We start from the raw sequence: 61,753 nt of genomic DNA on the forward strand, positions 1-61,753 counted from the left end.
GTTTATATCTACTCTACTTAAAGTCTGAAGGACTCAGGAAGCCATCAAAGATACTGCAGTAATATACTGTACCATTAGCATCACTAAATGTACACAATCAGACGGGTATGCATCAACTGAAGGCAACAACAGATCAATAAATGTAGTTCAATATCTAAGCATAAAAGTAAAGAGTCCCTTTGTTAAGTCCTCTCTGGGCATTGCCTGTTGTAGCTAAACTGAAGGTGTTTTTAGTCTGACTGAAAGTGTTTGGACCTGGTGTCAAACAAAGTGCTATTTTCCAATTCTTCACACGTTGACAACATCTGACTGCAACAAAACCAGGTCGGTACTCTAACCATCTGACATTCTGGAACCATTTTGAATGGAAGGTTCTTTTTTGCGAGCTGAGCTGATCTTGTGGACACATAAAAGTTTGACAGGTTTGGATCGGTGTCTTTCTTCTCTAAATCGGAAGGAGCATCGTCAGGTCCTGCTGCTCTGGCCCAGTGGACTGGAAGTTGCTCTCTCTGTTTCTTCCTCATCTGTTTTTCAATAATACCCTTTATTATAAAAAACGACTTCCTATTTTTTAATGTATTTTTTAATGTTTTTTAATGTTTAATAATGTAATGGTGCTGTTAATATTAACCCGCACCACCCTGAGTCTATCATGACAAAGAATATGCAATGCGGCACTTAGTGTCAAACAGATTTCAGGTAGCCATGTAGCCAATATGGCCAATATCAATCTTTCCTTGCTAACTAGCAAGTAGCTAAAGTGATGAAAATAACCGGGACACCACCATCAGCATGTTCACATAACATAATTATTATTTCATAATTATTTTTAGTTCTAATTTTGACTCATTTAAGGCAGAATGCAGTGGAGAGTTTGCAGAGATCTCAGTTTTTGACACCATCTGTGTCCAAAGTGCCACTCAGGCTAGCATCAAACACGAGACAGGTCTCAGTCATGGTGGCTGAGTTACTAGTAAACCTTGACACTGTTCCAGCCACACACACACAAACATCATTTAACTTGAATATTAACAATCCAATGAACCTTTCACAAACCCACAAACTCACAAACCAGAGTGGTTGTTCCCTTCGGAGATGACAAGGTGAGCGTGCTACCACGTTTACAATCCATGCATCAACCCGTTGCCTGTGTGGCGAGTTTGTTTTATCTGCTAGGGTGGCACTGTGCATTCTTAAAGCATTCTTAAAGCTTCACATATACATGATCTGAATGACTGTTTGCTGATGGCCACCCAAAAGAGTCCGGGTCCTGGCCGGAGTTTCTTCCTACACGAGGGAGTTTTTCCTTGCCGCTGTCTCTTATGCTCTGGAGGGTCCTGTTGGGTTCCTCTGTCTGTTAAAGCAATTTGAAATGTCTGTTGCCATGATTAAGCGCTTTATAAATAAAACTTGATTGATTGATTGATTGATTGATTGATTGATTGATTGATTGATTGATTGATTGATTGATTGATTGATTAAATCCCTGGTTCCATTTGGCTTACAACCAGCATGGTACTGATGGAAAGGTAAAAATGTCTCAAATGGAGTGGGATGTGGTTAGGCTTAGGGGTAGGGTCACGGTTAGGGGTTAGGTTTATGGTTAAGGTTAGAGTTAGGGTTAGGGTCTAAAACTGCCTGTAATGGACAAGTCATGTATGATTTGGAAATCCTGCAATTACTTTGTTTGCGCATAGCTAATTATTTATATTATAGTGTTAATAATGTGATATGTATATTCTGTATGCTATTGCTTTGGAGCGATATTTTAAATAGTTTATGCAATAGGCAGATTCACATCCTCCCATACAACAAGCATACGGATATCTTTTGGTTGTTCTGCACCTGATCCTCTCCTCTATCTTCATGTGAAGTATCAGCACTGAGAGTTGTGGACAGAATGCTGCTGCATTAACCTGCACACCTATCAGAAGGTCAGCAGTTCGATCTCTAGTCCCTGCAGTCTACACTTAGTGGTGTCCTTGGGTTTGATACAGAACCCACAGAACCTCTCCTAATGAGCAGGTGGAGCCTTACATGGCATGAATGACAGCACTGTTTGAAAGGTTGAATGTTGGCTTCTGTTGGAAAGCACTTCTAGTGGTCGGTCAGACCAGGAAGCTCCTGCATAAGTACCACAGGTCATTTACTATTTCACATCCTGGAGAGCATAAGCAGGAACACGTTAGTGAAGATTTGACTCTCTAACATTAGGATTTATATTACACTACAACACCTTAAATTAATTAACCAACACTCAATTAATCAGACAACACTGCTAAGAAGCTGGGAGGGCTTCTGCATAGAAGTGTTGACAGACCCAGACCTGACACGACTCTGCTGGAGTTACACATCATTTTTAATTTTTTGTATCATATGTAAAATTAGAACATTATGAATCTCTGTAGAGATCCTTTCGATGTTATTAGTTGATCCCCAAGCAAAAAAAACAACAATGAGTGCTTTATATTTATGTACATGCCTTTCCTATGGCATTACAATGTGTGGCAGTTGCTTGTTTCAGTATTCTAACAATAGTTGATGATGATGATGAGAAAAGGCTCAGGTAAAGGCATTGGATGCATTAACATTCAGAACGTGATGCTTCATCCACCAGTGGAACCTCAAAGCCAGGAATGAACGACACACTGCTGTGATCATGTGACCCACGGGAGAATAGCAGCACAGGAATCTGCTCTTCCTTTTCATGATCAGAAGGAGCCACGGTTTGATTGATTCATTTGTCTCAAAACAAGAAATGTTAAGCTTTCATATTTATTTTCATTATATTCAGACTTCTACTGAACCCTCATAAAGAGCTCACATTGATGCTCGGCGAAAATAGGTTTCCATTCATCTATGGATCATCTGAAATGTCATTGATACTACTACCACTACCACTACTACTACTACTACCACAGCTAATAATAATAATAATAATAATAATGACAGTAAAATAATGTTTAGTTATTTTTTCAGGCATTCCAACACTTAATTCTAACCATCACAGGAAATGCAGGAGAGAGTGGAGAGAGGATTGTGGGTATAGAGCTACAGGCAGAAACCTTCATTGATTGCTGGATGACTGTAGCCTTGATTTATGGTGTGCACATGCTACCGACGGAGATAAACACAATCCCAGGGTCCATGGTGTTTGAGCAGCAAATGCATCATGGGTATGTTGTTATTTAAATGAGGTGTAGTCAGCTGCATTGTTGGTACATTGTTGGACATGCACTAAAATAACTTGGGTCAGTCACCAGTCAGTGAACTTTAGACGGATCGTATCTGGTCGAAAATGTTTGGTGACTCAGAGCGAAAGACAAACACATCATTAGGCAGTCACATGATACTGTACGCACATTCTATTGGTTGACGGCATCTGGAAGTGCGCTACATTCCTGTATCGGACTTACCTGAGACACAAAAGTGCTTTGAGCAGTCGGTAAGAGTGTGTGAAAAGGTAATACAGATAGAAGGTGGTTTAATATCAGTATGGGGAGGGTTCATAAACGTTTAAATTATCGTAAATAATAATTTAAATAGTTTGTCACTCCATCGCGGAATTCATTAACCGCAAAGAACTAGGGCACATTGTACAACAAATTTAGTCGAACATGACATTTTGACAATGGCCAGTAGGTGGTGCTCTACCTATTCATTGATCTATGGGTGCTTTTTCAGTGTGCGCGAACATCAACTTCAACCAATGAGGTGTGCGACAGATTACAGTGCTAACGCTTGAGTTATAACGACAAATTACCTGAAATGTCTCAGACATAAACGTTGCATCTCGTCCACGTGTGTCGCTTCTGATGGCGCTAGCAGTCCAAAGCATTTCTTCCCACACACGTCAGTTTGATCATGCGATGCAGGTTCACAATTTGAACCATTTAAAAACACACATGCACAAGTACACACACACAGTCACACACACACACACACACACAGCTCTCCTTCTAATTTGCGGGAAATGGAAATGCAGCTCTTACCTCTGACTTGTTACCTTGATTAATGGAAATTTCCACAGCAACAATTTCATCCATCTAACAACAGTCAGGTCTTACTTACTGCTGTCATGCTGCTCTCGTTTTCTGCTGCTAACAAAAATAGTTTTGTCTAATCACTTATGATTCAACACTTCAACAGACGCTTTACATTTAACGGCTGCCTGCGATTCAAAAGGTCTATCCAACGTTCTCTTTTTATTCAGCGTAGACTGCAACTGTGTCTTATTGATCAAACTGTTTGTTGGAGATAATTTAATTAAGCATTGATTTTAGGTGTTAACCCAAGGTGAAAGATTATTTTCAATAAAATTAAAAAAAAAAAACCAAACCCTAAATCAAATCTTCCCTTTTCTACCCTGAAAAGGTTCATATTTGTTGCCGGGCATGATTTATTTCCTTGGCTTTTATCATTTCCACACAAAGAGAAAAAAGAACAGAGCGTGTCAGCAGGTCAGCATGCGATGTAGTGTATTATATACCATATACAAATTGATGAATGCTCAACATACACTCTCGTTTCTATGGAAGTCAATCAGTTTCTGACTAAATAGATGTGGATTTTCAATTTCAGTATCACATAGATGTTAAAGGAGATGAGCACCAGTGGTTTAACCTCTCACCGTATGTGAGGAGTGTGAGGGTGTCGGTGTAACCGTGTTCACGTCGGACGATAACAATGCTCCTCTATTCAAGTTAAAAAGGCTGCATTGTGCTTGGGGGGGGAGGTAATATGTTATAATTGCCAGCATGGTCCCTCCAAAAGTACAACTAATGTTGAGACGTTCCATCTGCTTTGCCTCAATTCTCACATTCTTCAAGCCTTCAAGGAATAATTTCATTTTTAGAGGTTTTTTTAAATATTTTTTTTATTTGCCCTTACAGCGGAAAACCTAAAAGCCGTAAAACTTCCTAACGGTTGCAGAACAGCTATGGCAGAGGTCACTGGGCAGTAAGAACCTGTGTGCAAACTAGGAGGCATTTGTGCTTACAGGCAAGGTTTCCAATCTCCTGACTAATATTTGGATAACGCCAAAGCTGTGGGCTCGCTTTCCACTAAAGCTCGTCGAGCTGGAGGATCTGGAGATTTGTCATAACTGCAACATGATCACAAGGAGGGTAGGTGTGGCACTGGGGCGGTAGTCACACGTCCTAGAATAGCTAAAATAGGTGGGCACACACACACACAGACACACACACACAGCTGCCATGTACTTACACAATAAGTCAGTCCTGCATCATCAACAAAACTAACAACTTGTGAACTTCCATCGGAGTCACGACAGTGAAAGCTACACTTTTTTGGTCACGTTTCTCTTCCAAAAACTAGCGACAGACTCAGAAATACGACACCCTGACTGAATGTGACTGAATGTGAATTGCTCTCACACACTCAGAGCAAACACACTCCTAAAGGAGAACCTACAATTGAAGCTGTCTGAATGGCCCATTTAGAAAACCTCCTGTGTAATTACACATGTACAGCAGATGAAACCTTGAATGATGTGGTTGGTTAGGAGCACAGGCACCCTTCATAAGTATAGCACATACAGTAGAAACACAACTGTACACCAGATGGATGAAAATGTGCCAGCTGATATAATAATGTCTCTGGTAGTTTCCTTTAATTTCTAAACCATTGAAAAAATAGTTTCCACTGGTATTAAATTGAAATATCTTTGCTAAGTACAATGATGAACTTGTTGGAACATCTCTCCTCTTTGGGTGTTCTCCTTAGACTCAAGATTATCTACAAGAAAAGGAAGAGACTAAAACACACCTAGAACCGAACACACCCTGAGTTTTGATGCACGCTGTCTACCAACCAATCATCGACAAGTACAAGTAGAGGCAGCGTCTGCAGGTGAAGATGACTGCATGCAGTACAGCAGTCTGAAAGTGAAACAGATGAGTCTAGTTTTCTGCTTTGAAAGAATTGAATTTCATTTCCCATCAGTTTTATTAGCTGTCGTTATTCAGCCACTGTTATCAATACAGAGAATAGAGATGAATGTGTTTTTCTCATCATCCTCCTTCCTGCGTCGGTGTAGGCCTGCGACTATTTCGACTACTGTTGGTTATACATGTTGGAGTCATTCCTGAATGAACACCAAAATCCCAGCAGTGGAACAAATCTGCATTCAGGAGAGGAGCTGCTGTCTGTGTTCAATCATTTCAAGAAACTGGATGGATAAGATCTGTCTTTCGATTATTATACCGTCAGAGAACATATATCGACTCCAAAAACAGCTAAAACACAATATACACACGGACACACACAAATACATTTATATAACACCAACTTTGCAGGTCCTTTTAATTCAAAAGATGAGTTCATTCTTCATTCATCTCATGTCATAGTTTTGTTTTTGTGGGATCAATAATTATGTTTTATTACTCAATTGAAATTTTCTCAATACTTACCACTTGGGTGATCTTTCTTCGTCAATAAAAATACTAATGGAGAATGATGGGATGCAGTGAAGCTACAGAAAAGCTTCCCAACATAAACTACTGCAGGTCTGTTTTGAAGGTCGAGTGTGGAATCCAAGCCCCCCCACCCCCACCCCCATCCAGGTGAAGGTGAGCAGAGGTGGGGGTCCACACCACCACCTCTCACCTACACACAAATGAGTCCGAACATCTCTCTCTAGAAAGAAAAACAATTCACTGCCAGATTGAACTTCTCCTGATGATATCACTAATGACTCACAATGAGTCCCGCTAATATAAGGGAGCGGTGACATCAGTCTCTTCTTTCCATTGACTCATTTTTGAACATCTGACTGTATGATTCCATCTCTTTTTTTAATCTGCACTTATGTTCAAAATAAATGACTGTAACAGTATTAAAAAAACAAGGCAGACAGACCCTAAAGTGAAGTCCATTTGCTTCAGATTTATCCCTTAGGAATTATTTTGACCCAGAGAAGGATAATCTACACCAACATTGTGCATTTACCTGAGAAAATGTACGGTATTATCCTTACTATAAGGTGCAACCTCAATGAATGGCGCATTTCAATTTTTTCATATATAAGGCGCACTGGATTATAAAGCGCACTGGATTATAAAGCGCACTGGATTATAAAGTGCACTGTTGGTAGTTGAGAAAATTAAAGGCTTTTAGGTGCGCCTTATCGTGCGAAAAATGCTGTAATGGATTCTATACATTTTTAAGAGTGTTTCAAAGAGGAGTGTATTCAGTTTTTCCAAAGGTTTTCTCTAATCTCTTGAAATATTCCGGGCTTGATTGAGCTAACAACCAGCTGTTAGCGCTGTGATAGCCTGAGCTAAGGCACACCCATCTTCACTTGTAATGGTTTATTAAAAGAGAAACACCTCTTCCAATCTGTATATCTAACAGCGAGAACATGGTGTGAATCTGCTCGGGGCGATTTGCGTTGAATATTTGTCAGTTTTAAGCTACACTATTCATTACGTGGTTCACAGAAAGCGTGTAAAACAGCTGCGTGTGGAGGGAAATGAGCAGTCTCTGACAGATTTATGAAGAGGAACCTGAGAACGGCTGCGTTTCTTCTGCAGAGCCTCCTCAAGCAGCTCATGGACGGTACGACTACATCAACCGTGTTGCCTCAGGTTGCACATGTGGCTATTATGAATCAGATGTCTTCTTACGTGGCATCAGAAGTGGTTGATGTAAGGCGTTCGGAATCCTTCTTCTCTAAGACAAGTATGGAATGAAGTTATCTAATGAGAATCTGTCAAGTTAAAGGGGTCACACGGAAAAACAGTGTATGTAAGAAACCTATAGTAAAAGAGTACAATCAATTACTGACTATAAATCTAAAATATTACGGGGTTTCTCTTAGGGCATCTTTTTTCAAAGATGTGTAAGATGTGAGAATTCTCATTTTCTAGACCAGTGGTCTCCAACTTTTTTTGCGACTGGTTTAATCAGTCAGACAATAGTTTCACAGAAGGGCCTTCAAGGTGTGGTGGATAAACACAACAATATAAAATGATAGGACCAGTATAAAAAAAGAAAACATTTTTCTGATTATAACAAACGTGAATCCAAAGGGTACCAACTTTATTAGCAGCGTCCTCGTGACGTCACACCAACGCTTGTCTTTTATTGGTTCTGGTAGCTTGGGAGTTTCAGGAACATTAGCAGTAAAGTATTCTGTGTTAGCGGCCAGAGCGGCCCCTTTAAGAAGGTAGTCATGTGACCGAGGCAAGCATCTCGACAAGCGTCAAGAGTGACTCATAGACAGACATGGACGTGAGAATCCACTCAACAAAAGTCGATAACGCACAGACCGGGCCACAACTCGGGGGTCGGGGACCACCGTTCTAGGCTCTCTGCTATAAAAACAAGTGATCCACAGTAGTATGGGTATTTATTATTTTTGAGCCAATATTATTACTGGTGAAATTCATTACCTGCATGCAAAGTGCTTCTGTCTCTCAGCAACAACCCATTTAGTTTCAGTTATTTGTTCTAACGGCATCATTACTTCAGAGAAGGCAGCTGTTCCAAGGCCTGGGAGCAAGTAGAGAAACACTTTTCACTGTTCACACTTAACCTTGATAATTAGATGATAGTGAAGAAACAACAGAGGACAGCAATAGTCTCTGCAGCCACTATTTTCTCCTTATCTAAAGAAGAACAGACGTCAGCATCACCTGGAGAATAAGTTGTTGAAGCTATTATAGTGCTGCTTATTGAAATGTTATCATTAGATTGTTGAACGTCGAGTGTTGAGATAGAAAGTTGGCCAACACAACAAAGAAATTGGGAAAGTTGATTGTCTTTATTCCTTCTTTAGGGTCTGCTTTAATGCGTTGAGGCTGTAATGGGGTGTCAGAAGTCAGCCTTTATGCTGACTGATGGATCATTCATCACACCGCAGTATGTTGGTATGAAACCAACACACTGCAGTGTGTTCAGCAACCAAAGGGTCAAACTGTCATAGAAATGGATGTAGGCTATCAGGTAGGGTGTACTCTTCATCTTTTAGATGTCATCTGCGTTAGACTGGGTGCTTTCTTTCATTTTTTTTTTTTTTTTTTACTAGCGCTGCAATTTTGACAGATATCACAGGTGTTGTCTGCATTGGGTTTTGATGCATCTATTACTCTATCACTCAGTTCCCTCCAGCAAAAGTTGGTGCTGATAGATATATATAGGGTCGTTCGCGCAGTCGGAAGAGTTTTAAGTGGAACCATGGTCTGCATGTTCTTCTCTTCACTACCCAAGAACCTTTTATTACAAATAAATCCCAACATAACTTAAATTAAAATGGCAAACAAGCCATATTATGAAAGTCATTGTGCATATTCAGGATACACCAGGAGACAGTTTAACGGTGCATTGCTACCATCCTCAACCAGAGCCTCATTTAATTTCTTGCGACCGCACAAGGTCACACGGTGGTTCCTCATTATAATGGTGTGAGCGAGACACACACAGGTCACTGGATGGCTTTGTGTCCATTTCAAACAGGACAAAATAGCCCGAGCATCAGTAGTCCAAGTCATGTGATCACGTGACCCTCCTCGAGCTGTGTATTGATTATATCTTTATAAATTATGTTACCCTTAACATTACCTCATTATGATGCAGAAAACCATAACTTCTAAATGAGTTTTTTATTTTATTGTCTACTGGTAAATAATAAAATAAACTTCAGGCCAGACTAATTCAGATTCACTTCTTCAGTTTTCTCTCTGAAGACATTTTCCTGTCAGAGAGAGAAGTAGCATAGATCCAAGAGGAATTGCTGCCAAGTGGTGGCTGGAGAAAATTCTGGAAGTGCTTAATTATGGAGCTGCTTGAAGTTTAGTGCTTTTTTGGATACTTTATAGATGAACCACAAGCCAGTGCACCAATGTACAGTGTCACCATACTGCTGGGACCAAACGGACGGGTGGAATGACTGAATCTATTGTGTAAGCAATGTTCACCAAGTAGGGAAACGGGACGAGATGGAGAGTCTTCCTACCTGAGGGGATTGTGTTTGTTTTTCTGGTTCTAACTTCTATACCAGACTGAGCAGCTGGGACTGCATCATTAGGCATCCTGTGTGCCTTCTCTCTTTATCAATGTCATTTCAGTCTGAATATTTGATATACACACTGAAATGACCCCAAGTCTTCCTTTTCTCCGCCTCGCTCAGCCAGGAAAAAAAAAAAAATTCTGGCTATTTCCTAAGGAATGTTGGAGTGTGCCTCTCCTTGTAGTCTGTGTTACGGTTCAGCGTGGTTAGACTTTGTTGTTGCCAAAATGTTAAGGAGGACAAAGTGGATGCAGGCTGCAATCCCCCTGAGAAGGGCCAGCGGATGAGACTGGAGTCAGTGTCAAACTCAGTCGTTCAGGAAGCGTTCCGGTCTCGTTCAGGGACGGTTGTTAGGCATTCGAACATGGGAGGGAGCGGCAATCAAACCGCCGATCTTGGGGACATTGGATGACCGTTTCTACCTCTGAGCTGCTCTTTTTTTATTTTGTATTTTTCATTTTGAAATAAATTATTTGTGGTTTTCCTTTATCAAAGGTTGTGGATGCACCAATAGACGACCTTGACTCGATGTTTGTTTCCTCAGTGCTAAAAGCTAGAGTTGAAACACTGCAGACCTCACTGACGACTCCACTCCCACTGTTCTTCTCCTCTGTGGTCTGATGGAGATTTTTTTTTCAACACTGCAGCCGTCTCTTCAAAAAAAAGCTTTTTTTTCTTCTTTTTTGTTGTGATAACGACCACACAATGAGAATAAAAGAACACATGATTTTGAATGTGCACAGTAATTGTAGTGGACTCTGCCACTCTCAATAGCCCAACACAAAGAAGAAAGTTGTTGCAGAGTTCTGCCTCTGCTTAAAACAGACGTCCTCCAGTCCAGCGTGTTTCTGCAGATAGTTCCACGCAAATCCGACCTAATTAGCTCTCTCTCTCCTTGGCATCGGCCACCGAACCACTCCCTCCCTCTCCGTCCTGTCATTGAGCTCTAACCAAACCACACTGCCCATTTTTCCCCACGATCCAGCCGGGGAGCCCAACTTGCCTCGCCGGCTAACCCAACAGAAGTGGGGGTTGACCGCAGCCATCTGGGCCCGTGTCCGACGCTTTGAAATCGAGCTACAACGCCAGACACCCCCGTGTGATCTGGGTGTTGGTGTCCTGAATGCAGCTGATCTACTAGAAGTGGAAACCCATGGGGTGGGGGGGGGTTGGTAAAAAGCTTCAAGATTTCATGTCTTGATAGTTCTGGGGTGGTTAGTTTGTGTGTCTGTGTGTGTAGGATCCAAGCAGGAGGACGAGTCCGCTGTTTGTTCCATGTTGTTGGTCTGAAAGATTATTTCAAGTCCCCCCCACCTTTCTGTCTTTTCATCAACTTTGTCGTCTCATTCTTAACAGTGGAGGTCAAGACGAAATCGATTTTGTTATCTCGCTTCAATTTAATAGAATTGGACGTTAGAGCTGGGATTGCTCCATTACTTATTGTTGAAGCAGCCCTTTGACAGACACACACGCTATTATTTCCAGGCTGTGTACTATTTGTTCAACTCAAACTATATTTTTCGGCGTGTCTGGGCTTGTAAAGCCTGACATTAAGCTCTGAACAATGTTATGATCTTCATGTTGGAACTCAACGTAAGTGCTTATGTGTGTGCACACGTGCACGAGTGTGCGAGTATCAACAGGTCAGTGAATTAGGGATTAGACCGGTGAAATGACAACAAAGCAGTGGAGATATACAGGCCCCGACGGTGTGCCGGTGGCGGGGAGACAGGCTGTTGGTATGTGTGACGGGGGGGCGGGGGGTGGTGGGTTGCATCCAGGACTGCAGGAGCTTATTATCAGTGTCAATAATAAAATGTTTCCTGAGAAACATCTGGAGAATGGAGCAAATATGGATCCAGCAGGTTGTTGCAGCATGTTGGACAGGTTTACAGAGCATGATAATTATGGTGGTTCTACTTTCTCCTGGTGTTACAAGACTGATGGTCATTTAAGAGTGCAGGGCGACAGTAAAGCTGCCTCGTGGGGACGGAGATTTCAGGTGAGTGTGTGTGTGTGTGTGGGTGTGTGTGTGAACATTTTGTTCACTTTCTGCACAGTCAGTGTGTTGGAACACTTTTAAAAAACAAAAGGGGCACGCTTGGGAGCATCGTTCTCCAGCGGCAACACCTTGCAGGATCTCAACTTGTGAAGAATCCTGATCAATCTAAATGATTGATCGGTGGTTATGAATATTCATCTAAACAGGGGTGTTGTCCTAAAATATAAAAAAGGACTTAAAAATATTCCAGTCAATAAGTTTCTAGTCATTTTTTGTTGACTTAACAGTTTTAATAATATCTGTTTAGCTTGCATCAAAAATATCCCTCCCCTAAAGTTTTTGCATAATATGGATAAACATCAAAACTATGTCAATTTTTGCAGAAGGGGAAAGAAAAATCAAAGGTCAGCATCTTTGTGGGACACCATCAAAACACACACACACACACACACACACACACACACACACACACACACACACACACACACACGCACGCGCACATGCACATTTGTGGAGTGAAGATGTAGCTTGGGTATATTATTACTTTTATTATTATTATATTATTATTATTATTGATATTATTATTACTATTATTATTATATTATCTTTATTGATGTTATTATTATTATTATTATTATTATTATTATTATTATTATTATTATTATTATTATTATTATTATTATTATTATTATTATTATTATTATTGCTATTATTTGGCTGTGGTCTCTCTCTTTCTGAACTGTTGCTTCCTGGTGGATGTATGGAGGGCGCGATGGCATTTATGTGGCTATGACTCAGTATTCAATTCTACACTTGTGTCCGCAGGCAGTTTCCTTTATTACCCCGACTGAGTCACTAATGACAGGAGGGAGACAGAAACACTGGAGAAGAGAAACAGAGGAAAGAACAGGAAGAGGGTCAACGGGGCTGCTGATCCTGACCTGCATGTCTGTTTGCACATCCAGTCTAGTGGAAACATTTTACAGAGTTGAATTACTTTTGAAAATTATAATTAATTTATAAAAGATTTCTGAACAAACAAGTTTAGTCAGTCAACCATCAGTGTATTATATAATGATTAAATCACTATAACAGAATCATTTCAGATGTTTTTCTGACATCTAAAAGAACATGAAATTGCACCTATGCCTTCACATTCAAAGTATTTGTACTACACTACTAAATGGTGTTCCTTTATTCCAAATATCCACTTTATAATTGTGGAAATATAAATATCAGACCAGTCTTTCCTTCAAAACACATTGTGGTAACTCAAATCATGCTTGTAAACATTTCAATATCAGATTTCCAGTTAGTAAAAGCGATGGGATGGGAACCCACTGTTTGACCAGACACAACTTGTGTCATTTGGCTTTAAATTGTCCAAATGAAACAAGAACAAGTGATAATGGCTGTGTTGCCTCACTCCATTAGAATGTTATTACAGCCTATAAAACATGATGAATATTTGCGGTTAATTCCCACCCCTGCTGTTCTTGTCTGTGTCAAACGATGCTAGAGACAAAGATTTCCGACCTTAGAATGAAACAAATCTAATCAAAACAAGTCATTGCTAGAAGAGTTTCTCCTTTGTGTATTGGGTGGGGTGGGATGGGATGGGGTGGGTGGGTGGGGGGGCTGTTTGCACAGTAAGGATTTGTTTTTCCGTCCTTTTTCCTCTCCTGTTTTCCCAGAGTCGTCATTCTCACACACTTTTGATGAAACATATATTACCACCTTACTAGCTCAAGACTGAGTAATACTTGAGGTATTATGTAGCTATTAGGAGCATGTAAGGTAAAGGGTGTTAAAAGAAGCAAGAAATATTGTAAAAAAAATAATTAAAACATGCATGGTTATTATAATTATGTGTCAGATCTACGTGTAACATGTAGCCACAAGAGGGCACAAGCCAGTGTCTTATTGTGTCGGTCCCAAGCCCGGATAAATACAGAGGTTTGCATCAGGAAGGGCATCCGGCGTAAAACTTTTGCCAAATCAAACATGCAAATCAAACCTACGACTTCCATACCGGATTGGTCGAGGCCCCAGGTTAAGAGGATGCAGAAGACAGGGTTAGATGGAGGCAACTGATTCGCTGTGGCGACCCATGGTGGGGGTCGAAAGCCGAAAGGAAAAGAAGAAGAAGATCTATGTGTAAAAGGTAGTTCTTTGCTACCTGAAGGTCTGGGTCAGACTGGAAGTCAAGAGGTCTTTCCATCCAGAACTCTCCACAGTGATTGTTTAGCCTCAGCTGCCCACCTCCCACATCCACAGGGGGGCTGGAAAATCACCTGATATATCACACTGTAACAAGAAGAAGAGGTCATTGACAAAGTCTTGAAAATGACCAAATGCGTTCGCTCATGTAACGTCCTTAAAAACGTGTTTGGTCACACATGTCCGCCTCGTCCACCTGACATTACCCCAAGTGTCCGATGACAAAAACCAACATAGTCAGTACCGCTCCGTGTTCCTCTTCATCCATCACACGTTAGTTGTGTGGACCAGCGAGGCGTTAGTGATAACGTGTTTTCACGTGTGTGTGTGTTGGTAAATGACACAGTCCAAATGAAAATGTAAGATGATAAATGATGCACTCACTTCTGCACTGACATCCCATCCTGCGGCAATGAAACTGTGAAGTCACACAGCTGATACACACACACACACACACACACACACACACAGGGAAAGGAATGATACAAGGAATGATGATCGTTGTTCCGTGCCAAGCAGTGATTTCACTCCGCCACTGATTGCTCAGGTACTCTGTTTGTGACAAACACGTCTCACACACTCTGTGTTTGAACATGTTTGTGTCGGCCCAACGCAAACACTAAATTTTACGATGACAAGCTGCAGAATCCCTCATTTCTCATTGCTCGACAGATTAATTTGGCCGTATAAAGCCAAAATGAGGCTGTTTTAATGTGCGTTTTCAGTAAAAATACTTTACAAGCTTTACAAATTGGTTTGATCCTGATCTCACTGAATTCGAACGTAAGATCGTCAACATTTCCCATTGTCAGTAAGCTAAATGTTATCGGGTAGACAGGACAAAGCATAAAATCTGGCAAAGAATCGAGCTATTACAACTTCCTGTTTCACAGTAAAACATAAAAAAAATTGATGTACGGCCGTGGTACACCATTCATCAAACAGATGGCAAATTTGAAAAAAAAAAAAAATCAGTTTGGATTAAATCAGATTTACTTCATTTGCGTGAAATGTAGTTGATAGTATTTTTAATGAAACACGGGTACTGAAATGTTGAATTATGACACATGGTCTTTCATTTAATATTATTTGTGTAGATTCATCCGGATGATGGCAGTCCATTAAGACAGACGTGTGATTATAATCTGTAGGTACATATATATATATATATATATATATGTGTGGATCATCAAATTCCTTTGACGTTAACACACTGACAGTTATTAAGGTAAATTATGCTCACTCTGAAGATTAAGGGTCATTACATTCACTGTGGACACAAGGCTTTTGTTTGCCTAATGGGCCGTCATGTGACCCGTTACAATTATTGTCTGTTCCGCTCAATTCAAAGTGTGAATGTTCAATATAAAAATACCTTCAGACAGAAATACTCTCTTGCTGTGAAATTGAACAGAATGCGTCCCCCCCTCCCCATCCCACACACACACACACACACAAAACACACACACACACACACACACACACACACACACACACACACACACACACACACACACACACACACACACACACACACACACACACACACACAGTGATAAATTATATCTTAAAGAAACTGGAATGAGGTCCATGATGTGATAACACAACGCCTCTGGGTGATCGCTGTGTTAGCAGCAGTTCTGAATGAGGTCTCTGCAATTCCCATGGAGCAAATCTGCAAACACGCACACACGCATGCATACACACACGCAAACACACACACACACACATTGTTTGTTCTGCAGGAAGCCACATCCTCAGCAGCTTAAGGAAATGATGGCAGTGCTGAAGGTTTTGTTAAGCTTGCAGTGAGTCACATCTTCCAGCTGGCAGTAGGGTGCATTAACATAAATATAGTGTTGTTGTTTGCTTCTTTAGGCTCTAAAAGGTAAAATGTGTATTAGGTGTTGAGGATGACAGTGTCCTACATAAGTATAGATATACTGTATGGATAGTTTTTATTTGTAAGACATTGGAGTAGAGAAATTCTAAGCCAGTATCTGCATTAACTAACCTGCACTGACAAAGCACTGTCCATATAATGATGCACAAAAAGATCAAGCATAAGACTCATTAGGTAAAAGATTTGTTAAAGAGAATGTGATCATTTGAGAAACCACACAAAAGCAATGCATTATATTTCTGCTGGATGAATTTCAAATATTCTGTTTTTCCAGTTAGACCAGGATTTAAAACAGTTCAGAAAGCTTTTGATTGATCGTCCGAACAATCCTCTGGTGTTTCTGTTCACCATAATTCTGAGCACCTTTCATGGTCGACTTTGGTAAACACAGTTCTTGGATGAATAGTGATGGTCCAAATAGGACGGAAGAGGCTTCTGTCCAGACGGTGAAGCCTTCAGACACATAAATACAAAAACAAATAAACCAGATGACCTGTTTTTACCATTTGTCAAAGAAAGGCAGCGAACATAAGGCTCTAGGAAGGATGACGTAACTTTAGAAGAAGGACATTTTGTTAAATTTATTTCAGTCCAATCCGCCATTCTTTTATTATTTCATTTTTTTCATAACAATGTGTGTATAAAATTTTCCAGCCCGTTACACAGCTGAAGGCATAAAGTGGCCTATACTTTGATTCCACAGCCCCTAACTTCCTGTCGGCGACATTTTAGTTCGATTCTGATTTAAAGTGCTTTGATTTTGTTATTTTGATAATAATATGCACGTTCGTGAAATAGACAACGAAGATTAAGCATGTAGCTACAACATTCAGAGTCAGGAAGACACTTTACAGACACTGTGTATAAGATATAAAGATACTATCGTGGGCTGTGTGACAGTATATAGTGCTGGTGACAGGCCTACGGTCTCTGGGTCCCAGTCCTCATTCCTCTTTCTCTTTCTGTCAGGCTTCTTTATTTCCTTCACAGTTTAAGATTCATCTCTCTCAAGGGTTCCACCTCAGCTGCTTTCCTCTCCACATCCATCTGCGCTGCTTCCTCTGGTTTAACACCAGCAGGATCCTGCAAACACAAATAACAACACGTTAGAGTCAATGCACGCCATGCCGAGGCTGCGATGGGTCTATCAGGAGCAAGTTTAGAAATTTCAATTAATGATGAAGGGCACCAACTATTTTAGCTAAAAATGAGCAAATTTGGTTCCTAGCAATTAAAATTAATGAATGAAACTATTGTTACAATTAAAATTAATTGCAATCACAATGGCTTAGTTTGGGTTGATGTTCACTGACGGATTCCTTGAGAAGAGAAAGAGAGGAGTTCAAACAATCTGCTCTGCCCAGATGTGAGCCTCCGACAGGAGGCAGCAGGTCAGGAGGTCCTGGATCTGTTCTGACTCAGTACCTGGGGTTACAGGTTCTTACATGGTGCTGTTTTGTGTTGTCTATGAACAGCAGCTGATCCACAGTGGGTGGACACACACTGGGGCAGAGGGACGCCCCTGGGCTAGTGTGGTTTAAGGAGCATGAAGCATTTGTTTTTGGTCCCGGGGCGCGTCGGCATTGATAGTTTATCACGGTGGAGGGAAACGGCAGGCCGGTGTGGCCGAAGTAGCAAGAATTGTTTGCTTCTGTTGGAATGGAGATGAGGTCTTCATCAGTGAGGAAGAGGATGGAGAGAGGCGTGACGGTTTGGAATAGAGCGGAAAGAGATTCAAAAAGAAGCAAAGCGAGAGGTATCCTCTGGTTTAAAGACGGCGAGGGAACTGGAAACCAGGATGTTCGGGGTCACACTTGATTTTTATAATCTCTACAGATTCCTGCTCCACTTACTATTATAGAAAAAACAAAAAAAACAAAAAAAACCCCCAGAAGCAATAAACAAATACAAAACTTTTATATATTTTTCTGGCTGTTATTTGTAGTGTAAACTTTGTGGTGTTCTGTACCGCATTAGCGTTAACATTTAAGAAACTGGCAATTATTAATGTGATAAATCCATCTAAAGACTATTTCCAACATATACAACTCAATATCCTACCTGTGGGGGGGGCGATGGTAGGATTACTTTGGAGCATAACCATGTGACAGCTACTCTTGTCAGGGGATGAATGGTGTCCACAGTAGAGTGTAGCCCTCACAGTTCAATCTCCTGCTGTCTTTTTGTTCACTCCAACCCTCTGTGATGTTCTAGGTGCACTTGGTTTCCCCCAGCTGTGAACCTAGCACCCCCCCACCCCGACCCCCTCGATTGCTCACTGGGAGATCTGAAGTGACGTTTGAAGTGCTCCGGTGTGAACGTGTCCTTACAGTCTGACAGACATGAAGACATGTGCCTTGCTTCTGGTGGTTTTGCTGCTCCCCAGCGCCCACGCAGGTGAGTGGGATTTCATTATTTTGTTTTTTACTGATTTTCATTTGCTCCCAAGAGGAGTTTCCAGTGAGTATCACTGGACTGAAGCCAAAGGTTTCACACAGAGGTGTGAGTGAAACACGACAGGGTTGGACGTTGAGTCTTTTCTGACTGTCGTTGATTAACTTCTACCAGATCAGGCTTTCAAGTTTTGTGTGTGTAGGCCTGTCCTGGTGTCAGACACACTGTGCAGCCCAGCACAGGCTATTTTAAATACCTTATATAAGGTAAATGTACCACGATTAAATAAAAATGTAACCAAATACAACCAAATACAGCATAATATACCGTTGGAATGAGTCTATCATCCTCAAAAGTGGTCCGTTGTGTGTTTCTCAGCGAGGTCGGTGTTTGTATGTCTTTCGCAGGGTGTCCAGATCAGGAGCCTGGACTACAGCCATGGCTCCCAGGACACAGTAAAGAACATCGCGTCACCATCGGTTACGGAAGGAAGGTCCTGCTCACAACTTCTGCTACGGTCCACTCCATTGAAATCCTCGATGGAGGTAAATCCTTCATTTAAAACAAGGGTTTTAATGGAATACTTGTATGTGTAGGTAGTAAGTGTAGGTGGTAAGAAGAACAGGTAAATGGTGTAACATAGTCATTCAGAAAAGTAGGGTGGAGAGAAAATAAAATAACTTCCAGCATCAGCACTGGTGTAGGGGTCTCTTCCCAGAGGACAGCAGGTCAGTGTCAAGGAGATGCCTCAGACTGCCCAGGAGCTGACTAACACCCACAAGATCCCCAGAGACAGTATCCACCAAGTTGTTACAAGAGACAGACAGACATGTCATCGTATCTCCGTCTCGTCCTGCAGGAAAGTTGGTGATTGCCGACACCAAATGGCCCATACTGCTTCGAACAAATCACATTCTGATTGGCAACAAAGGGGAGCTGCACATAGGAAGCCAAGACTGTCCTTACAAGGGCAACCTCACCATCTCCCTCTATGGAAGGTAGTTACATGAATCATCATTCTGGAAAATGTTTTAAAGTAGTGAGACACGGTTTATATTTGATGTAACAATTAAAGCTGGAGGACATTCGCTAGAGAATCTCAAACAGAATGTCTCCCATTACTTGTCTGCAACTGGCAGCAACTGTTGCTGTACGGTTCATGTGCATGTCTACCCAGGCACACAGGAAGTTGATGTCTCATGTTGTAGGATTTCATCCTGTATGACATTATTGAAATGTATTAACAGTGAAGCTGGATGGGTTGGTTTTGAATTAGGCAGCATCTTCATAGACGAGTCCTAAAAGTTCTGACAGGAAATCATGACGGTATTATCATTATTCATAAGTTATGACAACTTAATTTTATATGCAGATGGGGCATTGGTGCACAAGATAATCAATAACTTTTCCTCCACCTCTGCAGAGCTTCGATCAGCTCTCTGACTAAAAGAGCAGAGCTTGTGTCATCCCAGAGTGTAGCTCAATCCTGGCACAACCTGCTATTAAATCCATTTTAATTCTTACTGCTGATTCTAGATTGGATGACAATGTACAAGCACACGGCTACTTTGGAAGGAAATACCTTGGCGTGGGAACCGGAGGAACGCTTGAGGTTCATGGGCAGAAGAAGCTGTCGTGGACGTTCCTCAACAAAACCTTACATCCTGGGGAGAGCAACCAGAACAACTACCTGTTCCAACGCAGCTGGGGGAACCGAGGGATCATCGTCCACGTCATCGACCCCAACACTGGAACGGTGCTGCACAATGACAGGTGAGGAAACCCTCGCTGCAACACGTGACCCCGCAATGACCTGTGGGGTCACATCCCACTGGGACGCAATGAAGGCGGCTAATACGTCATTGATAGTTCATGTGTCATTGATCAGTGTGTGTTTTTTTTAATTTTAAATAGAAATGGGATCAATTGATATTCAGCTTTTATTGTTCAAAATAGATGATTGCTTTATTTACAGTCTAATACACTAACATTAAATTTATCTAATCAAACATATTGATGAACTGATCATTTAAAATCATTTTTAAAAAATCATTAAATTAAAATTTTGTTTTAATTATTAAAAAAACAGATCATTTTATCAATATTTTTTGTAAACTAAAACAAATAGATAAAATGATCAGTGATTACATAGCTGTAAAGATAAAAAAATAAAACCCAATATTTGATATTTTAACCAGCAGGTATTTTTTTAAATTGATTTTCAAATTTTAAAGTATTCACAAGGCTATTTACATATCACATGTCTGTGCAAAACCTTTGGTGAGATTATTAATTTTCAACTGTATTATGATGGGCTACTATGAATTTTTATTATAAACATTGAGGTGGAAAAACGTTCCTGTTGTGTGCAGACCATTCGTACCATAGGTGGGGTCAATCAACTAGTGATCCATGTCTGAATGCGGGATTTCGGGGGCCGTATGTCAGCCGTTCATTCATATCAAGCATTAGGGCAGATTTCTATCTTGCCCTTTGTTTGTGATCCCACTGGAGGAAAAAGTAAAGTATATATCAGTACCATTACCATCTTTTCTTTGGGTGGGCAACTGACTTCCAAAGAAAAGACATCAGTGACTTTGGAGGCTGGATGTCCCTCTCCAAAAAAAAAAAAAACTTTTTGGAGAGGAAAATTAGGAAAGCATTTCAATAAACTGCAATATTATTTAAAAAGTAACTTTAATTTTTCTATAATTTTAGTCGACATATACAACTGCATGCATAGACAGGGATAGGCGTGGCTGAATACGGGCTAATCCTTTAACCTAAAGCCCCATAGATTACAAAGAAGGAAGTTGGTCATTTGTACCGCAGCCATATGTAAAGTTGTCATCTTCAAAAGTCACGTATTAGTCAGGAGGAGGACTCAGTGGTGCCAGATGTTGCAAGAGAAACCAGTCTCTGGACTTTGAGGTAGAGGAAGTCGATGACTTGAGGATCTACACTGAGTTTTAAACGGTGTTGTACTGATCTGATGCGTCACGCTGTCGACTATTTGACTATTTCAAGGAAGAAATGAGGCAGAAGTGTTGATCTTGATCTTTTCATTCATTGATTTTTGTTCCACATTGTGATGTGCTTCCCCAACGTGACCCGGTTAGGAATAATATTCAAATGATCATCCGACCGCAGTCAAGTTGTATGAGTGACTTTATCTGAACCATTTCTGAAGGGGTTGACTCTATCTGTAAGTACTAGTTTACATACGAAGGTATAATAATGATTTTGTTTCCTTCCACTGGGAATCATTCTACTCCTATTACGGTCTAGGTTTGACACATACCGGAGTAAAGATGAGAGTCGTCGCCTTTCAAAGTATGTGGACGGCGTCGAAGCTGGTCTCATCCTGGCCATGATGGTCAACGACGAGGGCTCCAACAACCTGGAGGACTCAGCCAAGAAGAGTCTGTCCAGGCTGGGCAGCCGTCACATCAGCAGACTGGGATTCCGGTGAGCGTTGGAACGTTGTTAACGCCATGCTTTAAACCCAAAAGACCCTAATGTGAAGTATTTCCTGAATTTACGATGACAAATGACAGCAGAAAAGAAGCATATAATAAGTTTCACAGCAAAGGGTAGTACCTTGCTTTCAGCACATCAGTCATCACTTTGAAAAAACATATAAAAATAAAAATGTTCAACACAGTTTCCAGATCTTATCTCGCCCACTTGCTCCCAAAGCAATGTTGTAGTCGTTTCTCATAACCACATATCATAAGTAGGCACAGATTCTAGTTTCCTTTTGTGCAGAATCAGCTTTTTTGGCAATCACCATTCCAAACAAAACAGTGCTTTTCTCAAATTAATATTTGTGCTAGATAATGAGGTCAATGCTCCGGGAACACCCGAGGGAGTGTCAGACTCCCATTCTCTCTCAAAAGGCTGCAGAAATGAAATAAAAATATGTTTTTCAGTACTGTATGTGCATTGAGTATGAACAAGTTAGACACAACTAGAAATCCTATGTAGTGTTCCTTGAAATTAAAAAGGCCTCTAAGAAAAGAATAATTGTCACAGATAGCATCCAGAGTTTTAATGAATAGATAGATAGATAGATAGATAGATAGATAGATAGATAGATAGATAGATAGATAGATAGATAGATAGATAGATAGATAGATAGATAGATAGATAGATAGATAGATAGATAGATAGATAGATAGATAGATAGATAGATAGATAGATAGATAGATAGATAGATAGATAGATAGATAGATAGATAGATACTTTATTAATCCCGGAGGAAATTGCATATATCCACTGCTCAGGCATTACTTAACAAATAATACTGGATAAACACCAGGAGAAAAGGAAACATTGACATAACAAGACATACCACAAGACATACATTACACTAACAGACACATGCAGCACTAACAGGACTTATATACTAAACTATAACTAAAATATAAACAGTATAAAATTTAAAAATATTACAGTATTAAAATATAAACAGTATAAAATAAAATCTAAACAGTATAAAATTGAATTAAAATATAAAACAGTATAAAAAATAAATAAATTATATATATATACAACAGTATAAAATTAAATTTAAATTAAATTAAATTAAATTAAATCCATATTCAACCCCGTGCTGACCTCGCCACCTCCCCCCGCTCCTTCTGAGAGAGTCATTGTACCCCCTGATGGCACGGGGCATGAAGGAGGACCTCAGCCTCTCTGTGGAGGCGCTGTGTGACAGCAGTCTGCCGCTGAAGGTGCTTCTCTGCTGGGAGAAGGTGGTGTGTAGGGGGTGCCTGGTGTTGTTCATGATAGCCTTAATTTTAGACATGGTCCTGCTCTCCAGAAGCGTCTCCACAGAGTCCAGGCTCAGCCCGACCACTGAGCCCGCTCTGCGGATGAGTCTGTTCAGACGGTCCATATCTGTTTTCCTGGCCCCACCACCCCAACACACAATGGCGTATGGCAGCACACTGGAGACTACGGACTGATAGAACATGAGAAGGAGCTTAGGACAGATGTTGAAGTAGGCCAGCCTCCTTAGGAAGTACATCCTGCTCTGCCCCTTCTTGTACACACAGTTGGAGTTGAGTGACCAGTCCAGTCTGCTGTCTAGCTGTGTTGTAGTTTCATCTGTGTCCAAATTTTCAGATATTTTCATTAAAACTTCTGCCAAAGTATTACTTATTATTATATTTTATTATTTATATATGTATGTATGTATATATATATATATATATATATATATATATATATATATATATATATACACAATTATTATATATACTTATATATATATATATATATAATATATATACTTACTTAATATTACTTATTACTTTTATATTACTTACTTAGTACACACCTTAACATTTAGAATACACTCTCCCCATTCCTTGGTTTGGATACATATTTAATTATGACTATGCATAATTAAATATAAATTGTTTCATAATTCATAATTCTAGAATGAAATGGCCCTATAATCATTTTGACAGCATTTAACTTCCCAACCCAGGACAACCCGGTACCAATGTTGACTTAAATTTCAATTCAATGTTGTGTCATCTCAAAACTGTAAATTGAGATGCAAAAGAAAAATATGAATATTATTATATACCTTATAATGATAGCAAAGTAATTTAATTTGATGCTAGTCTGACGTGCACAACCAATAACCACGTCATATCCTCACGTACCGCTGCAGCAGTATCGTTACTGAAAACTCAATGCAATGTAAAGCTGTTGGATAAGTGGCTTTGTATTGTAAGCCACAGGCTTGTGTGGACGGTTCTGAACAGTGACGATATCAAAAGCTACGTTGCAGCTGAGAGACGATGCGATGGAGTCTTGGCTGTGTGGGCCTGTGGTTAGCCTCAGAGATGCACTGTGTTTGGAACCTGACTCTGTGGAATAGAAACTCTGACAGGTTTCGTAATTGACATGAAAGCAGTACAAGCGAACTGCACCGACATGTACTTGGCGGAGGGAGAAAAGCTTTGAATTATTTCTAGACGCACACAGGAAATCCTAATTAGCTCGCGAAACTTAAAGGATTTGTGGAAACAGCTCGCACACAAAACATTTGGTTTTATAGAACGTAGTAACATGAAAGTTTAGAGACGCAAATCAACTCTGTTACACCACTCTGTCTGGCTGGAAACTTGTGTCTCTTTAAAATCAAACATATTTTCTTTATATATATATATATATATTAGAATTTAATTACTCGGTTACCTAATATGAAATTTTCTGTTAATAATATACAAATAAAAAGGTATGTCATAATTAAATCAGTCAAAAAAACTTTGCAAATCAAATTTTCAATAATATTTGGTTAATACCAATCTATTTTTAGCTATTACATTTTTATTTTTTACTATAAAACAGGAAAAACGTCTCCGTCTCATCTTTAGATGGTTTTTCCTCATTGAGGGTCACGGGGGTTGCTACGGGCTACATTGTTCTCTCAGTGTTCAGGAACAACAACAGATTAACAGTTTTCCTTTCGCGTCTGATCACTTTTAAACCCCCCCCAACCACCACCACCACCACCTTTGAAAGGATTCCTGCTACAGGTGCAGATGATGCAACAGTTCACAAATATTTCACTGCAAGTCTGATCAAGGCTGGGGGGGGGAGGGGGGGGGGTTTGCTCCCGCTCTTCCCATTCTTCCCACCAGGGTCGTGTCTCCTGACCTGGGGAATCAGTTTCTCCTCTGAATAACGGCTCGCTTCAGTGAACACATCGCGTTTCGCCGATGTTAATTTAATTTTTTATTAATTTAATTTTTATTTTTTTTAATGTACTCAAATTAATTTTGAGTACAAACATTTTTTTTTTTGGATAAAAATAATTTTTAGTATGCTCACTGTGGAACGGAAAGACCGAGCGGTGCTCACAGGGAAATTAGCAACGGCCCATCCGCTGCAATATTTAACCAGACCCTCATGCATTATGGATACATTTATGCCGCAACCCACTGCAATGGTTTTAAAGTTATTATCTGGTTTGTTTGGTCCCTCGATGTTTTAAATTGCAAATGAGGGAAATCACTTTTTTTTTTTTTTCACCCTTGAACCTTCTTGTCAACTCAACTTTGGAACTTCTGTAGTTGTAAAACCCTGTGCATGTTAATTCTAAGTGGATGACACATTACCTTTTGTCATCTGCTTATACTTTGTTAATGTTCACATAGACTTTGGTGCCATTTATATTAAAAATGGTAATTTTCTATGTACTTCCTATAAAACAATTAATAAGTGTAACATTTGAATCGAGTTCTAATTCCAACAGTTAATGTAAATTCAAGCAATACCGGCAAATTTGAATCAACCTCTCATTTTACGTTTTGTTTGCTTCATCTCTTTGTATTTTTTGTTGAACAGGCATCCTTGGACCTTTATAGTAACCAAAGGTGACGTCTCCTCTGTTGTGGAGGATCACACCGTCTATCAAGGTAAAAATTTAATAACATTTTTATCTAAATCTATGTTGTGGATTCCAAACATCCCATAATGTGTGTGATCTCTTTCCGTTGTCAGGGACTAAGGCCTCCTCCGTAGCCCAGAGCTCAAACGCCTTTCAGTCAAGATTCGGCGAGCATTTCACCGTCACCGCCAGCAGTCAGTGGCTGCAAGGTAACCACACACACACACACACACACACACACACACACACACACACATGAAGCACAAGGTGAAGCTCTTCATTTATCAGTCAGTCAACATTCCTGCCCTCATCTGTGGTCGTTAGCTTTGGGTAATGACTGAAAAAACAAGATCAGGGAAAGGGGCTAAAAGATGTTCTCCACACAAATAAGCATTTTTTTTATTTTTATTTTTTATTTTTTTTGAGTGTCAGTTTGTTTACGGGTCTCCAAATATCTTGAGGTAACTACAAATCAGCAACATCACTCCCAGACTTATAGAACCTGGATAACACTTATGATTTTCACCAACAGGCATGTGGAAACATAAATCAGCACGTCGCCATCTCTTTAAAAGCAAATGCAGAAAAAGAAAATTGGCCCTGATGCTTTGCTGCGTCTCTTAAAAGGACTGAAAATATGACATTTGGACTGTCCAGAGATGTACGGCTACCTGAACGCCTCGTGAGGGAACAGAAAAAAAATAAATAAAATGAAGGCATGAAACGGTTGGAGAAAAGACAAATTTGACATTTACCTTCCCTTGAAAGAGAGAAATACAAAAATAGAAAGTGGGGAGCAGGGGTGATGGTACTCGCTGCCCACATTTAGCTTATTTCTTTTAGCATAAATGACAACTTAAATAAGCAGTATTGATCTTTAGTGCTCACATTTGCAGGCATCAAGCGGGCAGCATCAACATAACCGTGATATCTGATTAAAAAAAAAATCGTATTCTTATTCAGTCTCATTCTTATTTATTGTTATATTTGATTTTGGTTTTCACATAAAACACGATATCCTCTTAGGTTTTGAAAGACGTCTCTCGCTTCCATTATGTCGGTGAGTCACGCTTGTATCAGAAAGGTCACTGCTAATGCCTTCTCATCCGTGCAGCAGATTCCTGACCCGATCCATTCCTTCACATTAAGGCATTCATTTCTTTAGGTTGGCTACCTCCGTCTAGGTCTCTCCATCTGAGCGTGATGACAAGCCAGTATTCCTTTTTTTTTTTTTTTTTTGGGTTGATAGGAGCTGTTTTGATTGTCTGCACATCAGAACAAATTGCTGCAGTTCTTATTTGCCAAAGTGTTCTCTGTTCACTTTGGATCTGACGATCTGAAAACCCCCAGCCAGCTACGGACTGGGAGCTCCAACCCAAGCACCATAACAATGAGTGTTTTCAACAAGGCAAAGATGAAATGTTTGAGGCGTTCCTCATCCGTTTGGTCAGCTGGCTTTTTTTTGGGGGGTTGGGGGTGGGTGGATGAAGCACTAGACTCGTGGCTTTAGGCCCAGCAGCGCAGAATCCACCAGTCATTTTTGCACTTGAAGCAGATTGTTGGCCGTCACTGCAGCGACATCCAAACTAGAGTGATTAAAACGTAAAAAACAACAAATTTAGAACTATGTTCTCTGTCATTTGCTGGCTGTTGAGTGCCTTATTAAAACTTCTAAATGGATTTTTCTTGCTGGTTGCCCCCCAGGATAGTAATGATTCAAGCAGAAGAAAGAACAAGAAGAAGGAAAAATAAAAAGCTTCAAGTTTCACAGTGACTCTCCTTGAATAAGACAATTTACCTTTTGGATAATGTTATTCATGCCAGTGCCTTGATTTGACACATCTTTTAAATGAATGTGTTTTCTTCTGGAAAGGTTTTGTCAGCTACCGCAAAATGTCAACAAATCTGTGCTTCAAATCTTTACAAGCGTAGAACGTCTCACGTCTTTTACCGCAATCTGTAAAACAACAATTACGAATGATTAATAATAAAAAAAATAAATAATCATTGCGAAAACATTGAGAAGACACCTCTGCAGGTACATCTGTATGAGGATTACTCCCCTCAAAATCAATGCATTATTTATAAAAATATGTATGAGGCTCAACGCGGTAGGTTTTTTTTTTGTTTTTTTTTGTTTGACGTACAAGTAAATTCCAAGATACGAGGCGAATTGGCGATGGATGCAACGTCAGCGGAGACCGGATCTTGTTCTTTTGAACAATGGAGGCTTTTTTTTTTTTTTTTTTACAAGGTGAAGAGAGATCTTCACTGTGTGTGTGTGTGTGTGTGTGTGTGTGTGTGTGTGTGTGTGTGTGTGTGTGTGTGTTCCACAGAGGCGGAGTGGACAGAGTGGTTTGACAGGGATGACGAGAGGGGATCGGGCGACTGGGAGAAACTGTCTGATCTCCACAAGACCTTTCCAGACAGGCTGTGTAGCAATCCATTGGACATCCAGGTAAATCTGTCGGTCACACACACATATACACACACACACACACACACACACACACACACACACACACACACACACACACACACACACACACACACACCTTACAGTTACCAAAAGCAATTATCAAAACCGCAGAGATGAGAACTGCTGATGTTGGCATCTGGCACACGGGTTGCAGTGACTCACGTACGATTTCACAACAACTTAAACGTAGAAGAGAAGCGAATCTACGTTTGGAAAACCCCCCCAAAAAAACCCCAATCCCCATCACTGATTTTATTCTCTGTCCAGGCTGAAACCCTTGATGGAATACCAGCCAATCAGACGGGAGATGTGATCCATAAGGTCGACAAGAACTACGGCTTCGTGTGCCTCAACAAGGACCAGGACCATGGCCTCTGTCACAACTACAGGGTCCGCTTCCTGTGTGTCAAACTGGGTACGCAAGCCACAAAATGTTGTGTGGATGGAGAGCTCACACACACACACACACACACACACACACACATAAACGCACACACACCTCTGTCGGGGCTTGCCTGTGTGTGTGTTCTGTGGTTGGTGGTTGGGAGCGTTGGCATGGTTTGTCAGAGGATTTACACACGGCAGGGAGGAACCCTCGACAATTTTGATTGATCGGGATGAAAAATGTTTTTCCACTTCTTTTAAAATTGCCAGAGGGCTTTGTTAACCAGTTCCATCTACTTTGGCTTTGTTTTTATGACTTATTACCTCGATTATCTTGATATGCGATGATTGGGAAACTTAGCTGTCACGACAGATGGCTTGGCCTGTCTGACTGACATGGATAACAGGAAACTAGTCTCAGAAGATCCAACAACTAATTTATCTTTTTATCATCTTGTTTTGATTATATATACTGTATATGTATATATATGTGTGTATATATATATCTTATAATTTTTTTGGTGTTTTTGGTTATTTTGTCTTTATTTTTGATAACTCAACCAATTTATACAGCATTGTGAGTATGTGATTATGATTTTTGGGATTATTTGGATTATTTGTAATCCTTGGATGAAATTATGTTGTGATGCAGCAAGGTTTAATTTATAGGACATATAGAGATTTTACTATTGTTATCCAACTTAAATAAGATGGAAATAAAGATGGATTAAAAAAAACAAAAACATCCTCAGCACTTGAAACTCTGCTGCTTCATTCATTTTAAATTTGGACACAGCCTCAAGTCTTACCCCCTCGATCCTGAAGAAAACTGCTTTGGTAGGAAACAAACTGTCATCCCGAATTTAAGATGAATAAATAAAGAATAAATAAAGAATGACAACAAGGACATCGGCTTACTGAATTCAGATATAACACTTTACAAAAAATATCTCTGTAGAAAAGGTGAAATGAACAGACCCCTGTCACAAATGACAGAACGGAGGTCAGTGTTGTTTTATACGCTGCGTGTTCTCCCACATAGTCCTGGTATGTAGCGTACAGATAACAGAGTAGACATTCTTGTCTTGGTATGCAGCTGCAAAGCCCAAAATGCATTTTTAAGTGCTTATACTGATTGATTACATATGGTGAAACACATGAGTGTTAACACAAGTCATTATATATGATGTTTACGTGAGGAGGACGAAGAAACGGATGTGGAATGGGCCAGAAATATGAGTACGAAGGATTAAAAAAAAAAAAGTTGCTAGATTACAATAATACAACTGTCAGTCCAGTGAAGGTGTGAGTTGTTGGCTCTGTTGTTGAGGAGCACAAATTCTGAGCAGAGGAATGAATTACAGTCGAGCGTAATAAAGTATTGGAAGGAAGGATTATTGGTGAAAGAAAGCGAGTTATATAATCTAGATTAGAAGTGATAAATGGAGGAATAATAACTAAAATCAAACTGCTGGCGTTCTGGATGGGTGGGGGGGAAGTTGAGTCTGAATCTGAGGAGAGGTACTTCCTGAAAAAGTGATGACATGACATGAGTGTCAGGTTGAGAAGATATGATCTGCTTCATAGCAGATCCTATGAATACCAGAGATATGGACACACTGTAAGTACAGTACATGTGGAGGTAAACAGAGATGGAGGAGATGTGGAGGCCGTCATACTCAGAAGAATGTGCTGATAATGCTACAATAACACACTGTTGAAGTCTCACAGAAGTTTATGGTGGATGTCAAGTCAAGAAGCAAAGTAGTGCAAATTCACGCACTTTAATGTGAATTAGTGAGTGTAAAGTGTCCAAAAGCATGAATGTGAGTGTGGATGGGTGAGACACTGACTCACTAACAACATGAATGAAGCCCATACCTGAATAAATGCTTCATACATACATCAGATCCATATTTACATCATTAATTTACTGCTTGGATTTAAAAATAAAAATAAAAATGTTGAAACTTCTGGCTAGCGAGCTTCAGCAGTCAGAAGAGTTGAAGGTTTCACATATGAAATAAAAAAAGAACTTGCAGATGGACACCATCTCTAAAATGAAACAGTTTTGAATTCTGAAAATTTGTCTAAAGATAAAACAGACGTTACCTTTTTCTAAATAAAAGTTTTCCTCAGCGTGGTTCGGGTTTACAATGCAGCACAGCCTCACAATGTTTGTGCATGTGTGTGTGTGTGTACAGTATATACGTATACTGTACACACACACTTGCCTTGAGGTCTTCAATGGATCCAGTTGTTACTTTTCGTTACTCTCTACGGTGAGACTTTAACACCCAGTTTATAACTCAGTCTCTGTCCCCTTATAGTTCGCCCACAGGCCTCCGTTTCCATCGACATCTCTACCAACAGCAGCGTCTTGGAGCTGGCTGACGCCCCAGAGGGTTGGGCTTCTGGGGATCGAATCGTGGTGGCCAGCACCGACTACTCCATGCACCAGGCTGAGGAGTTCACCCTGCTGCCCTGCCTTACCTGCACACCCAACCAGATCAAGGTCGCAGGTGAGCCAGTGACCCTCGGTTTTGTGTTACAGGACTTGAAGAAGGGGTTTTGACATAAGCTTTTTTTCTGTTTTTTGTTTTGCCGTAAGTGAAGTCCGGTGTCTCTTTTAACACTTTAAATGAACAGGATTGTATCAGCTCATCTAAGTGCAAATGAAAAGTTTGAAAGTTCCTATTCCAACGACCGTTTTTTAACAGTAGTGTTGGTGGTAGTAGTGGTACTGGTGATAGTATTAATGGTGGCGTTAGCAGTAATAGTAGTATTAGTGTTCATGTGGCAGCAGAGCGGAAGACCCGATTGAATGGTCTTCCCTATATTTGAACATATTTTATTCGTAATGCAGTTATTTAAAAGTTAAAAAAATGTCGTATCTAATTTAGAAACTTAGTAGTTGTGTTGACTGAAACAAATTCAACAGATGATTCAGTTTTTGAAATGATTAAATAAGTTTTGCCCAAGACAAAAATGATGTATTTAGCGTGTGGTGATTGAAATAAAACAGTCTAAACTATAAAACCTTCAAAACCAAAAACAAACAACAAAACAAATAAAACACATACAGTATTTTCTGCACTATAAGGCGCACCTTCAATGAATGACCTATCTTAAAGCGTTTTTTCCATATATGAGGCGCACTGGATTATAAGGCGCACTGTTGGTTTTTGAGAAAATTAAAGACTTTTAGGTGCGCCTTATAGTGCAGAAAATACTGTACATTGGACCTTTACTGGTATTGAGAAGAAGCTTTCTTACATCAGGCCAAACCAATTTAAAAAAATAAATGCTTCCTAATAAAATTGACAATCTGTAAGTTATATAATAAGAGTAAAATAGTTAAAAAGCAAGTAAAATTTTGAATAGACCATTTAGCCTTATGCATCTAGTGTACATTCACCATCGAACACCAGCAGTCGTCCCTTAGGAGCACAGACCGGAGGACCACGCAGTGATCAGCCACATGAGAGTCGGTACAGCCTGTGGTTCGGATCAGTCGTCACGGACGAGGCTTACCGGGCGTGGAGTGTGAATGCTAATTGGGAGGGATGTAGTTCTTAGTTAAGACGCTGTAGCACAGATTCCCCCGTTGTGACAGGAGAAGATGTTTGTGAGCCGGATCAGTGCTGAGGATGTTGCAGGCTTAGGTTTACAGATTAAAACCTGACACTGTAAACAGAAAATCAAGCCTAATTCTAACATTGTTCACTTGCTTTAACTTACTGTTATGGCAGATGGCTGCTAAACACGCAAACACAAATTCACACAGATTCGACTGTAGAAAGAGTTTCCCCATTGAGGATTGCTCTAGTCTAACAAAATCAAACAGCAAACAGTCCAGAAGTGGTTCTGACTGCTCGCTGTGGTTCCTGTGGTCCAGTATTGTGGTCAGAAGACAGAATCATAATCGTTTAAAGCATGACAAATGGTGCATTTTCTGTAATTTTACTTTTAATCGCCTTTTCTTTCTTCTGTGAAACGGAATATCATGACGCTAGTTCTCCATTTGTCAAAAATGGTTCTTCTCTATAGTGGAAAGAAAGTTTTTTTCCCGTCTTTTTCCATCAAAACTTTGAGCAACCCTGTTATTGTCCTTTCAGAATTCTCAGCGTTGTGATTGCTTGTAAAACGTGTTGTCAGAAACAGTTCTCGTGAAGTCGCTTTCCATTTTAAAGTATACTGCAGAGAAAAGTCGTTTTATCGACCCGCTCCAGTCAAGGAGACCGTCATGCTGATTTCACCATGTTCAGACACTGCGAAGGATTCTGGGAATACTTACCATTGAATCTGGAAGCTGTCAACCCAACCTATAGTAGGACTGTATACCTGAGTGAGGAAGGGTGCTAGGAAGCTGAAGATCTTATAGCCGATTGGTCATAGATGTCAATGTGTCATGAGAAAATGGTGACGTTTTAAAAGCAAATGCCTGAATAAATGGAAATTTTGTTGAAATGAATTTAGTGTTTTCACCCAATTTTCCTTGCTTGAATCAGTCTCCAAAAACAGACCAAGTTTTCTGGATGAAATGATAATCCTCAGCAGACTCCTCCCGTAGATTATAGGGTCCTTTCTACACTATTTAGGATGTAGGGTAGGAAGTCTGGCAACACCTTAATTATGGCTTTTCAAAAATAATTTTTGTGCTTCGCTCTGCGAATGAATTTCTATACGACCTGAGACAAAACACTGTTGCAACGGAACAATCTTTCAAGGTAGATGGCAGTGGTTAAAAATAAATCAAATCACTGACGTTGGGATGTCGTCTTTCCCATCTGAGTGTGTACAACACTAAAGAACAAATTCTGTTGTGTACGACTTTAGACAAAGAACCGTATCATTTTGTTTCGAAAACAGAACGTATTCATCATGTTTTCCCCTGTGACCTTTTCTTTCCTTTCTTTCTTGACGTTTAACATGAACTCTGCTGATACCATGACACAGATGCATCTCGCACTCGCTGAGTAAAACAAAGACCCGCCTTTAACTCACAAGGAACTGTGATCCGTTGATGCTGTAGACAGATAAGTCTTCAAACTTTGATGTCTTTCAGAGAGTAAGGCAAAGGTTTTTGAAGATCTTAATATTCCCTGCACATCTCTTAAATTAACTGTGTTTAATTTAGAGCAAATTGTTCGCAGGCTGATCAAGGGGCCAATTTAGTGAATCAGTGCTTGATAATGACACAGATAATGAGGCTTTGGCCTCAGGGTACTTTCTGGGAATTGCGCTTTTCTTGACTCTAAATATCCTTGAATGCAACCTGAAGCACTCTCACTTTCTGAGCACATATCATTTCCATGATGTCTTTGAATTTCAATTTGAGTCAATTTCCAGACAATGTCTGCCGTGTCTGTCTTTTTGTCGCATACTATAAGAAAGAGTAACTTTAGGAAATCCCATTTCTGTAGGACCTGCTCTGAGAATTTAGCTGCGTGAGGGCTGACCTCATATGACATAGAATTACATAAATGCCTTTTTTATTGATATACCTAAAATGAATAGATGACAAAGCACCAAATCATGTCCTAGACAAGTCCTGGACCTGTATGACACACCGAGAACAGATCACATTCCCTGCTGACAAACTCTTTTTTTTTTTTAGCAGTGAATAAAGATTACTCAAATTACATCCCAATTCATGTATGTTTGCATCTCTTCAGCAAAACTTCCGCATTGTTGAGACATTTAGGAGGAACTCCATATTTGCAAAATATCTGCATGCAACCATCTCTAAAATACTTAAACTAACACGTCGTGTTCAAACGCTGATGTTACACAAATAATGTTAAATAAAAGTTAACTCCACTCCATGTTAGTGAACTTTCAAAAAATCTGCATGAAAGTGGAGACAAAAAAAATGTTGGCGTGCTCACTTCACTTCTCATGTTTCTCATGCCTCTATGTCCTTCGTCTCTCTCTCATGTCTCTTGTCTCTATCTCATGTCCATCTCTCTCACGTCCTTCATCTCTTTCTCTCATGTCTCTCATCTTGCTCTGTTTCTCATCTCTCGCTCATATCTGTCATCACTTTTTCATGTCTCCCATCTCTCTCATGTCTCTTGTGTCTATCTCATGTTCATCTCGCTCATGTCCATCTCTCTCTCATGTCTCTCATCTTGCTCTGTTTCTCATCTCTCTCATGTCTCTCAACTCTCCCATGTTTCTCATCTCTCTCAATCTTACTGTTTCTCATCACCCTTTCATGTCTCTTGACTCAGTCTTATCCCTCATCTCTTTCCCGTCCCTCTCATATGTCCCCCGTCTGTCAAGACACTTATCTATGTCTCTTATCTCCCTTGTGTTCCTCATCTGTAATCTCTCATGTCTGTCGTCTTTCTCATCTCTATTGTCTCTTCTGTTGTCTCTTGTGTCCTTTGTTCCTCATTTCTCACCCTTTCATTTTGTTTCTCTTAGGTCTCTCTTATCTCACTCTTATCTCTTGTCAGTTTTTCCCAGGCCAGACTGAAAATCCTAAATGAATCAAGTGTTTCTCCTTACAAATATGAAAACATTAAACTCTGAAACATTTTCATGAGTGGAAGTAGAAGATCTCAGGATCTCAGGCTTTGTTTCAGAACACCAAAGGCTTATTAAAACATCCTCTCTGTCACGGCTCGAACAAGACTGGTGGTGAGAACCCAAAAGCTCGGCAGTGAAGCGGGCGGGTCGAGTCCAAAAACAGGTTTTAATAGGACAATCAGGGGTCAGGAACCAGGTAATCAGTCCAAACAGCAGACGGGTCAGGCAGACGGCAAGCAAACAGGCAGAGTCCCATTATCTGGCAGTTCATACACAAAAGGCAGTCCAACAAACCAGGCAGACAAATCTGAAGAGAGGTTATGACAGGCAGGGTCCGACAAGATAGCAGGGTCAGAACAAGGTCAAAAAGTACGGCAGAATACGATGGCTAAGAAGGTCAGGACAAACACTAACAATCTGGCCGGGAACAGAAGGCAGGGCTGGCGTTTGAAGACTGGTGGCTGATTGGGGGAGTGGCTGAAGGTGAGCGAAGGGAAGGCAGGAGCAGGGGATGAACTGATTGCAAATGAGATCGGATCTGAAATGACATGATATGTTAGTGACGGGAAAGAACAAACAGGAAGTAGTCCAGAGACGTGACGCTCTCAGTGATTGTTTGCCCTTGATGGAGATCATCCAGCCTGACGAGTGTTGCATACACCTTGTGTGAACACCCTCTGATGACCTCACTTCAACACTACGTCTATAATGAAGATGTAAGGATCAATTCGCAACAAAACAAAAAGGCAAGGGCAGGGATTTTCAGGCTGGTAATTTAATGGCAAAAAAGCAAAAGAACATAAGAAAAACAAAGTCCGTAACAGGCGTCCAAACAGTTAGTCCACAAAGTAACCAGACTCCAACAGACTCATAAGACTAAGCAGACAAACAGACAGATGGTACAAGAAATCACAGGAGTTTTGAGTTGGGCGGAAACACCCACACATCCACAGTGGACAGAAAACCTAGAGGGAGGCACAAATAACATGACATAAGAAGTCCACTACAATAAAGACCTGAATAAAGGGTTCACTTCCTGTAGAGACTAAAGAGAGTTGCCTTCCCCCAGCAAGAACAACCTCTCTCACGGAGGCTCTGTTTAGAGCGTCCTGATTGATTGTGTCACTCTGTGGTTGGGAAACTGCAGAGAAGCAACCTGCAAATCTCTCTAATGTGCAATGAAGACGATTATAGGGGTGTCCCTTCCCTCTATCCAGGACAGGAACCTCTTCCTTAATGGAGGACCTCATCCACCCCCACTCTTTCTACTCTGGACTTTTTTGTTCCTCTGACAGAAAAAGGCTAATGAGCATCAGAAGTTGCTCAACATGGTTCCCCAGCAGTTAGGCTAAAAAAAGGGTTAAAAAAAAAAAAGGGATGGACATTGTTTGCTTGAACACAGATGTGTTTGAATAATCCAACTGACTGGCAGATAACACTCTACTTAAGGAACAGACAGGTCTTCAGGGACACGGCAGGTAGACGTGAGGAATTTAAAGCAAAAACGAAAAAGAATGCGAGTCAGGATTAGGTTGAGAAAAAAAAAAGGATTTGGACAAGAGGGAAGAATAATATCAATCCTGACAGGTTAGCTTTTTGCTCTGTTTTCATTTTCATGATATTATGATCCAGTTGTTGAGTATGGGAAACAATAGAATTAAATCAAATGTCAAAAAGTTTATTAAATCAAATGACATTTTTCATTTCACATCCACTTTTTCTACTATTTCAGGTGCTTTTTTTTTTTACAACTCTTTTTTTGTTTTTCATCACTTACAGTTTCATTTTAAAATTTTAGTAAGGCTACATTCCTCAGTGATAAATGGTAATTTGGTTTTGTTAACAATGGAAGAGGGGAAAATAAGACGTAGACAATTATTTTGTCTTATCAAAACTGTTAAAATTAAATCACCTTTAAACGAGTAAAGTCTCAATAATTACTCACTTCCACATCAATTCACATCTAATTTTACCTCCTCCAGTTTTATCCTTAATGTTAATTGTAATGACTGATAAAGTGAGTTTTCTGCTGTGCAGGATTTAGTTGGTTGATCATCATCCATAAGATAATTTTACGCAACATTTAAGAAAGTTCAGAATATTTAATAAATCTAGATATTCGATCAGACAGAAATAAATCCCACTAGTGACATCCATGCTGAGTCCAGAGTGCATTCCTCACGTTTTACAGCAAATCAGTGTTGCAGCACTTGAACAAATCAACTGCAGCTGCTTGTGGATGTGATAGAACATTGAACAAAGGTGGGTTGACTCCATCCAGCATGTAGAACATAATTCAAGCCTTCAGAATCCCTTTGTGAAAATATGCTGTTGTTTTTTTTTAACTCTTCACCATATCCTCCAACTCCAAGGTTAGCATCTGCGGTGGTGTCAGAGCACAGCTGTGTGAACACGAGCATTTAGAAAACATCAAGAGAGCCTTTTCCATTTATTAAGCAACAGTCTCTTACCCAGACCAGGCCAGGCTGACTCGACAAATGTGTGTGTGTGTGTGTGTGTGTGTCTTTGTGTGGACATAAACATTGGCGGAGGGCAGGCTGGGCTTGGAGCAGTGTGAGTCAGTGGAAGGTGTTTGCACTGACTCTGGGCCAAGGGAAAGTCAGCCTGCATCCTGACTGACTGAGTCCATTCACACACAGACACACACACACACACACACACATGTGCTCGTATGAACACACACATACACATCCTTTCTGTTTGTCCTGTCTGAATGCGTCGCACACACACACACACACACACACACGCGCACACACAGGATCCTTCTGATCAACCTTGTCTGCACTGGTTCTCTTTTATGGTCATTGTTGTCACTCCTGGTGAAGCCCCTGGTGGTCTCTGCAGCAGTAACTCAGCAGCGATGTGCCCTTTTTACAGATTCACACATCAAATCAAATCAACTTTGCATTTTGTCTCCTATGAACTTGAATGTAGAGTCCAGGGTTCTTTTTTTTTTTTTTTTTCAGATCTTTTTCTGAGCGGCTGACCTTTCTCTTTTGCCTGAGTACATCCAGAATATCATTGCATTAAGGAACCGTTCCACTGTTTCCATGGCAGAAATCCTCTTTTGAGCCTCGGGCTGCTCTTCAGAGCTCCTGACACCCTCCATCTGACTGCAATACACTTAATTAAATCCTGCTTATGCCACTTTGCAGCCCAGTTTTTCAGCATGCAGCGGTAATGGAGTCTAGTCCCTAACCCCTTGGGTTCTGCAAAAGCAGGCTGGGTTTTTTTTTTTTTTTGCTGACAGGTGAGACCTGCAAAATCTCGTAGAACAACAAGTCATCAAAAAGCTCAGGGACATTTATCACTACGAGTCCATTAACTTGTACCTGGCTTTTTCATTCTGACAGGTTTGACAGTTCTAAATGGCACCAATGATAAAGGGTGTTGAACATTAACATCGTGAAGGGGATCAATGCCCTGGAGCTGGGGGGGAGGGGGGGAGAGAGAGGCATTTACTATTATTCTTTATCTACCTGACATTTATCTGGCCTCACATTGGCAGGATGCGTCTCTCCAGGTCTTTTTCCATCGTGAGATTTACATCTGGAACATCTGCCGAAAAGTGAGCACGCTCAACTATTTCAGAATAAACCGGTCTGCAAGTGAAGTTGTGTTCACTAGTTAACCCCTCTGAATACTAGAAGACATGCTTTACATTATTAAAACTGGTGGCTTCCTAAAAGTGCATCAATCCGTGATAAAAGAATGTTTATCTGAACCCATGACCTGCTGGGAGCACAGTCTGAGTTATCCAATCACGTGTGAGACTGATTCATGTGGACGAGGGAGCTCCTTTCACATTTGAGTTACTTTTTTTTTTTTTTTTTAAATTAAAATTGAAATTAAATTCGGAATATAAATAAATCTTGAGCGTTTTTCTTTCTTTTCTTTTTTTTTGCGGGCCCTGCTCACACCAGTCATTTGTGTCTCCTCACACGTGTCATTTGAAAGCTATATTTGAAGACCAAAATGCGTGACAGCTGCATAACAATGGCTCAGCCGAGATCATTCTATTTTTGGCCGTCCTACAAATAGGAAAGGCAGCAAATCCTCTGTGTGACATTGGTCACATCCCATGCTCTGTCGTATTCTTGCTTTTTAAGGTATTATTTTTTTGGACATTTTTGTCTTTAAACGACGGCTGGAGACGACATGTGACAGGAAATGGGGATTTTAACCATCGGCCCCCCTGTAATTTTACACTCTGACTGAGTTTAAACAAATGCTGCAACACTTTTCCTTCAATTTGGAGGCGGTTTATTATGATTATGATTGAATTTTTATTTCTGGGTGTGCTATTCTTACCATAATGAAAATAGATATTTTAGTTTACCTGTTGTGGGTAAACTCAAATGTATTCAGTCCCAGTGTGCTGGAGTCAGATTGTGTGTGTGTGTGTGTGTGTGTGTGTGTGTGTGTGTGTGTGTGTGCAGGCAAGCCTCAGTTCATCCACATGGGCGAGGAGGTGGACGGGGTGGACATGAGGGCGGAGGTGGGCCTGCTGAGTCGTAACATCCTGCTGCGCGGTGAGATGGAATCTGGTTGCTACGGCAACGAGGCCTGCAACTTCTTCGACTTTGACACGTTCGGAGGACATTTAAAGGTACGCCGTTGACTCATCACATGCGGCTTGAGGATGAGTGTGTAGCTATAATTATTGCTGACTTCCTGTCAGAGGATTTTTAGCTTCTTTTGTCGCCTCAGTGAAAAAAAAAATTAAAAAATCATTTTCTGATGTATTTTTTTGTTGACAAGACGTCCAACAGAAAGCAGTAGTTATAAAAGTTTGTGTGATGTTTGGGGGTATTTGCAGCATTGACAGTGTAAAAACAGTGGAAATAATCAATCTTAACCTTCATAACTGGACATAAATTGGGGTTATCAACATTTTTTTAACATCACAGTCTCAAAGGTATTTAATTAGAAAATGTAAAAGAACAAAATGTGAGCGTTTCACCATGTGACATTCCCATACCCTTGACACCTGTATTAATAATCAGAGCACTTTAAAGCAGGTTTCGCTGCCTGTCAGGCCTGAACACCCGCTGCGCTCCGGCCATAACAGTCATTTCAAGAGCGACGGCTTCGAGGGGCCGTCAGCTGTCAGGGGGCCTCTCGTCGGGTCCTTAATGTTCCTCTCCTGCCGTCACCTTTTCTCCTTTCATTCCATCCTTCTTTCACTCGTGGATTATACCTTCAACTCCTCCAACGCCATCATTTTCATCCATCCCGTTTGTTTTTCCTCCCACCTCCACTCAACCTTATTGCTCTGCTCTTCAGTTCTTATTACAGTACTTTCCTTCTATCATTTCGACCTCGCTCTTTTTTGCTTTTTACTCATCACACTCATTTTTAGTCATCAGAAACACTGTGGTTAAAGAACACCCACGATCGAAACCCTTCTCTTCCTGCTGAAGTAAAAAACAAACAAACGTTTGTCCTCATCAGGTGGAGCGAGGCTTCAGGGCCGTCCACATCTCCGGTGTGGAGCTGCAGCACATGGGCCAGCAGACGATGGGACACTATCCGGTCCACTTCCACATGAACGGGGATGTGGACCAGCTGGGGGGCTACGACCCGCCAACCTCTGTCAGTGACTTGTCCATCCACCATTCCTTCTCTCGTTGCATAACGATCCATGCCTCCAATGGGCTGCTGGTCAGTTAACCATTGATTTCTTTTGTACCTTTTATTGCATGTGTTTGGAGAAATGTGATTGGCTGAAATCGTTTCTATCGAGGACTGATGTCCGCATGCTGTCGTACATGTGAAGCTACAACCACAAGCTGCTGGGCTTAGAATGAAAGCACACCTCTGGGTTCTGTTACATAATAATAATAATAATGATAATGATAATGATAATAATAATGATAATGATAATGATCATGATAATGATAATGATAATGATAATGATAATGATAATGATAATGATAATAATGATGATGATGATAATAATAATAATAATGGTAATAATAATAAAAATAATTGAAAATTATTATTATTGTTATCATTATTATCATTATTATCATTATTATTATTAATAATAATGATAATAATGATAATAATGATAACAACAATAATGATAATAATAATGATAATGATGATAATAATAATAATAATAAAAATAATTGAAAATTATTATTATTGTTATCATTAATAATAACAAAAATAATAATAAAAATAGTAAAAATAATTAAAATAATAGAAAATAATAATAATAATAATAATAATAATAATAATAATAATAATACCTTTTATTTAAAGGCACCTTTCTCGACACTCAAGGCCACCGTACAGAAATACACAAAGTCTATTTAAGAATCAACAAATAAAAATAAATAAAATCAATACAAATAGATTTCAGCTGGAATATGCAGTCTTAAACAGATGTGTTTTCAGTTGTGTTTTGAAGTCGGGGGGAGTGAATCAATATTTCTAAGTGTGGGTGGTAGTGAGATCCAGAGACGAGGAGCAGAGCGGCTGAATGCTCTGCACCCCATGGTAACAAGACATGTTAATATCTAACTGACAAGAGCAGTTAGTGCTAGTAGGATTTGAATCACACATATTTAACCATGCTTTTATTAAATGTATTATTTTGAGAAAAGTAAAGTTTTAGTATATTGTAGATATGATTAAAAACTCAAAATACTATACAGGGTAACATTACTGTATATATCCGATACAATGTAGTTCTATGTGCTGATCAACACACACCTTCTGTGCTATGAAAGCAGGAGTGTTACTATTGTATTGTATTGTATTGTATTGTCTGTGCTTCTCCGTCCTCTCAGGTGAAGGACGTGGTGGGTTACGACTCTCTCGGCCACTGTTTCTTCATGGAGGACGGACCGGAGGAGCGGAATACTTTTGACCACTGTTTGGGTCTGGTGGTGCGAGCTGGGACGCTGCTGCCGTCAGACAGAGACAGTAAAATGTGTCGGGGCATCACCGACGGAGCCTACCCGGGGTACGTGGCCAACCCCCGGCAGGACTGCAGGTAGGACACGACAATCACGCCGGAGAGAATCTCCCATGAATACAGTTCACAAAGGGGTGAAAGAATAAGGCTGCAGTTTGATAATCAGACAAAACACATTAGGATATTACATTTGATGGAATGATGCAGACATGTATTGATTAATTGATCTGATATCTTGACAGGAGACGAGGTGTTTTGATTGATTGATATTAACTCTATATCTCAGTAATGCCCTGAGGTTCAAGAAAAGTGTCTTAGAAAAGAATCAAATGTTACGTGGTGAAAAGTAGTTTCTATAATTATAAGAAAACAAAAATATTGTGTAGCAGGAGTTCATAGGAGTCTTTCTGTTATCTGTTGAAGGACCAGTGTTGAAGCAAACATGTTCACAGATGGAATTAGACTGGCACTCAGCAGAGAACATACTTTCACCAAAGGCTAACAAATACAGTACTTTTATTTACTCCGTCCTCTGAGAGCCCTAATGGTCAATTTGAGCAAGGACATCCACATCCCTCCAACCACATCCCTGCGTCTCCAGTGTCCGTCAAAGACGGACATTTGGAGTCAGACTAGAAAGAATACGTCCACTAAATAATCTATGTGGCCGTGCAAAGTGCAAGAACTGCGGTTGAAGTACATCAGGTGGCGACAGAAGCAGATGTTCACGTAGAATAAAAAAGAATCACCACGATCCATGAGTCTTCTCTCAGGCAGAGCTCACCACCTGCTGAACGCTAAACTGATGCTGCGTATTTAAATGCAAAAAAAAAAAAAAAGCTAGAAAGGCTTCAAACACCATCAGATCACAGGCATGGGGAAAAAACAAAATGAATGGATGAATGAATAAAAACAGGGGACGGAGGAGTGTTTCAGAGATCAGAGGAGACAGGTTGGTGCAGAGAGAACAGAGATGTGATGTGTTTGGAGTGATTTCTGGAGGATGGACTGAAACAGAAAAACAGCTTCAGTTTGGACCGAACGCTGGTAAATGATTGGTTCACATGGACATTTATGACTTTCCTTTGAACTACATTTCATGTAAAGTTGCAACTCTGAGTATAAACAGGTTAAATCCCGCTCACATGACTTTCATATCTCACTACTCTGCCTCTGCCTTCAGCTGTGCAGCACAATAAACTCCAGGGTTAGCGTTACATGATGACACCGGCCTCGACTGATTCAGAGTCCACAGATGTGTTCTATAATATTCATTTGTTATTAATGCAGTTCAGAAATGTGTGTGAGTGTGTGTGTGTGTGTGTGTGTAATATATACTTGTGCGTAACCAGACATCGCTTGGTTCTATAATTGTTTTTGGTGAAATCCGATGAACCGTGTCCGATCCAGCGCTCTCTGTCTCTACAGCGCCACTTCAACCTTCTGGATCGCCAACCCCAACAACGACGTCATGAACTGCGCCGCTGCAGGTTCAGAGGTGAGGTTCCGACTTTTTTTCCTATTTTTTCGGATAGAATGGAGTCTGTTTTGTCCTCAACAATGTTATTAGTATTCCTAATATTACTTTCAGAATGCCTACTAGGTAGAACTATCAGGTTGAAATGCAGAGTGGCAGAATTGATGCTTGAATCTTGGCAGGTTCCTGAGTTCTTATCTGTTCTAATCCGTAATAATGTAAATGTATGTCTTTCTGTGTGAACCATCAGGAAACAGGCTTCTGGTTCATCTTCCACCATGTGCCCACCGGCCCCTCAGAGGGCCTCTACTCTCCTGGACACACTGAATACACACCTCTGGGCCAGTTCACCAACAACAGAGCCCATTCCAACAACAGGGTGAGTTTGAGGAGGGAGGACACTTTAATGTCACATGCAGGGTGTCAGGGCGGGGTGGGGGTGGGGGTGTAGAGGCTATGCCAAGCTTTAACCATTGAGGTGTTCCTCCACACTGACGCTGATGTCACTTCCTGGTCATCAAAAGTCAGACACGCCCCCTTTATGTTTGATGACTGCTTGATTTCAACACTCATACCCCAAATTCACTTGTGCCGTCAACATTTGGCAATTGTGCTATCAGGCCTGAAATATTATTACGTGTGAATGCACCACTAGTAGTGAAGCCCTGGTGCACCATGTGTCTGTAAAACATGAAACAACTTTAATAATCCCTTAAATGGAGTGTTTTTTGGGTTCATCTACAGCCCTGCATGAAGCATTGATGTGAGATGAGCATTAGGAAACATTACACACCTCCTATACCTACTTCAAGTACTACCCAGCATGTTTAGGAACAGTTATTTAATCTTTTGCATGTGCATTTGCCTGTTAAACATTGTCTCATCATTTGTCTCCTGCTAGGCTGGAATGATCCTTGATAACGGGGTGAAGACCACCCAGGCAAACGACAAGGACAAGAGACCCTTCCTGTCACTGGTTGGAGCCAGGTCAGATTATAAAGATCCTCATCCTCACCAAACCTCAACTATTCAGATTGGAAAAAAAAAATAAAAAATTACACATCACCATGACAACAGACACGCAATACAAGAACACACACTCCCCTCATGTCTCACCTGCCTGATCATGAACACTTCTTCAGCTGTCATCCACCGGCCATTCAGGATTCAGCTTTCAAACTCGCTCAGGGTCACCAAGGGACAAAACGGTAGTAGTAGTACTAGTTATATTAGTAGTACTAGTAGTGCCTGTAGCAGTAGTTGTGCTATTGCCAATGGACGACTGCTCCCACAGTGGGCTCTCTCTGTGGTGACATCTGGGAACAGATGTCATTTTGAATCTAAAACATTAAACTTCGGCGTTCACCGTGTGGATCTAAAACTGTTTTACAGTTGCTAAGACAACACACTTGTCACTTCCTGTGGTCACACAGAGCCTTTGTTTGTGCATTGTCAGACAGACACAGTTTCCAGTTCCACAGTGCTGCAATTCGCCCAACACGAGAACACCTACTATAATCACCTGTCCCCCCTCCAACCAGTCTCCCTGAACCGCCCCCACACACACTCCGCTGCTGGTCTGGACTGATCAAACACCAAACCACAGAGTTAGATCAGGAGAGACTAGATGAAATAAAGATGATTATTGTATTAGGTGATATGTTTGGTGCTCTGAAAACCTTTAGGTTAGGATGGTTTGGTTAATCTTTGAAGGCTTCGTGGTGACCGGGGTGCAGAAGGTGGGCAGAACGGCAGCACGAACTGGAGGGTGGACAATGGCGTTTTAAAAAAAAAACATCTGTTAGATGAGAGGCAGAAAATATAGGTGTGTCACTGTGCTGTTGGGTAGATGTGATCGGATGAGTAAAGCAACTGATCAATCGTTTCCCCCGTACACAACCTGACCACAGGAGTAGTGGCGTTCTGTTAGACAGGCTCTGATTGGTGGTTTCGATTCAGGAGTACGATCATGAGGATGTGGTGAGAGCTTTAAAAATAGGACTAAATACTTGTCATGATTTCATACAGCAGCGTTGATCTCTAACCATAGATATTCCGGTCTCCTGGAGAAGGATAATTTATCAGACCATAACTGGATTGTTCATGAATACATTTAGATGCTAAAAATATTAGTCTAGATGATAAATACTGAATATCCTTGTTTGTTTTCAAGTACACCAATAATAATAATAATAATAATAATAATAATAATAATAATAATAATAATAATAATAATAATAATAATAATAATAATAATAATAATAAAAATATTATTATTATTATTATATTCACCAGTAAACCTATTGACTGCTCAAGGACCACATCTAGGTAGTCTGGCAAATATGCAGATGCAGAAAAAGAACTAATGTGCAACTGTTCTCTATTTTAGGTATAGCCCCCACCAGGATGCTGACCCTTTCAAACCCAGAGCTCCTGCTCTGATCCACCACTTCGTGGCCTATAAGAACCAGGACCACGGGGCGTGGCTTAGAGGAGGTGATGTCTGGCTGGACGACTGCCAGTGAGTACCACACAAAACATCCACATATTGAATGAGAACCTCAGTGTCTGATATAAACAACAACGTTGTTGTTTTGATTTAAAATGATTCTGTTCATTATCAAATTTATTGATAATTTAAAAAACCCCACATGTTTTAATATCATGTTTGAAGTAGAAGTGTTGAAATTGTATCCTGATGGTTTCCTCAAATAGCTTTTCCCTTATTTAAAGTGTAAGTAAAATTTATAAAAGTTAATAACAAATTTTGTCAATTATTAATACATAAAATTTTTTCTATAAAGTGTCGGAAGAAACTGTTGCTTGATTTAAAAATGACGTATGAGGTAGATCTCAGGTAAACAGGTATCATTACTACCGCTATAGTATCCAGCAGAGTACCCCAGGGGTCTGTCTTGGTACTTCTTTTATTCATTAAATACAGTAGAATGAAGTTTGTAGTTAGGGAGACTGAAATAAATTCTTTCTGTCTTCTTTAGGTTTGCTGATAATGGAATTGGACTCACTTTGGCAAGGTAAGAACATCCTGCGGTAAACCAAAGATCCTATTTCTATGGAGTTAAATACAAGGCTGGTGTTTGGACTTATAATGGTGCAAGACAAAACTGTCACCACAAACGTAACTGAACAATTGAATTGTAAAATGAATTAGTAGTTTATTTCTCAAGCAATATTCTTCTACTTTAAGGTTGTGTAGTGTATAAAATGTAAAATTCTGACTGGGTAATTTAGTATCTTTGGTGTCTTGGAACTAAATGATAGTTGAACAATTAACTTCTATCAGGAATGTGTATGCATGGATATTAGCCACAGGCTCTGCTACAGCCTAGTTTTTCAACTGGACATGATTTATCCGTGACCGCGTTGGGTCTCTGTACCCTCTCCCGTTTTGTTTTTTGAGTTGAGGGAAACATATTCCTGAAGGACAGCAAAGCAATCTTTCTCTTTCTACAGCGTGAACTGAACATAAATATATGAGATTTGCTGCTTTGACAATTGTGAGACTCACATTTCTGGCCTTGAGAATCCAGAACCTCTATACGTTTGACAAAGACTCCCACAAGTCCCGCAGATAAGGGATAGAAAGTAATCAGGACACCAAACAGTTCTTACAACTAACTCCGTCTCCCTGGCGCTGCTGTCTGGACTATTTCCTACACTCCTTGTCTCCTGATTCTGAGATGTGATTCTAAACTAATTTTCACAATCCCCCACTGCCTGTCTTAAGCCTGGGAGCCATCCGGTCCCCGACCTACCGTAACACTCCTCAAGAGCGTGGTCGGTAATCAGACACAGTCTTCTGTACCCTTGGACTATGAACCACCTGGAATGTAAAAGTCTGTAGAGCCAAATGCCTCAAGGTGCTCTGGGCAGTGGATGGTGAACCCCCCGTCCATACTGGGACAAAAGGGTTCCCAGTCTGTAGTATGCAAAGGAGGAAGAAGGTAGAGATGTGTACAAGCAGTTCCCAAGAGAGAAGTTGCACCACTCTTTAGATACCGGACATGACCGGTATCCTGATGGGGGGAGAACACATCAGCAGCATGGTGACATCTTTCTTCTTTACTGATGAGAGATGGTCAACATAAAGGGGTGAGATTGGTGGAATCTGTCAAAACATGGCCCAACTAATCTCTCCTGCTGATTACAGACACCGGTGAGAAACAGATTTCCTCTCTCTCTCAATGCTTTTTGATGATTAAGGTGTCAAATTTGTGCTGCCCCATCCTTGCAAGTGCAAGCATAACATTCCAGACTATCAACATCCCATGCTGGGTGAGCTGTCAAATGGGAGAAACACAAGCAAAGCTATCTCAGTGAAAATTGTTTCAGCGATTCAACCCCTGTTGTTCGGCTGCTGTTAATATTCTTGAGTTTGGAGCAAATTATCCCACAATAATCACTGAAGTGTGTGGTTTATGTCTGTTCCAGGATGTGTTGAATTAAAATATCACTGCTCTTGGTTCTTGGATCATCCCTCCTTGCTCTAAACAAGTCCAGATCCGTGAACCAGTTTTCCATGGTTTTCTGCCGAGCAACATTTCTAAGGGAGCAAGGCCAGAGAAACTTCTCAAACTGTAGATGACAGTTCTCCCAATTACACTCATCATCCTGAATAACTGTGTTACTCATGGAAGTCATCAATTTCAGTGCAAGTTCTGTTCCAATTCCATGTTTGCCTGAGCAGAATACCCTTGGTCTTGTTCTTGCATTGCCCATTTCATGGACAATGCAGGTGGTAACTTGTGTGGATTCATTCTAACAATAGCCCCAGAATGTATTTTGCAACATACAAGCAGCAATCTAAAAGTTGGAGGGAAGAAATCCCAAGTTCTACAACTACTTTTGTTGTTGGAATGTAGTTTTAAGATTACTTATATGACAATATAGCCATTTTACTTCAAATCAATAGTCTGTTTATTAAAATATTACCTCTTAAAAAAATCTCTACAACCTTTTTGGGAATATGAGGTCCTGCTCCCAGGACATCCGTCACGCCTCACAAAGTATGTAGATGACCAAGTGGTCCGTGATCCTGATACACTACAGACAAAAACCTGACCACACCGAAATGTTTAGAAAATTTTGCTTTCATGCTTTCAATACTTGGCCTGGCCTTGGTTTGTCATGGAGGCAACTCAACTCTGTATTGTGAGGTCTGGTGTCTCTCATCTCCCTCGTACAATACCTATGGAATCTCTATAGGTTTGAGGTCAGTTGAGTCCACCAGCTAATCAGGCAGAGCGACACTAGCAAGGTTCACCAACGAGTTCCAGGAGGTTCTGTGGACAGATAATGTTGACTTTGGACCTGATGAAACCCAGCAGACCAACACCAGTAGATGACATGAACCTAAACCATCACTGACAATGGAAACTTCACACTGGACTTGGATTCTGTTCCTGTTCTGTTTTCCTCCAGACTCTGACACCTGGATTTGTAAATGAAATATAAAATATACTTTCATCTTAATAGAGGACTTTGGACCACTGAGCAGCGGTCCAGTTCTTCTCCTGAGTCCAGTAAGAATCTTTTGATTTTGCCTTTGGTTCAGGAGAGGCTTGACACCAGGAACGGGACACTTGTCTTCAAGACTGCTGTCATCCCTGCTGCTTGTGCGTCTTTGCCTTCTACACTTTACCCTTCAAGTCAACTTACCATGACTCTGCTTCATGAACAACCAGCCTTTCAGGAATGGTCTTCTGTGGCTTCCCCTCCTTGTGTGTGTGTGTGTGTGTGCGTGCGTGTGTGTGTGTGTGTGTGAGGGGTGTGTGAATGAGGCTCTTCTGGATGACTGTCAAGTCAGCAGTCTTCTCCATGATTACTGTGTGTGCTAAAACTAACTGAAAGTTTATAGTAATTGTATTTATAGTGCATGCATAATTAATTATGAATACACTAAAACATCACATGAAATATTCTAGTATTTTATTTATATTTTTGTTGATATCTTTTGTTTTTTGAATGCTAGACTGTAGTAATCAAAATAAAGGACATGTGCTAAATCTAGAATAACCACAGTTCAGTTTAACCCTTAACTTGCTGTTGCCACTGTTTCTGTGTTCCCACTGTTTTTGCTGAGTCCTTTCTTATTCCAACCCTCTTTTTGTACACAGCGGCGGGACGTTTCCAGATGACGATGGGTCCCATCAGCAGGTGAAAAACTCCCTCTTTGTGGGTGAAAGTGACAATCGTGGGATGCCTACCCCTGATCACCAGGTCTGGGGTCCTGGGGGTTCTGACCTCGCTGGAAGAACTCTGCCACTTGGCATGTAAGTGATTTTTTTGTTGTTGTTGCCATTTACAGCCCATGAAACTCTCTTTCTTTGGGGGTGTTTATAACTGTATCCGGAGGCTAAACACTAAAAACCTTGATCTTTTGGTGCTGAGAAAACCTGCTCCCCCCCCTGAAAAAACATTGCTTACATCATAAATCTTCACACACATGCATCCATTCACACACGGGACTGACTGAGTAGGACTTGATTTCTCCCTTTCTCTATTTTCTGGATGTGTTTAAAAACTTTAAAAGCAACTAAAATATGTGAACTTATTAATTCTTAATCTTTGCAGAACAACCATCACACACCTGCACTATGATATTTATTTTTTTTGTTGTTGCATTATTTGGATTAAAATGTGAGTCTGAATCTGCTGCCTTGGTACCACAGTGCCACCTAGTGGTTCAGGATAATAACTGATATTATATAAGCCACAGTTTTGAATAAAATGTTCATATTGGAATTTCTAAAATCTGTGTGTGTGTTTGTCCACGTCCCCCTCTAGTGACTTTCCAATCCGGGGGATGCAGATCTATGATGGGCCTGTTAACTTACAGAACTGCACATTTCGAAAGTACGTGGGTCTGGACGGACGGCACGCCAGCGCCTTTGGCTTCAGGCTCAACAACACGTGGCAGAGCTGCCCCAAGAACAACATCACCGGCGTCACCTTTGACCATGTACCAGTGAGTCAAATGTTTTATCGATAGAAAGAACCAGAACTGGTGCAAAACCATTATTTTGATGTAGTATTGTGTGAATATAAACAGATGGAGTTTGCTTGATTCATTCTGAGCTGTCCTCACCATTAGATGACCAAACGTTAGAGCACAGAGAGTCTTAGCAAAGTTTTCACCTCAATAAAGCTTGGGCAGCTTCTGCCAGTGTCGTGAATTTTGTTGACGTGACTCCACCTCACCTCCCCCCTCCATAGATCACGTCCAGGGTGTTTTTTGGGGAGCCAGGTCCCTGGTTTAACACGATGGAGTTGGACGGGGATAAAATAACCATCGTCCACGACATCGACGGCTCCGTGAGCGAGTACCCGGGAGCCTTCCTGGTTAAAGAGGACAACTGGCTGCTCCGTCACCCAGACTGCATCGACGTCCCCGACTGGAGGGCGGCTATCTGCAGTGGTCACTATGCACAGGTTGGGCTAAGGACATCAAACTGACTCACAATCGACTTTCTGTGTCATCCCATTTGAAATTGGTTGGCTACATCCACATCCCAATCATAAATTGGTATAATTTAGTCATCTACTGTTTACTGTGACTAATTTCTTCAATGGTTGTTTGTGGGATGTGAAACTTACTAGAAAAATTAATAAATACTCAAAAAAAGAAGTAGCATTTGTTAAAAAGTTGACACTGATGGTTTATTTCCACTCCTCGCCACAAGGGGCGCCAATCTTTCACTTTCTCTTTGCCAACGAACACTCCAGTTGTTTAGTCTTTTGGGTTTCATGTGTCTGATGTAAACCTCTGGTGAGCTCATTTCTAGTGCTAATGAGTAGACTGGAGTGTTGGTGTTCCTTCCCAGTTCGTGGTTTGTGTTGTTTGCGGAGCATCATCGTAGCTCTTCTGATAGACATTCAGCAGGAGTACGTTTAGTTTGCCTGTCCAATCAGAATACCACGGTTCATTCAGTGCTCAGAGAACAATCTTTGTATGCATACAGAGTTTTTCTGATGACTCTATCAACCCGAGAGCCACAGCTTATAACTGAAGCCTTCTAGTGACAGCAGCGTTCCCACCAGAGCGTGAACGGAAAGGGAAAAATCATCATAGAGTTTGACTTCACCAATATGAATAATGGAGGAATCCAATATTACTCAAATTTAACTGTGAACCATGAGCCTTGGCTGACCGTATTTCATCTGGAGTGTGAGAAAACCGGTGGAACATGGCAGTGCATCGTGCATGATGGCCTCTTACAACTGATGTCATGGAGAATTATTATGAGACGCTCAAATAGATGTTACACGGTCTCTTTAGGGTGCATTCATCTACTTTATATATCTTTTAACAAATACAATTAATACAGCAGATAAAACCAAGTTTGAAATAGTATTCTTAGAGATTAGATTAGATTAGATTAGATTAGATTAGATTAGATTAGATTAGATTAGATTAGATTAGATAAAATGAGATGAGATAAAATAAAATGAGATTAGATCGGATTAAATTAGATTGGATTAGATTAAATTTAATTAGATTAGATTAGATAAAATGAGATGAGATGAGATAAAATAAAATAAGATTAGATTAGATTAGATTAGATTAGGTTAGATAAAGTGAGATGAGATGAGATCAAATAAGATTAGATTAGATTAAATTAGATTAGATTAGATTAGATTAGATTAGTAGAGTTTAATCATTTCATTCATCAACATTTTTTACAACATTGTACAGACCCCAGGTTCTGTTTTGTGATCCAACGGTGACCAAAGCCTTTTCACTCACCTGCCCGTGTCGATCAGGTCAATCAGGTCGAATTTCTAATTAGTCATAGTTGTTAGTTTTCTAGTCAGGTGTGGGAATGTGTCGATTTTCAGTTAGAAGTGCCAGTGTTAAATACAATCATTCTCTCCCAAACTTTAGTCCATACCGTCTTTACTCCCTGTTGAGCCAGTGCATTCTCTTGCCTCCTGTTTTTCCCTCCTACTGTCACATCTCTGTACCTGAGGCGCATATTTGCATGTTAAAATAGTTTCAAACACTAAACACTTATTTTGGTGTGAATATTGTGACAGGTTTTTTTTTGTGTGTCACATATAAACATTATAATACCTCCTCTCGCTCTGTTTGTGTGCAGATCTACATCCGCACACGGAACCCTGCCAACCTGAACATGCAGATGGTGAGGGACGACTACCCCGACCGGCCCCTGACGCTAAAAGGTGCTCTCGATAAGCGGAAACACTACCAGCAGTTCCAGCCAGTGGTCACACTGGCCAAAAGCTACACCGTCCACTGGGACCAGGCGGCGCCGGCTGAGGTCACCATTTGGCTCATCAACTTCAACAAGTCAGTGGACACGAAAACGGCTCATTTAGACGGCTATCACATGTGATGAACGTACAAAACATGTCACAGCAGATCATAGTTCATAAAGACTTCCATTCAAGCTAAAGCTTCTTGTCAATTCAAGTACGGAATCAGTTTCCCCCACGTTTGAGTCTGTGGTGTATTTCCATCAACGGTGCTCCAAAGGTCTCGTCTGCTCTGTGGGCTGAAATGCAGTTTGACTTGTTCCTGTTCGACTTAATTTAAGGAAGCATCTGCATTCTGTTTTGTGAGAGTAAACTCATTAGAACTGCCAAAGTTAATGCAGTAACCGTTGACCGACCTCCAAAACTTTAGATCAGAGGAGACATCCCTTGATATGCTTCATGCTTCAATTTTTAAAAGCTTCCAAATGAAAGTTTAGATTAAATAAAGGTTGTCTGTACGTATTATACGGTTGAGTTTTCTGTTCAGTAAGGCACAAATCAGAAGAATCTTTGATCATACTCACAGTTTGCTATTCAAATATCAATGGATCAGGCAGCACACCATGACCACCTGACTACAATATCCTAAATTATAAGAATGACAGAGATTAGACACCAGTGTAACATTACCGACAGGTGCAAACTGACAAGTCTAAAATACATTACTTTGTTTGGAATGACTGCAGTTTACATTATAACATAAAATGATTGAATGGAGGGTGCATTTCTGCTCTCTTGTGAAAAACAGCTTGTGATTGTTTTTAGATAAGATTTTAAAAATATAGATGAAATAAAATAAAACAAAGACAAGACAAAATAAAAGTTGAAAATTACTTTATTTCTCGAAACAAAAGTTTTAGTGCCCATATAACTATACCCAAAAAACAAATTGATTAAAAATGGTACTCATGAATTAAATTGACCATTTAGCTGCAAATCCCACAGGTCCACAGTGAAACAGATTACCTGGATGGAACCTGACAAGGACGACCTCTGTATACTAGGAAAAAATAGTGAACCCCTCCAAGAGGTGGCCAGCATTCTGAAATTCCTGTAAGAGCATGGCAAGCGTTCCGTTTGGAAGTAACTTAAGATCCAAAGTAAACAGCGAAGGATCCTCGGGCCCCTCTCACCTCAGTAAATGTCGCCATTCATGGGTCTTTATTCAATGACACTGGCAAAAATGCCATCCATGAGAAAGTGGCAAGGAGAAAACCGCTGCTTATTTTATTTCTGACACCACACAAACTGATCATCCCCAGAACATTTGGAAAAACATCCTGAGGACTGATGAGTCAAAAGGAAGAGTTCCATTTCAGCGTTCCAAAAAACCCCCAAAAAACTACAATACTTTGATCAATACAGAGGCGGTAGTGAGATGTTGATGTGATCTTTTGCTGCTTCATTCTTCTGCTGGTGAATGTCAGGTCATCGCGTCTAAAGGCAAATATTCAAATGCAACTTGAAGATAGCACACAGTTTAGTATGAGATACTAAAGTCAGATGGGCCCAACATTTAATTCAAAGAAATAGATTCTTCTTTTCCTTTCGGCTTTTCCCTTCAGGGGTCGCCACAGTGAATCAATTTCCTCCATCTAGCCTGTCCTTTTCATCTTCTTCTCTCACACCAACTACCTTCATGTCCTCTTTCATTACATCCATAAACCTCCTCTTTGGTCTTCCTCTAGGCCTCCTGCCTGGCAGTTCAAAACTCAGCATCCTTCTACCAATATATTCACTATCTCTCCTCTGGACATGTCCAAACCATCTCAGTCTGGCCTCTCTGACTTTATCTCCAGAACCTCTAACATGTGCTGTCCCTCTGATGTACTCATTCCTGATCCTATCCTTCCTGGTCACTCCCGGAGAGAACTAATTTGACTGTTTTAACTGTTAGTTGTTTATTTGTTTCTGTAAATAATGAAAAAGTATTCTAATGAGGGAAACTAGGAAATAATCTTTCTTATTTCTGAAGAAATAACCCCGACTGTGCTGTTTGTTTGGAACATGTCTGCTGCTGTGAGGTGAAGTAAATTCTCCATCTCCATTGTACTGTGTGTGGTCCTAGATACGACTGGATCAACGTGGGCCTCTGTTACCCACAAGGCACCAACTTCACTGTTATCTCTGACGTCCACGATCGCCTGACCAAAGTGACTCGCAAAACCGGAGTGTTCATGAGGGCAGGGAGCAAGGAGAAGGTGGACCAGTCCACTGTGGCCAGAGGATACTACTACTGGGAGGAGGACACTGGGTCAGACACACACTCATACAAAGAGTCTCTCAAACCAGCATGACAACAGTTCCAAATATAGTGCCGATGCATCATAATTATTACTGGTCAAATCATTCAAATGTTGACATTTTCCGAAAACATTCTTGATGTCATTGGATGATATAGTGTATTTCAATCATATGGAGCAAATATGGCCCAGATTGACAAACGCCAAAGATGTCTTCTTCGTGTCTATAACAAGTCTTCATTGTGTGTGTTGCAGCCTGCTGTTCCTGAAGATAACGGCCCACAGTGAGAGGAAGCAGTTTGCTTTCTGCTCTTCCAAGGGTTGTGAAAGGGTGAAAATCCTGGCCATCATTCCTAAAGGCAGTCCACCTAGCAACTGCATGGCCCAGGCCTACCCTAAACACGCGACGCTGCCCATTGTGGATGTACCGATGCCTAAGAAGATACCCAACGCTCGATTGGTGAGATAAGTCTTTCCTTTCTTTTCTTTTCTTTTTTTTTTAATTGTTTTTTTAACTGTTTACATTCAGCTTCCTTCACCTGCAATCTGTGATCCACAAAACAAAAATAAATCTTTGGCATTTTTGGCCTTTTTCCCATTTTTCCCCACTAATAACAATTTCCCCCAAATTCTTCTTCAATTACAAAGTCAGTTTTTCTTTTCTGTGATAATTTTAATCTCATTTAAACATCTGTTTTGTTCAAAGTGACTTCTGTGAAATACTTCAAGTCAATATTAATTGAAACTGTTTTCCTTGTTAATGTGCAGCGCTCACCAGAACACTTCCTGGAAGTCAGGCTGGAGTCCTACAACACTCGCTTCTTCCACATTAAGGAGGACTTTGCATTTACAGAGGTACGTCTCTGTGATGAGAAATGAGACTGGAGTCCAGATGCCAAATCCAAATGTTCTTCTACTGCTATAATGTTAAAAAATGTTTTGCATTGTGATCTATCTAACTGAAAAGAGTTCTGCCGCCTCACCTAACGTCAACTGACGCGATAAAGTCTAACAAAAGTCTGCTAAAAGTTTTGGAGACATTGTAAGGCCAAGAAACTTACCCTTGAAAGAAGGGCACTAGTTCAAATGCTGAGAAAAAGAGATGGTGAATAATGGTTGTTGCCTTATTCATTGTTTACAAAGTGCTTGATGCACTCATGTCAAATGAGAAGACAATGCAAAGGTAACACTCAAAGTAATCTTGCATTCTTTTAAACCATGCGTTTGAACAGTCTCATGCTTGGAGAAGAATGTAGAGGATATTCTGCAGTTTGTTTGAAAAAGGACACTTTCATTTCACTAAACAGAGATGTTTTTATATCATCTGCAAACAGAATTGAATTTGCATCTGATTTAGTTCTCCTTCTGTTGACAGTCTTCGCATGAACACATTTCATCCCGTATAACACACTCACATCAACATCCTGACTGTTGTTGCTGTTAGTCTTCAACTTTATCCTAATATGAGTCTATTTTTGAGTTTGTTTTAATAGTGACATATGTCACATGATGTCTGTTTTGTTATATAATACTGGAGTGTTACTGGAGTGTTGCTTCATACCGTATATCCCTGCTGACAGGTGAATGGCAGGAAGCTGTACCAAAGGGAAGATGGGGTGCAGCTGACCGTGATTGATGGGCATGATGGGAAAGTGGTGGATAGTAAAGACTTCAAGAACTCCATCCTCCAGGGAATCCCTGCACAGATAGACAAATACGTCAGCGGACTGAGAGATGGGTAAGATTGACTGATTGATTGATAATTGATTGATGCAGCCTTTAAATTAATAACATTGATTTGTTTATGTTCTCACACACACTTTCTTTGTTGAAAGCTACAGAACTGGTGTGAAAATGAGGAATAACATTTTACTGATTACAGAAGTATGTATGTTTGGCCCCTCAGTGTTAAGTGGGGCCTGTTTATGGCCCCTGATCTTTAAAATCTGCTGCTGATCTGTTTGTTATATGCGTAGTGGAAAAAAGGATAACATATTTGTGTTAAGAAGTTTCACTTATTATTATTTTTGCCAGTTTTTTCTTTTTTTTAACAAACTTTGGTCACTAAATGAACGTGTTGTTTCTCGTTCTCTCTTCAGTTCCATTGTCCTCATTACATCTAAAGGCCGTCTGGTTACCAGGGGCCCCTGGATTAAAGTCCTGGAGAGACTTGGTGCAGAGAAAAACATCAAATTAAAAGGTAACTTATTATTTCTATAAAAAGATCTGCTGACAAAATTGCCCTCTCAGATGATTTTGGTGACATTAGTGTGCTGTGAATGAAATCCCGTAGACAGGCAATCAATCACAAATGAATGTTTATCCATTTGTGTACATGTTTGACGTCAAGAACAGATGTGAATTAAAGTATATATTGATTAAAATTAAAACAAACACAGTAGAACATCAAGTCTATCTTTCCAAACGTGTTTGATTGGGTTTGGACAATTTTTTATTGATGTGAATGAAGGATGATGTCATTATCATAATCATAATAATAATCAGAATCCTTATAATACTATAAGCAACCATGGTAATATTTTAGGCCATGTTCGCACGTAGAAGAATCTTCTTGCAAACACAACTTTTTTCCTTCGGTTAGGCCTTTTAAAATTTTAAGAGGAGGGATGATTCTATTCCTACCATCAGACAGTAAAATTGATCAGTGATCAGAATATCCATGCAGTTTGCAGTGATCAGCCTTTATGACACATTTAGATAGATAGATACAGTAGATAGATACTTTATTAATCCCGGAGGAAATTGTACAATTGTAAATTGTACAAATTTAGTGAAATTATTGAAATTTAGTGAAATTAGTGAAATTTAGTGAAATTAAATTGGTGAAATTTAGAAATTGGTGAAATTTAGAAAATTAGTGAAATTAATGAAAATTAAAAAAATTAGTGAAAATCAGTGAAATTAAGAAATTTAGTGAAATTAAATTAGTGAAATTTAGAAAATTAGTGAATTTAAAAAAAAATAGTGACAGTGAAATTAGTGAAAATTAAAAAAATTAGTGAAAATTAGTGAAATTTAGAAATTTAGTGAAATTAGTGAAATGTTACAAATTTAAATTGTATTTAAACAGGCTTTTATGATGTAACCTGAAATGACCTCATGAAATGACCTCATTACAGATAAACTGGCGTTTGTGGGCTTCAAGGGCTCCTTCCTGCCCGACTGGATCAATCTAGAGGTGGACGCCAACCAAGCCAAGATCCATCAGGTCCTTCCTGTGCCTGTGGTCCACAAAATGAAGCTATGAGTAGCGGGCTGGATGGAGAGCTTCTAGATACTGACTCCAATGCACTCCCCTAACAAAATGTAGTGGTACACATTTATACATACTCATACCAGCACTATGTTCCAAGCCGTCGGTCCCGGACCAGGTGGTGTGTTTTTAAACGTTGTGATGAGGAACATTTTTTGGTGGGGTGACAAGTGGGAGACCCTCTTCCAGGGGTTAGCAGTGCACACGATGGAGGGGGGGGGGGGGGGTCGTCATCGCCGATGGCCCATCAGTGGAAACACGTCCGTCGCACCGCGGGGGCCACGTCAGAGGTCCTCAGTTCTTGGTGGGTCAGAACAGACATGATGTTTGTTGTCTCCACAGATATTAATGGGAATTTCTAATGCTGTCAAATGACAATGATTGTATTTATGTTTCACGTAATGAGTTGTAGGAGTTCAGAAAATGTTTTCTTGTTCAGTCTGTCACAGCTGAAATTATGTTTGTGCAGCCAACATGAACTTTAACTTGTCTCATTACCCCCCCCCCCCCACACCCCTACCCAGTAGGTTTGGTAGGTCTCTCAGAGATCAGGGAGTAGGAATCGTGCTACACAAGAAAAGAGAGCGAGAGAGATGTGTGGTTTGGCAACTCGAAATATTTATAAAATATTTCAAAAAAATTTTTTTTTAAATGTATTCCTACATTTAATTCGTTTAGGATGCAGAAAGTATTCAACAGCACGTTCTCAGATCAGTGATTGGCTGCGATCATCTATCGCAGCCAAGGAATATAAATCAATACAGAAAAACAAAGCAAGGTTGGAATGTGAGAGTTCCCAGTCAGACTCCAAAATGAACAAAATGAACCGTCTGTAACAGATTTATTGAGAGGCTGTTATAGATGTAGGTATTTATAAAAACTAGCACAAATTGGTGTAAAAAGAAAATTGCAATTCCAAATTGCAAATATTGTTAAACAATCTGCAAAATGTTCCGTTCCATTGTGGAGAAGAATTACAGTTATGCAGAAATTAACAAAATACGGCAACAACAGGGAAGTGGAAGGACTCTCACTAAATGTTTTCCTTGATGTTACCAAAATTTTAAATTTAATAGAAAAAAAAAATTCTTATAGTTAAATATAAGAAATTTTCTGATCTTAAGTATCAAAAAATCATGAATCCAAAATTAATTCCTAACTACAACTCATAATTTTGTGTTTAAAAAAAGTTTAAAATTAATTATAAATAAATGTGAGGGAAAGGTCTTTGAGATTTATTAAATGAACCCAAAGAAAAAAATGGGGGAGGCCACAGTGATCATGACAAAGTTTCATGATAAATGTATTTAGCTTCAAAGTCTGCGTCTGTTATTGAAGGATTGCAGGTGGTCAAATAATTACAAAGGTAAAGTGATAATACAAACGCCTGTTACGTTATGGACAACCAAAAGAGTCACAGTTCTTCTAAAGTCCACAAAGACTCATGACTCATCACGTATCAAGCACAAATGATGACTATTGTGTAATGTATAAAAAAAAAATAAAAAAAATAAAAAAAATTTGGCACATGCCAAACCCTCCCATCCAGTCTGATAAGAAATTGATTTTTTGGGAGTTGATTTTCGCATAATATTTTGCACATTTTGTAAGGCATTGTGCTTCAGACTTTGCTGACCTAATTTCCTCAGGCAGGAAATTCTATAAATGTGGAGTTTTAGCAGAAAATTCAGGCCCCTTGTGTTGGTGGGCTGAACAATGAGATGGGATGCAGACAGCGGCTACCCTTTTAGGTACAGGCAGGGCCACGGCCACGTAGGGCCGCAAAAGTACTTAATAAACCCTTAAAACCTATTCTGTACATAATGGCTTACATAAGCATGTCTCTTAGAGTCTGATAAATCTTGAGATGTGAACAAGAGGAAAAAAAAAAAAAAGTTGAAAAAAAAAATTGCACTACCACTTTCTAAAGAGCCCCAGGTTGTGTTTGTGGGTATTTGCTCCTGTCAGTATATGCAGAAATGGAATTACTGTCATGTGGGTCTCTTGAATGAATAGATGTAGCCGTGTAAAGCTGTGCTTTCTCTTATGTTAATAAAGTGCTTCTTCAGAGAACATCTGGATGCAGCGTGACTTTTTTTTTGTAATTTGATTTTTTCGTTTTCATTTTGATCATTGCTCTGTTTTTAGGCAGTTGCTTAATTGAACTGTGTCACTTTTTAATGAAAGAAAGTGGAGAGGTTTAACTTGTGATGATTTGTCTAGAAAAAGGTAATGTTGAATCGAGGAGTTTTTAAATGTCCTATTTTCCCATTCAAAGTAATAAAGAAATCATTACACTTTTTCTGAGGACATAGACGTAATTTTGTGTGTTTTTCTAAGTTCACATTAAACAGAAAAAAACAGTTTTAATTGAGTAACTAGGGAATAAGATTCCCCGGCTCATGTGTCCTCAAGTTTTATAATAAGGTTATGTGGTTCTTCTTTAAGGATATATCTTGTTACACACACAATTCCGTATGAAACAGAGAAAAATTGAAGTGTGTTTGTCTGCACACTGAGTTTGAATTCCTTTTTTTGTGAGTTTCTTTTTTGCGAGATGCCAGAGCCAGATCCAGCCATATGGATGAGAAGAGCAATATCATTAATTTTTATGATGAAAATTGTGATCAAAACTTTGTCTGTACACATTTTAGATAACATGTTTGATAGATTTAAAAAAAACAAACAAACAGCAGAAGCTGGAAACAAAATAAATTGTGAAGAATACACTTTATTTCTCATCCCTCAGTTCACATAAATCTTCTAAACCAACATATAATTGATAAACGGCTTAAACTGAAAGCATTGTAAGACCTGTTTATCTTGTTCAGGTTTTGTCAAATCACATCATTGGTAACTGAGTCTTTCTCAGCAGTGTTTCTACTTTTCATGTGATTCTAGGTAATGTTCATACCTGTGCTTCTTGAGAAAAGAGGAAAAAAGACCTCTCTTTTCAAAAATACCAATGAGTAGAAGAAGCCTTGTTGTGTCTTTCCAGTTGGTTGCACCTTGAGTAAAGCAAACTATTGAAAAGCACCAATATGATCAGGCCAGTTAAGTCTAAGTGTAGGAATTTAAATTTATGACGCTTATTCATTTCTATCAGAGAAATTTGAGACAATAGGCACATTTTTCTTGTGATTTTCTTGG

General features: G+C 40.0%; 1 protein-coding gene across 1 annotated transcript; it reads left to right on the forward strand.

Moving 5' to 3' along the window:
• Positions 1 to 18,391: 18,391 nt before the first annotated feature.
• Positions 18,392 to 60,678, forward strand: LOC137598520 (cell migration-inducing and hyaluronan-binding protein-like). Its single transcript, XM_068318760.1, has 28 exons — positions 18,392 to 18,552; positions 18,957 to 19,094; positions 19,409 to 19,547; positions 20,086 to 20,322; positions 21,838 to 22,017; positions 25,921 to 25,991; positions 26,077 to 26,172; positions 28,300 to 28,421; positions 28,710 to 28,857; positions 31,157 to 31,348; positions 39,824 to 39,993; positions 40,839 to 41,048; positions 42,185 to 42,390; positions 43,741 to 43,810; positions 44,040 to 44,168; positions 44,691 to 44,776; positions 46,179 to 46,310; positions 46,789 to 46,824; positions 49,927 to 50,082; positions 50,597 to 50,777; positions 51,026 to 51,241; positions 52,909 to 53,120; positions 55,155 to 55,340; positions 55,585 to 55,789; positions 56,098 to 56,184; positions 56,910 to 57,067; positions 57,429 to 57,529; positions 58,470 to 60,678. Exons 1-28 carry the CDS (start codon positions 18,498 to 18,500, stop codon positions 58,595 to 58,597), a joined length of 4,047 nt encoding a protein of 1,348 aa, XP_068174861.1. The 5' UTR covers positions 18,392 to 18,497; the 3' UTR covers positions 58,598 to 60,678.
• Positions 60,679 to 61,753: the final 1,075 nt, after the last annotated feature.

The sequence above is a fragment of the Antennarius striatus genome, chromosome 1 (assembly GCF_040054535.1).
Source record: "Antennarius striatus isolate MH-2024 chromosome 1, ASM4005453v1, whole genome shotgun sequence".
Taxonomy (NCBI): Eukaryota; Metazoa; Chordata; class Actinopteri; order Lophiiformes; family Antennariidae; genus Antennarius; species Antennarius striatus.

What these genes read in the sequence shown, in the direction of transcription:
- LOC137598520 (XM_068318760.1), top strand. Translation starts at nt 18,498, where the DNA reads ATGAAGACATGTGCCTTGCTTCTGGTGGTTTTGCTGCTCCCCAGCGCC. An exon ending in GAGCCCATTCCAACAACAGG is followed by an intron (nt 44,169 to 44,690) that starts GTGAGTTTGAGG and finishes GTCTCCTGCTAG; the next exon opens with GCTGGAATGATCCTTGATAA. An exon ending in GAAAAACATCAAATTAAAAG is followed by an intron (nt 57,530 to 58,469) that starts GTAACTTATTAT and finishes ACCTCATTACAG; the next exon opens with ATAAACTGGCGTTTGTGGGC.